The sequence below is a fragment of the Schistocerca piceifrons genome, chromosome 7 (genome assembly GCF_021461385.2).
Source record: "Schistocerca piceifrons isolate TAMUIC-IGC-003096 chromosome 7, iqSchPice1.1, whole genome shotgun sequence".
Taxonomy (NCBI): Eukaryota; Metazoa; Arthropoda; class Insecta; order Orthoptera; family Acrididae; genus Schistocerca; species Schistocerca piceifrons.
In genome coordinates, this window is record NC_060144.1 from 257,246,876 (window position 1) to 257,318,964 (window position 72,089).

The window sequence follows — 72,089 nt, forward strand, 5'->3', positions numbered from 1 at the left end:
GGCAGGTAAAAATCAGACGGAGCCAAGTCCGGACTGTAGGGAGAATGAGGAACAATTTTCCAAACCATTTTCCTGATTTTCTCCTGCTTCATTAGGGCTGTATGCAGTTTGGCATTGTCATGGTGAAGTCCGATGAGCTGACCCTGAAGGTGTGGTCTGTGGGTCTTGATAGCAAGTTGCAGCTTGTTCAATGACAAACAGTATTGGTCCTGGTTAATTGTGGATCCATGAAGTCAATGAAAATGACACCACACTGATCCCAGAAGAAGCAGGCCATCACGTTTCGGCCTGCTGTTCGAGAAAGTTTTGGTTTCTTCTTCTGAGGGGAACCCAGATGACGCCACTCCATGGATTGGGTTATGCTCTCAGGTTCGGACAAAAACAACCATGTTTCATCCTGGGTAATGACGCCGTCAAAACACTGTTTCCACTATTCAGCAAAGGTCTTCATGAGACCCTCGTACATATTCTTCCTCATTTTCATTTCTCTTGTCCATTATCTAGGCACCCAACGTGCATAAATGTTTCTGTACCCTAGTGACTGTACCAGTGATACCACAATACCCAATGACAAACGAGTCATTTCAGCAAGCTGTCGTGTCCTTACACATCTGTCGTTTTGGATGATTTGATCAACGATCTCCTTATTCACATCACTCACTGCCGTCGATGGTCTATCGCATCGTGAATTATCCAGTAGAGAGAAATCACCTTCCTTAAACCTCTGCAACCACGGCTGGACACTGCTGCGATCCACTGTGTCCTCCCCATAAACAGGGAGCAACTTCCTGTGAATCGATGTGGCAGAGTCATCGCCGGTCTTGAAGAGGAACTCCATCACCGACCGTTGTCGCAACCGGACATCTACTTCACAGTCCATTGTAGCTCACCTGTAAATATAAGAAAATACTTTTATATACCAACTTATAGCTAAATGTACCAAGTATGTTCACAATAAATTTCATTCTCCTTCTGCAAAAAAACAAAAAAATTAGAGACGACTGTGCAAAATTTTTTGAACGCCCTTTGTACATCCCATTGAGACCTATAGTGAGTGCTGTTGGATCGCCTACGCAAGAGTTGGCTAGACATCTCGCCTCCTTGCTACAACCGCATATTGGTAAAATTGATTATCACGTTAAAAATTCTATCCACTTTATCGAAAAATAGAAGGAGGTTACTGTCAGCCCATGTGATATCCTTGGCAGTTTTGATGTGGTGTCCCTGTTTACCATGGTTCCTGTTGACGAAGCCCTTTCGTACATAGTTGATATGTTTCACACTGACATAGTAGCTCCGTTTCGACACTGCCTGTCCACGACTTATTTCCAATATGATAATGAGTTTTACGAACAAACCGAAGGAGTTGCCATGGGCAGCTCTCTGAGTCCTGCTGTTGCTAATCTATTCATGGAATTTTTTGAACAACAGGCGCTTCAGTCTGACAGTAAAAGCCCTTTGAAGTGGTAGCGGTATGTGGATGAAACTTATGTGGTACGGAATCAGGATGAAGAGGAATTGTATGGTTTCTTGGTGCACCTAAATAGTATTAATCCCAAGATACAATTTACTATGGAGAATGAGTGCAATATACAGCTTAATTTTTTGGATGTATCAGTAATTAAATGGGCAGATGGGAATCTATGACATGAAGTGTATAGCAAAGATACACACAACGACTGTTACTTCCGTAAGGATTCGAACCGTCATCCCAGGCAGAAGAGAGGTATCACTAAAACTAAGATCTGTGAGACAGCTTATTTGAAAGATGAAATAAATCATTTGCGAACGGCTTTAAAGAAAAATGGATTCGCTAACGAGATAGATCGAGCACTCCATCAAAGAAGAAAAACGTCTGACAGCATTCAGCAACAACAGCTAGAAAAATTTTTCTTCCATTTATTCGCAATATTACGGGCCGTATTGAGAACGTTCTGGTCAAATATCAAGCTGAAACAATCTTTAGACCCTCCAAGAAAATTAGAGAGTGTTGTAGATCAGCGAAAGCCGAACTGCACGCATTATCAACTCCTTGGATGTCTAAAACTTCGTGTAGCAGTGGGATGTTTTATACTGGGACAACGAAAAGAAGTGCCAATATCCGCTTAAGCGAACACAAAAGGAATTGTCGACTAGGACATACCGACAACATGTTTTTAGAGACGGTGATCATGAAATAAAATTTAGTGCTACGAGCGTGCTAGCCAGGACATCGCATTATTATGCATAAATGCATAGAGAAGCTATAGGGACTCATAATTTTAATAGAAAAGAGGAAGGCTTAATGTTAGATAATATATGGCGGTCGACTTTGCACCAACGATGTGACAGTCGATTACCTTCAATCGAGAATAACGACGTTAGTACGAGATAGACTTACACTCGGCCTCACGTGACGCATGGAGGTGCCCTCTATGCGCTCTATATAAACGGGACCACCACGGCCTGGCAGCCAGTCTTTGACTCACCTCGGAAGATGTTGTACACAGTTGGAAATGAAACGTCAGGAAGAAGAAGTTTTACAGATCGACCACGGTCTCTCGGCCCGGAAGTTTTAACTAATGAAGATGCCGGCCGTGAAAGCCTACACGTTAAGATGTGGATATTATTTCACTACTTTTTGATGATAATCAAGTAATTGTCATGTAGAATGAAAGTTACTTACAAGCAGCTGTCTTCAAATATGTAAAATAGCCGGAGAATTCAATCTGAACGCCTCCAACACGAAGACAAAACCAACGGCATTTTTCGGGCACCGTCCCATACGAGTTAAGATTTAAATTGACATGCAGATCATAGGACAAGTTAATACATTTAAATAACCAGGGGACAGTATTACATACATGCCAAACAATGAAATACAAAATAAATTAGACCTATTTAACGTCTCTGTGTACCTTTACGCAGAATATTGGGAAGGCAAGTTCACGGATACTCTACTAAAGTTCTCTAAGGTTATTGCTATATCAGAACTGCTCTGCGGATGAGAAAACTGGATTCATCGGAACGGAGATGGAAAGAGAATAGAAGCATGTGAAAGTAGTTTCCTTAGGTGCGTGGCCGCATATACTTCGATTGATAAAAAGACAAATGGCGACATCCGAGCTGATCAGAATATGCGAAATATAAGTAACATGACGAAACAATATCAGTTCAGATGGAAAGAACATGTAGACTGTATGAAACTTCCTGCGAATCTTGTAGAACTAGCACTCCTGGAAGAAAGGATATTGCGGAGACATGGCTTAGCCACAGCCTGGGGGATGTTTCCAGAATGAGATTTTCACTCTGCAGTGGAGTGTGCGCTGATTGAAACCTCCCGACAGATTAAAACTGCGTGCCGGACCGAGACTCGAACTCGGGACCTTTGCCTGCCGCGGGCAAGTGCTCTATCAACTGAGCTACCCAAGCACGACTCGCGCCCCGTCCTCACAGCTTCAATTCTGCCAGTACCTCGTCTCCTACCTTCCAAACTTCACAGAAGCTCACATTAATAAGTTTATCAAGTAATGCACGCAGTAGAAACAGGTAAGTGCTCATCCAGAGCAATGAAACTGGTGGCGACTTCGCAAGCCAAACACACCTCTTACAAACACCAAGGAAAATAATCTAACATTTCAACATATTCACCAACACAAATACTTCAGAACAGGGACACAAACAAGAAATCAAGAGCACGAGCCTTTCTTCATAAAGGGATAGAAAACCTTTACATGACTATATACAAGTTCTCAATACTGGAGACGCATTTCGCTCCACGTGATGGTCAAGTTCTCTTCACAGAAGCAGTAATTAACATGCAAATTTATCCGTCGTCGCCTCTACTGTCTCACTACCCGCATCAGCAGTCGGACGTTCCTGTTACTGTCGCCATGGCCCTCTTACTGGCTCTAGCGTTGGGTGATCTGATTAACCCTAGGATGCATGATGCCGAAAACACACATGAATGCATATGCAGGGCCTCCAAGGCCCTGCCCTAATTTAAAATTTTCCTCTTTTCATATAATCATTCTTTGGAGTTAAATTTATTTCTGTCAAATTTATTGTCATATTGAAAGATTCCTAAGATACAGTAGCAGAAACTGGATGGCCTGATTAACATTTTATTAATTTTTTTGAAAAACTCTAAGAGTGAATTTTTATTACTTACATCCATTTACATACAACATATACAAATAATTTTATTAATTCACTTATAAGTTGCAGTTTACATTTTATAACATTTATTACAACCAGTTTCTTCAATTTAAAGATACTCATTATTCACAATGTTATGTATATAGGCAATATTCTGACAAAAAGTTATTATTCATTGCTCACATATAATTGCATTTTTCTTAGTTTTCAACTTGTGACAAACAAGAAGCACAAAGGACACCACTATTTTCCTTACAAATGTTGGCTTTACGCTTAATGCATGTCATAGCACTTTTCCTGTGTTTATTATATGGACAATAATTGCATGTTCTTTTTCCTGAAACAGGTAGTTGGTTCGGCAATATGACATCTTTTTGAACACCACATCTTTGCATGGCATCAACGATTTTCTTTGGAAGATTAGGGATCTGAATACGAAGTTCCATTAGTGGTCTTACCCTTTCCTCTGCTAAATCTCTTAGGAACAAACGCCTTTTATCACTTCTTCCACTATGATACGTCAGATGTTGGACGGAAAATAAAATTTCACTGTTCATTGCTGCGACGTTCATCATATTCATCCATAATGCAAATGGCCATCGTCTTGTTTGTCTCTTGCAAGTGTAATAACGAATTTCCTGGCCCATTTGATCTACTCCACCCTTCGTAGAGTTATAGAACTTTATTATATCTGGTTTCTTTTTTGCCTGAGTTTCATCAATGTTTCTGTAGTGATGCATTGTGCTAATGAGAATTACAGACTTTTTCTTTTTGGGAACATAACTCACCGTTGTAAAGTCACCTCTAAATGCAAACAAAGAGGAATGAATCGGTTTTGAGGCAGATGGTTTCATCTCATTAGGAATTTCTGGCTTATTTTGTTTGATTGTTCCCACCACTGTAATTTGCTTCTGAAACATCTCTTCTGCCAGCTGCACACTAGTAAATAAGTTGTCAACAGTAATATTTTTTGATGATCCTTCCATGCTTTTACCAAGGTCTTTCACCACATTCAATCCAAGATTTTTCTGAATAGGATCATGGGCTTCCTTCCCATGTAAAGAATTCCGTCTAAAGTACATGCAGATGTAGCATCACATAACCAAAATATTTTTATGCCATACTTGGCTGGTTTAGAGGGCATATACTAGGTGAAGCTGCATCTTCCACGGAATGGGACTAGCTGTTCGTCAACTGTGAGCGAATCATTGGGAATCATTCTATTTCTACACTTGTCGAGAAATAGTTCCCATATAGCGAACAGCTGCAAGTTTGTCATCTGCAGATCGAGCTTCACGGGTACGCCTGTCATCAAATCTAATCATTCTCCTTATATCTTCGAATCTATTTACTGACATGGTGGCCTGATATGTAGGATTTGCCTTTTCAGCCAAGAATAATTCTCTAATAGGGACATCCCAACTCTTATCAGTACGAGAAAGCAGTAAAACACCAAGAAAACCCTCCATTTCAGTAAGTGAAACGTTTTTCCATGTTTTACCACGTAAAGCAGCCACTCTTCTGCCTTCAATATTTGGGCAGTTGATGATTTCCTCTGGTATTTCCTTGGAGATGAAATAGTCCCAGGGTTTCAAACCACAGGCTGGATCAGGTGCCTTCTTTACGATATTATGGACAGGCGTACGAAAAGTTGCAGGAGGATCTAATTTCCAGTTCGTTCCATTCCGACTAATGTGTGTGTGGTGTTCTATACCTTTTTGTGGTGGTTCTTCATTTTCAGACTCTGATGAAGTAATATTATTGGAAGGACTGTCATCTGCCTCAATATTCACATCTGCAGGTTCATTGGGTGATTCTTCACTACTTGTATCCTCAAAAATATTTCCTTCTTCGCAAGAATCATCTTCTTCAAACCATTGAGCCACAACACTTTCAAAATTAGCTGCATTTGCACGTACTGACTCTCTTGCTTTGCGTGTCGAAGGCATAGAAAAAGACGTGTCTCTCGAACAGCAGCCTGTGCAGCACTAAACGAGTCATACTCATAACAATATGGGCCTTGCAGCAACAAACAAACTACAGTAACAATGAGGTTGACAAGAGCAGCACAGGATAACAGCACTATGCAATAATAAATAATTTGATAACAAAAAGATCAATAATACACCTACATCGCCAATATGTGAAAGTAGTGTGTATTATTTTTTAGTTATACTATTACTACTACAGCTACTGCTGCTGTTGGCACTCCTGTTGCTGGAAATACCGCTACAGGTATTGTTGAATTAATAACTGCTCCCAAACAAATGTTGAAGACAATATAGGCTAAAGAACATTCATAAATGTGTGAGGGATTCTGAAGCCCTGCTTATGCATTCACGGTGTATGGGTAAACGTATTGAATTATACAAAAAACTTAAAAAGGTATCTCATTCAGACTTGATAGGAGGAATGTCACAGTGTTAGTGAAAGAGTACTGGAAAGCAGTTCGAAATCAAACAAAAAATTACAGAATTTTTTTAAAAATGAAGACATACAAGGGCCTTGGAGGCCCTGTATATGCATCCTAGGGTTAACAGAGTTTGTACAAATGATCTCTCCAGGCCTCACCAGCTTTGATCGTGCCTGTCTCCGTCATTGAATCTCCTTCGGTTCCAAGTCTTGTGACTGCTGCTCCTATTATTTTCCGGTTTTCTTTCTCTCCAAACTTCTTTGTGATTCCAGGAACCATAGCGATCATATGGCTGGTGATGGTATTCCACACCTGCCGTTTAACATGGACCATTTTGGGTTGGCTTTTCTGCATCGTCATGTTGTTGTAAAAGACCGTGAAGCAAATCGAGCTCATCCTTACACCATCCTGCATGAATGATGTGACAGAGACGAAGAAGCAGTTCTGTGAGACATATTATGATCAACTCAGGCGGACTGTATAGATAGGTTTTTACCAAATACATTGGCAAGTACCTCGGCGGACTGGAGAGTTCAGATTTCTCGAAGTTTTTAACAAAATGGTTCAATGGCTCTGAGCACTATGGGACTTAACATTTGTGGTCATCAGTCCCCTAGGACTTAGAACTACTGAAACCTAACTAACCGCCGGCCGGAGTGGCCGTGCGATTCTGGACGCTACAGTCTGGAGCCGAGCGACCGCTACGGTCGCAGGTTCGAATCCTGCCTCGAGCATGGATGTGTGTGATGTCCTTAGGTTACATAGTTTTAATTAGTTCTAAGTTCTAGTCGCATAGTGCTCAGAGTCATTTGAACCATTTTTGAACCGAACTAACCTAAGATCACAAAACATCCATGCCTGAGGCAGGATTCGAACCTGCGACCGTAGGAGTCCCGCGGTTCCAGACTGAAGCGTCTAGAACCGCTCGGCCACCGCGGCCGGCGTTCTTTAACATTATTATACTGTATTTTAGTGTGTTTTGCATAGCTTCTGACCAGTACACGTTGAGAAACATATTAGCAAAAGTCATTACATGAGTGCCATCCTCGTGCCGCTAAATATATTCGCGTGGCCAGTTCTCCTTCAAGATAATTATCCATATTGTTCTTATCTAGCCAGGTAGGTGGTAAACTGTATTCAAATAGCCCAGGTAGGTGAGCGCATCAGTCTGGCACCGTTCCTAAATACATGGAGCTTTTCCTCAGGCATAAACAGTGTTTGCGATAAAATTCTTCTCGCGGTATTCTCTGATGCGCTGCCAAGCTTCCTCTATCTCTTGTAAACTTGGCTTCCCTATTCTGTCCCCCATTACAACCACACCCGTACGTAGTACAGTAATCACTCTCCAGAGTGCTTGTGAAAATTTGTCATAAGAATCATGCTGCACGCATTGCCCTCCGATGCAGCCAGTCCCCTCTTGCAAGTCACAGATTATTTGTGTATGATGACGAATGACTGAACATTGTCCGTCTACATCTACATCTACATCCATACTCCGTAAGCCACCTGACGGTGTGTGGCGGAGGGTACCCTGAGTACCTCTATCGGTTCTCCCTTCTATTCCAGTCTCGTATTGTTCGTGGAAAGAAGGATTGTCGGTATGCTTCTGTGTAGGCTCTAATCTCTCTGATTTTATCCTCATGGTCTCTTCGCGAGATATACGTAGGAGGGAGCAATATACTGCTTGACTCTTCAGTGAAGGTATGTTCTCGAAACTTTAACAAAAGCCCGTACCGAGCTACTGAGCGTCTCTCCTGCAGAGTCTTCCACTGGAGTTTATCTATCATCTCCATAACGCTTTCGCGATTACTAAATGATCCTGTAACGAAGCGCGCTGCTCTCCGTTGGATCCTCTCTATCCCTCCTATCAACCCTATCCGGTACGGATCCCACACTGCAGAGCAGTATTCAAGCAGTGGGCGAACAAGCGTACTGGAACCTACTTCCTTTGTTTTCGGATTGCATTTCCTTAGGATTCTTCCAATGAATCTCAGTCTGGCATCTGCTTTACCGACGATCGACTTTATATGATCATTCCATTTTAAATCACTCCTAATGCGTACTCCCAGATAATTTAAGGAATTAACTGCTTCCAGTTGCTGACCTACTATTTTATAGCTAAGTGATAAGGGATCTATCTTTCTATGTATTCGCAGCACATTACACTTTTCTACATTGAGATTGAATTGCCATTCCCTGCACCATGCGTCTATTCGCTGCAGATCCTCCTGCATCTCAGTACAATTTTCCATTGTTACAACCTTTCGATACACCACAGCATCATCTGCAAAAAGCCTCAGTGAACTTCCGATGTCATCCTGGGTATGTCCACGAGAATTCATTCATCCCGTCAACGAGGTGGCCATGGAATGTGTGTGATCCGAAGTGCTGTCATTATTGAGCGCAGTATATACTGCCACACTTGCTAGCCCTTCATCTTTCCTTGCTTTTTTATTGTCGGTTTATCAGAGCTTGACCATACACTTCACACGAACCAGACTTTGTGCTGCTTATCATGTCTCGCAGTTGTGTCATCCACTCATGAGTTAAAGAGTGGCAGCTAACTGAATTAACGGAATGAAGCTAAGTGAAACCCGCGCTTCCATGAGTTCCATAATGCTTGACAAACTTGGCTCGGGCCTAGTGCCCTATTTAGTGATGTTGTGCGTACTAAAGTTAAGAACAGAATGTCAAATTAAACACCTTTCAGCAGCCTAATTTCGAAAGTATTATTTTATTTGGTTACTACGCCATCTTCAGGCTTCCTGACCGACATGTAGGAAGATTCCAAACTCGTTTCCAGTCACAAATGTGGCCAGGATTCAAAGACTGATATTTTTAGATTTGTGCTTGATACAGCGATGATGATTGAAGTGATCACTGTATCAAGTCGAAATCTAAGATATCAGTCTTTGAATGCTGTTCACTTTTTCGACCGGAACCGGAGCTGGAATCTTCCTTTTCTGTCACGGGGCCTGATTACGGTGTAGTAAATCGCCGAAACTGGTAGCCAAACAAAATAACATTTTAGAAAATAGACGGCTGAAAGGTGTTTGATTTGCTGTCGGGATTGAAGTCCCAGTGCCAGTGACCCTTCTGCCGCACTCGGAGTTTCGCACCAGAAAGTTTTTCGTACTTTCCATCTCAGTTCCACTGAGTCTCCTCTAAGAAAAACGCGTAGCTTGCTTTCTCCAGTCATAATCTTGCATCAACGTGTACGCTTGTGAAGCATAAGAGACGACAAGTTTCTGTCCCCTTCAACTTGAAGTTTAATGAATGGCCAGTCAGATTTTATCATCCGTGAGTGGAAAGAGGAAGTTGTTTATCGAACTGTGTAGCGCCAGTCTGCCATGTCTGTAACTACTCGTAGTTTATGAGCACAGGATTGCGACCACCAACGTCCTCTTGCAACATTGCCGTTATGCGAGTAGGTGTGGCTACAGTGCGGTCGGCGCTAGGAAACACTTTGAGGAATGATTCGTGAAGAACAGCTACAGCAAGAGGAATAAGTGTCTCGTCCTCACCCTGTATCAAAAACTAACGTGCATCATACACATTAATGTAAAAAGGTAAGCTAATCAGGCCCAAGAGCACATCTGCAAAAGACAGGACGCCTTGCGAGGGATTATTGCCCCGGCGGCGGTCTGTCGGCCCACAAAGTCCCGCACGCCACACCACACGACTCCGACTTTTAGTGTCCCCACCACTGGGAGATGAACGAGGGGTGAGTTTCGCCGGAGTGCCTCGCATCCGATGCCTTCTGTTCAGATACTCAGAGCTCCTTTTCTTCATATTTGGTGTTTCATCAGCAGTCTTCTTCAGTGCATTTCTTACATTGTTTCATTTCTCCTCAGTAGCTTGTGCTGCTTCTGTCTGCTGCAGATACCAGCTAAGTCGTCTTTGATACAGATCTCTTATACTATTTTCCATAAACGAATCTCCATTATAAACATCACCACTTGTTTGTTCTATGGGTAACTTCCTGTTCGTCTTCTATACTGTAAAAATGCCTGTTTGGGCTATTACTATGAAATGAGCTGGATCCAGGTTGTTTCTTCTAATAATTTAATATTCCCTCTATTTTTTCGTTGACAGTTACGAAATTTGTGGTAGTCCCTGTTAATCACGTAAATTTGTGAATGCCGTTTGTTTCGAAAGAGGGAGTTCTTTTTATATTTTCAATCAGTTAAAACAGGGAAATCTCTTAGCAAATTCTCGTTTCGTTTACAGTTTTGTCCCACATTCTACTACTGCTGAGATGAGGGACTTTTCCATTCTGGTATCTACGTCCCTCAGAAGTATTGTTTTGTATTTATTGTTATATGCATCTACCTTCGAGGGTATTATAAAAATGTGTAGACTCATCAATTTTTCTCCTTTCCGTTGCATATATATTCCTGACCCTACGACTTATCGTAGAAAATAGGTTAAGGAAAGGCAAAGCTACATTTATAGCATTTGTAGAATTAGAGAAAGCTTTTGACAATGTTGACTGGAATACTCTCTTTCGAAATCTAAAGGTGGCAGGGGTAAAATACAGGGAGCGAAAGGCTATTTTCAGTTTGTACAGAAACCAGATGACAGTTATAAGAGTCGAGTTGCATGAAAGGGAAGCAGTGGTTGGGAAGAGAGTGAGATAGGGTTGTAGCCTGTCCCCGATGTTATTCAATCTGTATATTGAGCAAACAGTAAAGGAAACAAAAGAAAAATTCGGAGTAGGTATTAAAGTTTATGGAGAAGAAATAAAAACGTTGAGGTTCGCCGATGACATTGTAATTCTGTCAGAGACAGCAAAGGACTTGGAAGAGCAGTTGAATGAAATGGACAGTGTCTTGAAAGGAGGATATAAGATGAACGTCAACAAAAGCAAAACGAGGATAATGGAATGTAGTCGAATTAAGTTGGGTGATGCTGAGGGAATTAGATTAGGAAATGAGACACTTAAAGTAGTAAAGGAGTTTTGCTATTTGGGGAGCAAAATAACTGATGATGGTCGAAGTAGAGAGGATGTAAAATGTAGACTGGCAATGGCAAGGAAAGCGTTTCTGAAGAAGAGAAATTTGTTAACATCGAGTGTAGATTTAAGTGTCAGGATGTCGTTTCTGAAAGTATTTGTATGGAGTGTAGCCATGTATGGAAGTGAAACATGGACGATAAATAGTTTGGACAAGAAGATAATAGAAGCTTTCGAAATGTGGTGCTACAGAAGAATGTTGTAGATTAGGTGGGTAGATCACGTAACTAATGAGGAGGTATTGAATAGGATTGGGGAGAAGAGAAGTTTGTGGCACGACTAGAAGAAGGGATCGGTTGGTAGGACATGTCCTGAGGCATCAAGGAATCACCAATTTAGCATTGGAGGGCAGCGTGGAGTGTAAAAAACGTAGAGGGAGGCCAAAAGGTGAATACACTAAGCAGATTCAGAAGGATGTAGGTTGCAGTAAGTACTGGGAGATGAACAAGCTTGCACAGGACAGAGTAGCATGGAGAGCTGCATCAAACCAGTCTCAGGACTGAAGACAACAACAACAACAACATATTCCGATCACTACCAGGTTTGTTTCCGTTCTCGACAACAGTACTAGTATTCTGTTCCTAACGCAGTTTCGTTATTTTATTTTCTCTCCACATTTTTTAAGGGCCTAAATTGCAGTACCTTTATTGGCTCTCTCTTGTCGATATGGTCTGTTGTAGATCATCCGATAGTCACCTGCCCTGCAATTTCTCCTTCATTACAATTATAGCCAATTTAAAATTTGCTAAGGTTTACTAATTCTTCCTCTTTGTCTGCTGACCTCTGACGTACTAACTTCCAAGTAGCGACTTTTAGTGTTCTTGTGATCGATTTCGTTTGCCCTTTTTTGACAGATGTATTCGTTCTATGGTGTAGCCAGTCGCATTCCAACGCATGTACGGACGTTTCAGTGACAAATAATGTCTTCTGACCGCTGAGTCTGATGGTGAGGCCGTCACCTTGACGCCTCCCTCCAGATCTGCCTCTTTTCTGTCAGGGCTGACTCCGAGAGCCGGGCTGCCCCAGTATTAGGCACTTGGTGCAGGGAGTGGCAACTGACCCTTAACATAGACAAATGTAATGTATTACGAATACATAGAAAGAAGGATCCTTTATTGTATGATTACATGATAGCGGAACAAACACTGGTAGCAGTTAATTCTGTAAAATATTTCGGAATATGAGTTCGGAACGATTTGAAGTGGATTAATCATATAAAATTAATTGTTGGTAAGGCGGGTGCCAGGTTGAGATTCATTGGGAGAGTCCTTAGAAAATGTAATCCATCAACAAAGGAGGTGGCTTACAAAACACTCGTTCGACCGATACTTGAGTATTGCTCTTCAGTGTGGGATCCGTACCAGGTCGGGTTGACAGAGGAGATAGAGAAGATCCAAAGATGAGCGGCGCGTTTCGTTACAGGGTTATTTGGTAAGCGTGATAGCGTTACGGAGATGTTTAGCAAACTCAAGTAGCGGACTCTGCAAGAGAGGCGCTCTGCATCGCGTTGTAGCTTGCTGTCCAGGTTTCGAGAGGGTGCGTTTCTGGATGAGGTATCGAATGTATTGCCTCCCCCTACTTATACCTCCCGAGGAGATCACGAATGTAAAATTAGAAAGATTGGAGCGCGCTCAGAGGCTTTCCGGCAGTCGTTCTTCCCGCGAACCTTACGCGACTGGAACAGGAAATGGAGGTAATGACAGTGGCACGTAAAGTGCACTCCGCCACACACCGTTGGGTGTTTTTTTTGGAATATAAATGTAGATGTAGATGTATTAAGGCGCTATGGGCACTACTGTCAGCCCTTCCCGTTAACTACACCCCGTTTAGAGAGTACTTTCGCCTTCGTGGATGCAGAACACGGATCTATTGGCAGAGCTACTCAGAGACTGCATAGGCGTTTCCGGAAGTTTTAGCGCTTTGACCTGTTCGACAGAAGTCGGAGCCCTCACGCCCGTACCAAACTGCAGATCTCACCTGAAAAACATTACATTACCTGAGACGCTACTTTATAAATAACTACATCACTTGATTATAAAAATCACATTTTATTGCAGTAATTGCAATGGGTATCGAAACAAAGGTGTGGATGTAGCACCTACAGGAATGTAATTGAAATATTTTTACAAGCTGCGATTAAAGCAGTGATCCGGGAAGTACGGGAATTTTTTTCTTGCATTGCTGTCTGTACTCATAAAAACTGTCGTCAGACTATCGATATTTGTCTATAGTGACAATCTTCAGATCTTATAAGACCATATCCTCTTAAATAGACTAATAATATTAGATGTTACGTTTTGCTACATGTGAAGATGGTCTCTGTGATGTCGTCTGAAGAGCGACGTGGCAAAACAAGTTTGGTACCTCGCAACGCTACCATAAGAAACGACAGCCAACGGGAGCCGCATCGACGAATGCTCGACACCGGCGTACCAACGCCCACAAATGTTTCACTACGACCCCGCATCAGATCCGCTACTTACGGACGAGCACAGTATCTTTCAGCCCATCCCCGATCTCTGAGTGGGACGACAGCTTCGGCCTCTAGTAGGCGGGCTGTGTAATCAATGTATTAGGCTTCCATCACGCAATATCTTACATTACGTAGCTACAAATAGCCCGAACCTTATCGACAATATCAATATAGAAACGGGGATTAGCGACTATCATTACGGAAGCTAATACATCAGTCAAGAAGGCTAGGTTAGTGTTTTTGCTCCAGAGAAAAGATAAGCAGATGTTAGCGTCTCACTTAGACAGTAAACTGACATCAGTTAGTTCCAGTAAGATGGGCTAAAAGAATTATGGGCAAAGTTTAAGCAGACTGCAAATCGTGGTGTGGAGAGTTATGTGCCTAGTAAGTGGATAAACGGTGGAAAAGACCCACCATGGTGTAATAAGAATTATGAAGGTGCTGCAGTCATGGACTGTGCAGCTGGTCCCGACGGAGGTTCGAGTCCTCCCTCGGGCATGGGTGTGTGTGTCTGTCCTTAAGGATAATGTAGGTTAAGTAGTGTGTAAGCTTAGGGACTGATGACCTTAGCAGTTAAGTTCCATAAGATTTCACACACATTTGAACATTTTTTTGGAAGGTGCTGAGGAAGCAGAGGATGTTGCACTCTCGGTTCAAAAGAGAACGCACAAATGACGACAAGAAAAGGTTAGTAGAGAGTCGGACATCTGTGAATAGATATGTGTCAAAAGAGTATAACAATTACCAACTTCACACCTTACCAAACGATCTAGCCTTATGTGAATAGATATGTGTCAAAAGAGTATAACAATTACCAACTTCACACCTTACCAAACGATCTGGCCTTATGTAAAATCAGTGAGCAGGTCTAATGCTTCCATTCACTTCCTTGCTGACCGGTCTGATGTGGCTGTTGAATATAGCAAGACGAAAGCGCAAGTCGTAAATTTCACGTTCAAAAAATCGTTCACACAGGAGACTCATACAAACATACCGTCATTTGACCATCGGACAGAATCCCGATGGACGACGTAGTAATAAGCAGCCATGGCGTAGAGAAACAACTGAATGATTTGAAAGCAAATAAATTACCCGGTCGGGATCGATTTCCAGTTCGGTTTTACAAAGGGTACTCTACGACAATGGCCCCTTACCTAGCTTGCATTTACATTGAATCTCTCGCACAACACAAAGACCCAAGCGACTGGAAAAAAGCGCAGGTGACGCCAGTATATGATAAGGGTAAGAGAACAGACCCGCAAAATTGCAAACCATTATCCCTAACTTCGGTTTGCTGCAGAATCGTTCAACATATTCTCAGTTCGAATATAACAAACTTCCTTGAGACTGAAAAGCTTACGCCGACGAATCCGCGTGGTTTTAGAAAGCATCGCTGTTGCGAAACTCAACTTGCCCTTTTCTCACGTCATATACTGCGAACTATACTCACATCATATGCTGATGGGTAACAGGCAGATTCCATATTTCTAGATTCCCGGCTAGCAATTGACACGGTGGCCCATTGCAGGCTGTTAACGAAGGTACGAGTATATGGAGTAAGTTCAGAGATATGTGAGTGGCTCGAAGACTTAAGTAATAGGACCTATTATGTTGTCCTCGACGGGAATGTTCATCAGAGACAAATGTATTGTCAGGAGTGCCCCAAGGAAGTGTGATATGATCTCTGATATTCTCTACGTACATTGGCGGACAGGATGGGCAGCGGTATGCTGTTGTTTGCTGATGATGCTGTAGTGAACGGTAAGGTGTGACTGTAGGGAGATGGCTCTGGCTCTGAGCACTATACGACTTAACTTCTGAGGTCATCAGTCGCCTAGAACTTAGATCTAATTAAACCTAACTAACCTAAGGACATCACACACATCCATGCCCGAGGCAGGATTCGGACCTGCGACCGTAGCGGTCGCTTGGCTCCAGACTGTAGCGCCTAGAACCGCACGGCCACCACGACCGGCTGTAGGGAGATCAAAGACGACTCAGAAAAAAGTTTCTGGTTAGTGTGATGGATGGTACATGGCTCTAAATGTGGAAAAATGTAAGTTAATGTGGATGAGTAGGAAGAACAAATCTGTAATGTTCGGTTACAGTATACTAGTGTCCTGATTGACACAGTCAAGTGGCTTAAATATCTGGGCGTAACTTTGCAAAGCGATATGAACCGGACCGAGCATGTGAGATGTTGTTGTTGTTTTTTTGGGGAAGGAGACCAGACAGTGAGGTCATCGGTCTCATCGGATTAGAGAAGGACGGGGAAGGAAGGCGGCCGTGCCCTTTGAAAGGAATCATCCCGGCATTTTCCTGGAGCGATTTAGGGAAATCACGGAAAACCTAAATTAGGATGGCCGGACGCGGGATTGAACCGTCGTCCTCCCGAATGCGAGTCCAGTGTCTAACCACTGCGCCACCTCGCTCGGTGCTATGTGAGAAGTGGGGTAGAGAAGGCGTGTGCCTGACTTCGGTTTATTGGGAGAATTTTGGGAATGAGCGGATCACATGTAAAGGAAACCGCATCATGGTGGCCGGTGCGACACGTTCTTGAGTACTGCTCGAGTGTCTGGGACCCGTACCAGGTCGTACTGAAGAAAGACATCGAAGCAATACAGGGACGGGCTGCTAGATTTGTTACGGTAGGTTCTAAAAACACGTAAGTGTTACGAAGATGCTTCGGGATCTCAAATGGGAATCCCTGAAGGGAAGGCGACGTTCTTTTCGAGAAACACCATTGAGAAAATTTAGAGAACCAGCATTTCAAGCTGACTGACGAACGTTTCTACTGCCGCCAAAGCACATTGCGAGTAAGGACCACGAAGATAAAATTCGAGGAAATAGGGTTCAAACGGAAGTATACAGACAGTCCTTTGTCCATCGCTCTGTTTCCGAGTGGATCAGGAAGCGAAATGACTAGTGGTACAGGCTACCCTCCACCACGCATCGTAAGGTGGCTTGCGGAGTATCCATGTAGATGTAGATGTAGACACTTTGAGAAAGTTATAGTCAAATGAACTCGGCGTGAGTGTCTCGTAATTTTTCTGTATCAAGAGATACGTCACTGAGTTGCAATAAAGCGAACTAATATTTTATGTGTATAGTATCCACTCATTCTCCTCTCAGAGCTAAGCATTGTACCGAATAATGTAGTTTCGTCTGGTACAACAGTCATTACACACTGAAATGGATAGTCTGACAGTTTTCTTCGTTCATATTCTTCGTTTAAGGAAGCACATTTCTATAACTGAAATATACTAATTTTTTATTTCAATGAAGTTATTTCATTTTGTATTAGTTTCAAAGCAACTTCAATTACCGTTTTCAAAATTTATGCCGGAACAGTTGACTCCTCCTTTCAATCACATTAAGATTAAAAAGAATGCAATAAAATTTCCTTTCCATTAATGATTATCACAGGATTACTTCCCTTTTTGTCTGTTATTATTCTGAGACAAATGGAAGAGTGGTAGGTGGACTTTTGTGAGCGTGTTGCAGATACCTTTTACATCAATGATTTTACTACCACTATTTCTCAGCACAATTTCATTGCATACCGCAGTGATATGGATTTTATGACATTATGGATGAGGTGCTTAGTTTCTCTGTGTGTGTGTATTATTTTCTTTATGGACGAGGTGCTTAGTTTCTGTGTGTGTGTGTGTGTGTGTGTGTTATTTTGCAAAGCAAATTCCAGTTCTGAAAGAATTTAGAAACATGACGCCCACCTGCCATATGTCCAACACTAAGAAGAGAACTGAAGACATTCCATTCTCAATAGGTTTCTTATGTAGAGATCAAGTGGTTATTCACCTAATAGTTACTATTAAACTCAGCCTTGATCACAAATATATTTATCCTGGTAACCGGTTTCGACAACGCCTGTGACCATCTTCAGACCAAAATGCTGTATGAGCAGGGGCCTCCTACTGGTGGTAAATCACTGTCCGCTCCCACGACGTATTCAAAAGTAATTAGGTTATTCATCTGCTGAACTCTATTCGTTTATTAGAGATAAAAGAACTACCAATAACACTAATATTAGGCAGAATCACCGTTGGGTAGGAGATCGGATCATTAGGGATGGAGCTCATCTTTCGAATTGGGGAAGCGTGGGAAAGGCAGTTACAAATGAACAGTCCCGCAATTTGCATTAAGTGTTTTTGGGACAAGGCAGAGACCTAAAACTGGACGGTTGGATGTTGATTTTAACGGTCATTCGCACGAACAAAGATTCGTTGTCTTTCTCCTCCATTAAGAGTTGGAGCTCTGGTTCGCATTAAGTGAAAAAAAAGAACAGAAAACGATAGACGAGAAAAGACAGAAATATGCCACTTTTAATATAATAACAACGCCATAGCCCAGAGTCAGACCGGGTATGTGCTTCATTGCACAAGCAAAATTGTGTGTGGGGAAATCCATTCAATCAACTGGGAAAGATAGACGCAAAGCTTCCCTTCCGTATTACAAACACACCACAAGCAAAAGATCTTCAAGACGGTCTTGGACTAAGATTATCTGGCGCCCACATCAGAAAACATCTCGTGTATTAAGATTTAAATAAAATAAGACCCCACAGACAGACACAGACAGATACAGTGAAGCATCGTTTGCGCGGCCCCCGTTAATCAGAGCCTCTGATTAACCTTGATCCTTTACTCTTTTTTTTTTGTAGTACACTTACTGTACAGTATTTGAGACTCGTAGACGAGTCATGGCATGATAACAGTTACCAAGTCAACTTTTGGTCGTACAGTACTTCGGTGCCCACATTTGTTGCGTGCGTAAAATAAAACGAAATGAAGTTCGTAATGTTTAAACAATACGTTAGGCGCACTGCGTGGGACGCATAAGGGAGAGATGTTGAAGAATACTGCTGTTGAATTTGGTACTATCTTAAACGGTCTCAGATTAGAAAATTAATATCCCACGATGGTGAGATATAGCTGCTACCTGGCTGCGAAATAAGAATCTACAGTATGATTTCGGATGACAAAATTATTGCCGGTTGTTCGTCTGCAGACTACGGGGATGGATGGAACAGCGGAAATAGTTGGTACTCAGTCTCAACATATAATGACACACACGGTGGCAACAAAGCAACTGGACATAACAGCATTAGATTGTTCGGAACGACAGGCGGAAACAACTTCGTTTGGAAAGCCAAGCAGGAACAATATCTGCAGGATGAAAGACAGTGGAATGCCTGTGTGACAGCGCTGCACATAAACATACCAGTCGAACCAGAAAAATACGTATTATTTAAGTGAATTTTATTCTGTATATATGGTGAAAACGTATATGAAAATAATGTATAATTAGTGTGGTTACTTCAAATAAATGTAAAGTATGTGTTTACGGTAGTTAACCAAAGCCGTTTTTTTATATCCAGATTATCAATAAAGAAGATTACTTTTCAGTACCATCTACTCCTGATAAGCAACGTTTTACTGTATAGGGTGTCTACAAAGTACTGCAACCATTTCCCAAAAATCGTAATTTGGAAACTAGATAGAGTATCGTAACAATGTTCTAAAACGTTTAGCAGCTCTCACAACGTTACGTCAGAATTTCAATTTGTACCCCACTGGTCGCTCGTAGAACATCAAGGCGACATTCAAGTTCTGCACGTGCACAGGTCAGCATGCAGTGTCAGCAGTTCCGATAACTTCATTGATTCGTGCACGAAAGCTAGCAATGCCACTCACCGGTGTCGTGTACACGCTATTCTTAATCTAACTTAACAAAAATAGGTCTAAAGGTGTGACTTCGGGACAGCGTCTTACCTCAAACCTCTTCTCTTCAAAAATAATAACATTCTTCAAAATATATATTCTCTTTCAGTTCTAATACAATACTGGTCATTGCTCCACCACGACGATGACGTGCTGCAGACGCGAAATTTAACCGACAGGATGAAGATGCTGTGATATGCAAACGATTAGTTTTTCAGAGCATTCGCACAAGGTTGGCGACGGTGGCGACACCGACAACGTGCTGACATGAGGAAAGTTTCCAACCGATTTCTCATACACAAACAGCAGTTGACCGGCGTTGCCTCCTCGTGTAAGGAGGAGAAAGGCGTACCATCACGTTTCCGATTTTGATAAAGGTCGGATTTTAGCCTTTCGCGATTGCGGTTTATCGTATCACGACACTGCTGCTCGCGTTGGTCGAGATCCAATGACTGTTAGCAGAATATGGAATCGGTGGGTTCAGGAGGGTAATACGGAACGCCGTGCTGGATCCCAACATCCTCGTATCACTAGCAGTCTAGATGACAGGCATCTTATCCGCATGGCTGTAACGGATCGTGCAGCCACGTCTCGATAACTAAGTCAACAGATGGGGACGTTTGCAAGACAACAACCACCTGCACGAACAGTTCGACGAGTTTGCAGCAGCATGGACTATGAGCTCGGAGACCGTACGGGCCTATCTGGATACAGAAAACGTTCGACTGCTGCTCTGGCCAGCACATTTTCCACATCTCTCACCAATTAAAAACGTCTGGTCAATGGTGGCCGAGCAACTGGCTCGTCACAATACGCCAGTCACTACTCTTGATGAACTGTGGTATCGCGTTGAAGCTGCATGGGCAGCCGTACCTGTACACGCCATCCAACCTCTGTTTGACTCAATGCATAGGCCTATTAGGCCGTTATTACGGCCAGAGATGGTTGTTCTAGGTACCGATTTCTCATGATGTATGCACCCAACCTGGGTGAAAATGTAATCATATGTCAGTTCTAGTATAATATATTTGTCCAATGAATACCCGTTTATCATCTGCATTTCTTCTTAGATTTAGCAATTTTAATGGCCAGTAGTGTATATTTACCTTAGTCATTCTTGGTGTCCTTTACCATCAATCTTTCTTCATCTGACAGAAACAATCACAATCTAGGACAGCACTACTGAATATGTCCATCACCTACGACACTTCAACTAAGAATGTATCAGACTGCGCAAAGGCAAAGACTGTGCGACGGCAAGGCCAAAGATTTTTTAACGGTAACGTAGCTTGCCCCTCTCTGATGTACACGAACCACACGCGACTGGAACACGAAAAGGGCGAAGGGATACTGGTACACAAATTACCCTGCGCTACACACCGTAAGGTGGCTTGCGGACTGTTGATGCAGACGTATCTACATCTACATACATACTCCGCAATCCACTATACGGTGCGTGGCGGAGGGTACCTCGTACCATAACTAGCATCTTCTCTCCCTGTTCCACTCCCAAACAGAGCGAGTGAAAAATGACTGCCTAGATGCCTCTGTACGAGCCCTAATCTCTCTTATCTTATCTTTGTGGTCTTTCCGCGAAACGTAAGTTGGCGGCAATAAAATTGTACTGCAGTCAGCCTCAAATGGTGGTCTCTAGGCGCTCAGCCCGGAACCGCGCGACTACTACGGTCGCAGGTTCGAATCCTGCCTCGGGCATGGATGTGTGTGATGTCCTTAGGTTAGTTAAGTTTAATTAGTTCTAAGTTCTAGGGGACTGATGACCACAGATGTTAAGTCCCATAGTGATCAGAGCCATTTGAACCAAATGGTGGTCCTCTAAATTTCCTCAGTAGCGATTCACGAAAAGAACGCTTCCTTTCCTCTAGAGACTCCCACCCGAGTTCCTGAAGCATTTCCGTAACACTCGCGTGATGATGAAACCTACCAGTAACAAATCTAGCAGCCCGCCTCTGAATTGCTTCTATGTCCTCCCTCAATCCGACCTGATAGGGATCCCAAACGCTCGAGCAGTATTCAAGAATAGGTCGTATTAGTGTATTATAAGCGGTCTCCTTTACAGATGAACCACATCTTCCCAAAATTCTACCAATGAACCGAAGACGACTATCCGCCTTCCCCACCACTGCCATTACATGCTTGTTCCACTTCATATCGCTCTGCAATGTTACGCCCAAATATTTAATCGACGTGACTGTGTCAAGCGCTACACTACTAATGGTGTATTCTTTTTCCTTTTCATCTGCATGAAGTTACATTTATCTATATTTAGCTGCCATTCTTTACACCAATCACAAACTCTGTCCAAGTCATCTTGCATCCTCCTACAGTCACTCAACGACGACACCTTCCCGTACATCACAGCATCATCAGCAAACAGCCGCACATTGCTATCCACCCTATCCAAAAGATCATTAATGTATATAGTAAACAACAGCGGACCTACCACATTTCCATGGGGCACTCCAGATGATACTCTCACCTCCGATGAACACTCACCATCGAGGACAAAGTACTGGGTTCTATTACTTAAGAAGTCTTCGAGCCACTCACATACTTGGGAACCAATCCCATATGCTCGTACCTTAGTTAGGAGTCTGCAGTGGGGCACCGAGTCAAACGTAGAAGCAGATGTACCATTGAGGCAGGTTTGGATTCTGCATATCGCGTAGCACATTGCACCTTTCCCTTCTCCCGGTCTGTTGTAGTTTTTTTGCACTGGAAATCAAATTTGCAACAAAGGACACGGAAAGGAATCTTTGTCAGCTGCTAAACATTTACATCTACATCTATATACGTGCTCCGCGTGGTACCGCACGGTGCGTGGAGGAGGGTACATTGTACCTCTACTAGTCAGTATCTTTCCTGCTCCACCGGCAAATAGAGCAATGGAAAAACAACTTAATGTATGCAATCGTATGAACCCTAATTTCTGATATCTTATCTTCGTGGACCTTACGCGAAATGTACAGGGGATAGGCAAAATAATGGGAAAAGTGGTAGTAATGGGATGGTTGTGTTTGGCGGTCAACAACCCAGGTAAAGCATGTGTCGCACTACTCTGTGTGTGTTCAGTACGAGCTAGGCATCAGTGCAGTAGCACACTTTGTATTCGCATTCAGAGGTCGACGTCGACGTGTAATGAAAGACCTAGCAGAGCTCCAATGCGGGCAGATTGTGGTCGCCAGATCAGTAACCAAGACAGTCGACTTACTGAATGTCTCAAGAGCGACTGCTTCAACAGTCATGACAGCCTACACAAAACATGGAAAGACATCGTAGTGTGAACGTAATAGTGGGCGGTAATCAAAACTAATTGTGTGAAAACAACACAAAACGACAGCGGCTAAAGTGACTGCAGAGCTCAATAGCCATCTTCGAGATCCTATATCTATCGACACTGTCCACCGAGAGCTCCATAAAGCGAATATTCATGGACGAGCTGCTATACCAAAAGCTTTTGTCAAGAGCATAAATGCTGGACGGCTGATCAATAAAAATACGTCGTATGGACCGGCGTGTCAACGTTTTCTTTAGTTCCAACATCGGGATGGGTTTACGTCTGGAGAACGCCACAAAAAGCCTGATTGCTTGATTCCAACGGCTAAGCATGGAGGTGGAAGTGTGATGGTGTGGGCAGCCATATTAAGGTATTCTGCTCCCATCATTAGTCCCGTCCGCAGCTCGTAGTCGTGCGGTAGCGTTCTCGCTTCCCACGCCCGGGTTCGATTCCCGACGGGGTCAGGGATTTTCTCTGCCTCGTGATGACTGAGTGTTGTGTGATGTCCTTAGGTTAGTTAGGTTTAAGTAGTTCTAAGTTCTAGGGGACTGATGACCATAGACGTTAAGTCCCATCGTGCTCAGAGCCATCATTAGTCCCAAAGGCCGTGTTACAGCCAACGTGAAATGACCCCTTAGAAAAATTAATGAATTACTGTGCTGATAAACCTCTTACATTATTTGATTTTCAAACAGCTGAGCAGAACTGGACACACTCAGACATTTCGCTCTTTACCTATTCTGATCAACACTATACTGACATACAATATTTTTAGCGCAACGCAATCTGACTTTTAATAATCCCTACAAAAGAATGGCCCTGACTAACATTAACCTATACCTTTCACAAATCACATACCTCACAAAAATCTTCGTTACTCGAACTACTGCAATACATCGGGCGCCACTACTGCCAGCTAAATAAAAGATTCAAACTACTGAAGGCACTAACTACTGATAGGCAAAGTTAGCAAATGAAAGATTTTGATAGAGAACAAACAATGTATTTACCTTAATAGTGTTCAAAAGTCATAATATATATAGCAGTTCATGACATCCAGTGTTACAAATTTACTGTCTCTGATGGACACACGTCCAGATCATCCGCTCTCAAAACTCCGCCATTTCTCTCCCCACATCCACCACTGCTGGCGGCTCACCTCCAACTGCGCAACGCTATGCTCTGTTAACAGCCAACTGCCCAAATTCCAACAATGCCACCCAGCCACAGACTGCACACAGCACAGCCAGTGATTTTCATAGAGAGCGCTACGTGGCGTTACCAATATAAGAACCTAAACAGCCTACTTACTGTACAAACGACTGAGTGAACGTTTTAGGTGATCAGGTGCAACTCATGATTCAAATGTATTAGAGTATGTTCAGTAACTCGGTAGCTAATGGATATTAAGGAATTCATCTGTAACTCTACGGGTCCGTTCCTTTCTCTTTCTTATATACAGCAGTAACCTGCGGTTTATCCAGTCGCGTTTTACAAGCTACGCTTCTCTAAGTCCAAGAGTCCTCAAGTTACGGTTTTTTGAGATGAGAGCGACTTCCAAATCGTATAAATGCAAGTATCCTACAAACACCCTGAAAGGCTACAGCGATAAAGAAAGAGTAGTGGGGCAGTGGATAGACGGCAAATCAGTTACAGAAAATGTTGAAATTTTGGCTAAGAAGAATATCCTATGTCGCTTACTGATTTCACTAATGACGCATTACGATTAAAAATACTTTGCTGCACAGGAGCATCTTGCCGGATGTAACGATGATTCAGCGACGATCGCTCAAGAATGCAACCGCTTCTTCCCGTGGCACTTTATCCTGAAGCTGGCATCGTACACGGAGGCTGCCCTTTGACGCACGTGTGGGAGTGGAAAACGTCATCTCGGAAGCGGCAGCCTTCTGGAGTGAGAAATGTTAGACGAGCTCACCCCTTCCCCAACCCTTGTACCAGCAGGTGCCAGCCGGCACGGCGTTGCTCCTGCGCAGAACGGTTCTGGGAAAACCGCCGCCTCGACTGCCTTCTGCGCAAGAAGGCGCGTGGCGGGCGGCGTAGGGCGAGGTCGCGCAGCCGCCAGAGACCACCGGCTTCTGGGAACGGCAAACCGCTTTCTCCGACCGGAAAGCGGTGCGGCCAACCACGTGGTCCCAGCACGAGATCCCACTGCAATCTCTAGCGTTACCTCGATGGCACCATCGGCATATCATCAGCAGTGGCCGACAAACAGGTGCAAATATGTCACGTAGGAGGATGCAGACGCGTTTCTTACGCTTAGGCGTGGCTGTGACACCTGTGAGTCTCGCTATTCAACAGTCAAGGTCGTATGAATATTTATTTATTAAAAATAATAGGTTTCGACAGAGTTTGCTGTCATCTCCAGTTTTAAAAAATCGTTTTGTTATTAAATGTGTTTATTTTACACTGGACCTCAATCCATGTGGTCACGTGGATAAAAACCAGCACATTATAAAAGATTTGTCGCAACTAAAATATTTAAAAACAAAGCACCTTGTGCACATGGCCATTTAAACAGATTTGCTGCTGTGTACTGTCTTTTTGTGAAGTAACAAGTATCTGTGAGCGATGTATATGTGGACATGGCCATTTGCACAAGGTGTTTTGTATTTTTAAATATTTTGCTTCTGACAGGCCGTTTATGAAGTGCTAATTTTTACCCACATTACAATTTGGCGTGAGGTACAACGTAAAATGAACACATTTCGTAACAAAAAGGTTTTTAAGACCTGAGGACGACAGAACAGTCTGACAGAAGCGGTTGTTTGAGATAAATACATATTTTGAGATCCTGGCTGTTGAATGCTTTTAGTAAGTAAAACAGATAGCTCGTTCAATCTTTGTCAAAATGAAAAAATACAACCCGTGACTCTACAGGAACGTTTGTCTGTATTTTACAGAGTACGTACTGTCTTAGGTCGTGATTTTACTCGGGTCTCCACGGTATCTTATTTCCAAAACATATCTGCTAATATCGGGAAGTACACAGTGACTAAAATGTCGACAAGTTGAATAGTTGGAATTATTTAGATTTCTTGTACCACATTGGTAACTTGGGATGTTTCTGATATCAACTGGCACATTGCAGAAGACGAGACATAATGTCAAAGTATACGTACACGGCCTGTATTTCATCGATTGAGGGGGATTTGATGTTACTTCAATGATTACAAAATCGAGTCAAACTTAAAAATAACTTGGCATTATACACTGAAATGTCAAAGGAACTGTAGCAATTCTGGACGTGTGGGGTGTTGCATCGTCCTGCTGGAATTGCCAAAGTCCGCCGGAATGCAGAATGGACACGAACGGATGCAGGTCATCAGACAGGGTGCTTAAGTACGTGTCACCTGTCAGGGTAGACGTATCACATCTGCACTCGCTCCACACCATTACAGAGCCTCAAACGGCTTGAACAGCCGCTGACATGCAAGGGCCACGGGTCCATGAGGTTTTCTCCATACCCATACACGTCCTTCCGCTCGATACAATTTGAAACGAGACTCGTTCGACCAGGCTACATGTTTCCAGTCGTCAACAGTCCAATGTCGGTGTATACAGGCCAAGGGGAGGCGTAATGCTTTGCGCCGTGCGGTCAGCAAGGGTACACGAGTGGACCTTCGGCTCCGAAGGCCTATATCGATGATGTTTCATTGAATGGTTCGCACGCTGACAGTTGTTGATGGAGCAGCATTGAAATCTGAAGCAATTTGCGGAAGGGTTGCACTTCTTTCACGTTGAACGTTTCTATTCAGTCGTTGTTGGTCCCATTCTTGCAGGATGTTTTACCGGATTCCTGATACTCACGGTGTACTCGTTAAATGGTCGTACGGGAAAATCCTCATTTCATCGCTACCTCGGAGACGCTGTGTCCCATCGCTTGTGCGCAGACTATAACTCCACGTTCAAACTCCCTTAAATCTTGATAACCGGCCATTGTAACAGCAGTAACCGATCTGACAATTACTCCAGACACTTCTTGTCTTACCTAGGCGTTGCCGACCGCAGCGCCGTATTCTGCCTGTTAACACATCTCTGAATTTGAATAGGCATGGCTATAGCAGTTTATGTGGCACTTCAGTGTATGTGAAGTGTACAGGATCACTGTCTCCAGCTGCAGCGGCACATTACGTGGAATCTGCGGTGACGAGTGAAAATGTGTACCAGACTAGGATTCGAGCCCTGGATCTCTTGCTTACCCGGCAAGTGCGTTCACCACTGCGTAATCCGCAACACAACGTTATCGCAACTGCGCGGACTATCTCGGCACGCCTTATGGCCGACCAACACTCCCACAGAGCGCCGACAATGCGCAGTCCCTGTCCATTGCACTCCTGTCCGCTGCTCTGATTCCCACACGAGTTCGGACATATTTGTGCATCCACACTGAAGAAGGTGAATCGATTGCCAAGCTAGGCGTATCAGTTTTATGAAATCGTGGTGTCTGCTCTTTCTTACCTCCCCTGAGGCAAGCTGGCCAATAATTTTAGTGAGTGGTTCGAGATAGGCTGGATACTGACTGTAGGACGGAGTTCACGTCCCAGCTGGTCCCAGACGTTTTCTACCTGGAACACATCACCATCTCGGGATCTTGCTGGCCAGGAGAATACTTCCACAGTTCAGAGAGACACAGGTCACATGTCGATGAATATTTTCCTGATGAAATCAAATGAAAGTTGCGATTGAAGCACTTCGCCCGGGTGTCCCGTGCTGGGGAATTTGGACGCCTGTTGCGAATCTTATTTTTGACGCCACTTCGGCGACTGACGCTTCGATGACGATGAAACGATGACAAGGAGCTCACACACATCCATTCCTGAGCGCAGAAAATCCCCGACCGTGCAGGGAATCGAGCCCTCAATCCCGTGATCGGGAGTCAGGACTGCAGACTACGAGACCAGAAACTGGTGACTCGTCCTGTTGACACTGTAGCATGAGAGGTAACACACGAGGACGCAGGGTGCTCGTGAGGTTCCACTGTGCTGTCAGAGTTCCCTCAATCACTGTCATCCGTGACTTGAAGTCATAACCGATAACTCCCCATACCATGACACCAGGAGTAACGCCGATGTGTGTCTCTCTAAACAGTTTTACTTCTGTCCAGGTCGCACCATAGCTGTCGACGATGATCGTCCGACCTAGAGCAGAATCACTATTCATCGCTGAGCACCGTGCTTCCCTGTCACGGCACCATTCTAAATGCAGCCGTCCATGTTGTGGTATTAACGGCAAATGGAACGGCAATTCCCTATTCCGGCTTAGTCTCTGAGAAGTGGTTTGGGATGAAACAGAATTGTGGCCACTGTGGCCGAGCGGTTCTAGGCGCTACAGTCAGGAACCGCGCTGCTGCTACGGTCGCAGGTTCGAATCCTGCCTCGGGCATGGATGTGTGTGATGTCCTTAGGTTAGTTAGGTTTAAGTAGTTCGTAGTCTAGTGGACTGATGATCTCAGACGTTAAGTCCCACAGTGATTAGAGCCATTTGAACCATTAGACACAGGATGCTGCAGGGAACCCAATATTAAAATGAGAACTCTCACAACCGGAAATGCCACAATTAATACAATATTCCGGGTTAATATGCCGTGGTCGAATCGATTTCACATTAACATCCAACGTTTCGTCCCCATCTGCGGAGGACATTTTCAAAGAAGAGCGTAGCCTCTTGCAGTGTCCGATTCACACCCTGGCTCACTACTGACTGCAGCAAAATTGCGTTTATGCGAATTCGTGCTCAGTGGCACGACGACTCATGCTTTGAATTCCCGAAGCCCAACTGGCCGCTGTCAGTTGCCGTCGTCCTCTGTTGCTATCAACCCATGGAAGACCAGTACATATTTTCTTCAGCATGGGGGTCCAAATGACATTCAGTTTCAAGCCCTCTTCCTCCGTACTGAAATTCCTATTCGATCTCTCTGTATATCCTTTCATGACACCCGCTTGAGGCTGCTAAGTCCTATCAAAATGAATGAGGTAGTCTCCTGGCTGCAAAGCATGTTCCCCAACAGTTGATCTACCAATCTCTCTAACTGCCCTTTTGCTCTTCTAGACTTTTTTGACCATTCTATTTTTTGGTACCCAAATACACCTCGCCACACCTACAATGAATCCTCTTAATTACCTGCTTTTTCCAGCGATTTGCGAGCATCCTTGGCCATTTGCAGATGATCCTGTATCTTCCAGGTGGGTTTGTAAATCACTGTGATGTTCCGTTTTGTCAAGATTTTTGCAATGCTGTCAGTAACATCCTTAATGAAAGCCAGGAAAAACTTCGATTTGACAAGCGCTTGTGAATCGCTATGATTTTTGCGCGACGGTCTTAACGCTATGTTCACATCAACAGACGAAGAACCATTCTTGGGCAATACATCGGCGAGATGTTTTAATTCTGCATCAAGCAGCTCCACTTTGCACATGTTCCTTGCTCTGTCCACCAACTTTTTTGTGATTTCTCCCTTTTAATGTGTGTGTCTCCATGGTACCACAACTGAACAGGTTTTTCTAAACGCTCTGTTCGATAGAAGACTTTTTCTTTTTATAACCTGCATAACAATTTTAAGAACTCTTTCAGTGGACTCTTTACTGAGTTTTCTACCACTCTGTGAATCTAATAAGTCATTAATATTACTATGATAGTTGATCATACTACGATACAAGTTACCACCACGACACAATATTTCCGCCATCTTCAGGTGAGAGTGCTGGTACACTATCTCGCCGGAACGTATTTCTCAGCGCAAGCGGCAGTCCCTATATAGGTCGCAGAAGGCCCAAAACGCGTGCGCGAGAAGGTGCCGTAACTGCCCTCTAGCGCAAGTAAACATACCGCGCCGCCAATGGTAGAAACAGGCGAAATCGAGATATAGCTATCAAAAATTAAAAGTTATTCCGACGATCGAAACACAGACCGTTGTTTTTTAATGTCTGATAACATCGGGTTCCAAGTTAAAAGGTAATCCTTGTCTCTATTAACAAGATTATCAGATAAACGAATCTCTATCGATTCTTTTAAAACACAGTCCCAACAGCGAGATGCAGGGGCGACCATTTGTGTCTCCTCATACAGCATTCTATGTCCCTCAGTGAGACAGTGCTCCGCCATTGCAGATTTCTCAGTTTGAAGCAACCATGTGTGCCGCTGGTGGTCAACACATCGGTCCTGAATGGTCCGGATTGTCTGACGAATACAAGACTTCCCGTGGTGGCAAGGGATCTTCTACACACCTGCCTTTCTCAAACTCAAGTCATCGTTAACAGAGCCAAGAAGCGCTCTAATCTTGGCTGGCGGACGAAAAATACTTTTGATATGATATTTTTTTAGAATTCTTCCCATCTTCGAGGAAATGCTCCCAGCAAAAGGTAGAAAAGCCACCGATTTGCAGGTATCTTCTGGTGGTTCACGCGAAGGTCCAATCTGGAAATCACGACGGATCTGTTATCTGTATAGCCATTCTGCTTGAACACAACCTTAAGATGGTCCAATTCTTGTGTCAAGCTCTCTCCAGCTGAAATGGCATAAGCTCTTCTCGCCAACGTCGGCAGGACCCACGTACGCTGGAATGATGGATGACAGCTAGAAGCATGCAGGTAACGGTCCATGTGCGTAGGCTTTCGATAAACACTGCGTCCCAGTATCCCATCATCCTTTGTGTACCTCAGAACACCCATAAACGGAAGCTTTCCATCACTTTCCACCTCCATGGTAAACTTGATGCTAGGGTGCAGGGAATTAAAATGATCTAGCAGTCGGTCAAGAGCTTCTCTCCCATCAGGCCACACTATAAACGTATTGTCGACGTACCTCCATAAACAGATAGGTTTTAAAGACGCCGTCTTCAGTGCCATGTTTTCAAAATCCTCCATAAAAAGACTGGCGACTATTGGGGACAATGGGCTCCCCATAGCCACTCCGTCAGTCTGTTCAAAATATTTGTCATTGAATAAAAAGTACGTCGACGTCAGCACATGGCGACAAAGATGAGTCAACAGATGGGGACGTTTGCAAGACAACAACCATCTGCACGAACAGTTCGACGACGTTTGCAGGAGCATGGACTATCAGCTCGGAGACCATGGCTGCGGTTACCCTTGACACTGCATCACTGACAGGAGCGCCTGCGACGGTGTACTCAACGACGAACCTGGGTGCACGAATGGCAAAACGTCATTTTTTCGGATGAATCCAGGTTCTGTTTACAGCATCATGATGGTCGCATACGTGTTCGGCGACATCGCGGTGAACGCACATTGGAAGCGTGTATTTGTCATCGCTATACTGGCGTATCACCCGGCGTGATGGTTATACGTCTCGGTCCCATCTTGTTAGAATTGACGGTACTTTGAACAGTGGACGTTACATTTCAGATGTGTTACGACCCGTGGCTCTACCCTTCATTCGATCAATGCGAAACCCTGCATTTCAGCAGGATAATGCACGACCTCATGTTGCAGGTCCTGTACGGGCCTTTCTGGATACAGAAAATGTTCGACTGCTGCCCTGGCCAGCACATTCTCCAGATCTCTCACCAATTGAAAACGTCTGGTCAATGATGGCCGAGCAACTGGCTCGTCACAATACGCCAGTCACTACTCTTGATGAACTGTGGTATCGTGTTGAAGCTGCATGGGCAGCTGTACCTGTACACGCCATCCAAGTTCTGTTTGACTCAATGCCCAGGCGTATCAAGGCCGTTATTACGGCCAGAGGTGGCTGTTCTGGGTACTGATTTCTCAGGATCTATGCACCCAAATTGCGTGAATATATAATCAAATGTCAGTTCTAGTATAATATATTTGTCCAGTGAATACCCGCTTATATCTGCATTTCTTCTTGGTGTAACAATTTTAATGGCCGGTAGTGTACATAGTCTTTTCGTAAATTCTGTGGTCATTCTGTGGAAGAAGATAAACTATGCAGAAAAAACTGACATACGTTGTATGAGGAGTATAGGAAGAAAGCAGTTCACTCTTATTCGGAGTGTGTGGCATGAGTTTCCAACAGACGTCCACGATTTCGGCAATTACACACATCAAAAAATGTTTTTATTCACCTCGGTTCTGCGAACCTGTATAAAAAATTGGTATAGATATCAACATAAACAACATTTCCGCCCTTTTTATTGCCCACGAAAACCACACATTGCATGTTGTACCACCGTAAAGCGAAACCTTCAGAGGTGATGGTCTGTTGACACCGGTACCTCTAGTACCCAGTAGCACGTCCTCTTGCATTGATGCATGCCTGCATTCGTGGTGGCATACTATCCACAAGTTCATTAAGGCACTTTTGGTGCAAATTGTCCCACTCTTCAACAACGATTCGGCGTAGATCCCTCAGAGTGGTTGGTGACTCACGTCGTCCATAAACAGCCCTTTTCAGTCTGTCCCAGGTTTATTCGATACGGTTCATGTCTGGAGAACATTTTGGCCTCTCTTGTCGACCGATGTTATCCTGAAGTAAGTCATTCACAAGATGTGCACGATGGGGACGCGAATTGTCGTCCATGAAGTTGAATGCCTCGCCAGTATGCTGCCGATATGGTTGCACTATCGGTCGGAGGATGGCATTCACATATCGTGCAGCCGTTACGGCGCCTTCCATGACCACTAGCGGCGTACGTCGGCGCCACATAATGCCACCGCAAAGCAGCAGGGAACCTCCATCTTGCTGCGCTGATCGGTTTGCCTGTAAACACGTCTCCGACGATTGTCTGGTTGAAGGCAAATGCGACACTCTTCGGTGAAGGGAACGTGAAGCCAATCCTGAGGGGTCCATTCGGCATGTTGTTGGACTCATCTATACCGCTCTGCATGGTGTGGTTGCAGAGATGGACCTCGCCATGGACGTCGGGAGTGAAGTTGCTCACAGTTTGAGTCGTAACACGACGTCCTTTGGCTGCACGAAAAGCATTATTCAACATGGTGGCGTTAATGTCAGGGTTCCTCCCATCCATAATCCGTAGGTAGCGGTCATCCTCTGCAGTAGTAGCCCTTGGGCGACCTGAGCGAGGCATGTCATCGACAGCTCCTGTCTCTCTGTATCTCCTCCATGTCCGAACAACATCACTTTGGTTCACTCCGAGACGGCTCGACACATCCCTTGTTGAGAGGCCTTCCTGACACAGAGTAACAATGCGTTCGCGATGGAACCGCGGTGTTGACCGTGGCGGCATGGTTGAACTACAGACAACACGAGCTGTGTGCCTCGTTCCTGGTGGAATGACTGGTACTGTTCGGCTGTCGGACCCCTCCGTCTGATAGACACTGCTCGTACATGGTTGTTTACATTTATGGTTGGGTTTCGTGACGTCCCTGAACTGTCAAAGGGACTGTGTCTGTGATTCAATATCCACAGTCAACGTCTATTTTTAGGACTTCTGGGGACGGGGGTGATGCAAAACTTCTTTGATATGTGTATTATCTGCTAAACAAACATGGTGGTCAACTTTTTTTGTTAAATGTATTCACCAAGTTAGGTGTAAGTGGTAGTGTAATACCTGGAAAACCTAATGGAAGGAAACAGGTGACAACAGAAGAGAGAGAAATTAGTGTTCGGCCGGCTGGTGTGGCCGAGCGGTTCTAGGCACTTCAGTCCGGAACCGCGCGACTGCTACGGTCGCAGGTTCGAATCCTGCCTCGAGCATGGATGTGTGTGATGTCCTTAGGTTAGTTAGGTTTAAGCAGTTCTAAGTTCTAGAGGACTTATGACCTCAGATGTTAAGTCCCATAGTGCTCAGAGCCATATGAACCATTTTTGAATTAATGTTCTTGCTGCTGGTACAGTCGATCCGCACGTTTTCTCCCGCGCAATCGCTCGATGAAATGTCTTGGGCCAGGCAAGTGTCCTACGTATTCTTCACAGACATGGGTTCCATCCCTATCACATCCCTGCCCATAGAGAGCTGCATGGAAACGATTATGGCAATTATGTTAATTTCCGTATAAGGGCATTAAGACAGGATGCTCCTGACGTGTCATGTGTCTTGTATAGTAATGACGCCACATTTACCAATCAAAGTCAGGTAAGCCCTCGAAACCTGCGCAATTGGTCTTTTGACAATCCCCGTTGGCTTCCTCATGTGGAACGTCACCGTCCGCGGACCGTTAACGTGTGGTATGAGATAGTGAACCTTCAGCTCATAGGAACACTGATGCTCATAACAGACCGTCTTCCAAGGATACTAGAAGTTCCTGTGCAGACTGGGAGCCACCATGGTACCAGCACGAAATACTACAGCACGTTGTCATGAATTGCTTCCAAAGCGCTGAATTGGACGCAGAGGACCTGTGTCTTGGCCGACTAGTTCCCCAAGTTTGACGCCTGCAATTTTTTTTTCTGTGGGGAAAGCTGGAAGACGGCGTCTACAAGCTCATACCAACTACTTCTAATGATATGCAACGATGTATTACTGAAGACTGCTAGGCCATCTCTACTGAAATGCTGGCACGTATGCAGCAGTCGTTCCATACGATGCTGGAAGCTTGTACTGCACTACCGGTGGTCACTCTGAACACTACCTGTGATGGTCAGTTGTCTCATTACTGGGCAGATTCCAAATAACTATTGTATGCGCTTTTGTTGGGTTCAAATGGCTCTGAGCACTATGGGACTTAACTTCTGAGGTCATCAGAACCCTAGAACTTACAATTACTTAAACCTAACTAACCTAAGGACATCACACACATCCATGCCCGAGGCAGGATTTGAACCTACGACCGTAGCGGTCGCGCTGTTCCCGACTGTAGCGCCTAGAACCGCTGCGATGCGCCTGTATTGTTCTTCAGTGTGTGCTACCACAGGTATTGAACGAGTGTCGATGTGGAGACTTTTCAAAATAATATATCTCGTAAACGACTCGCACTAGGATCCTGCAACTGGTGCCACCAACACCCTAATTTAGCTTATTGCTGTCACTAGGTGTTGCTCCATTTCAAAAAGTGAACGTCTGCACAAAAACATTTCTATTATTAAAATCTGTTGATTGGCTAACAGTATGAGCCTCTGACTACCAATGCATTCTGTGAAAACGCATATCAATAGCATTTTCCATTTCTGCAGTATTTGCCCTGCAAGTTCTAGTTGATTCACGCTGTATAAGTGAACATTTCGATTTAATCATTAGTGCAAATATTGTGGGGATGTATGTATTAGGTCGCTGTTGCAGGTACTTTCACCTGAATTGTAGTTAGATTATTACAGGAACATCGACGGTTGGAAATTTGTGAACAGGCAGCAGATAGACTGTTTTAAATAATCCTGCACAAAGGTAGGTAGGAGAAACGCCACACCTTCCGTCAGAAGGAACAAATGTCGTTTGTTTGTGGTTGCTCGGCATTCATATAGAGCTTACTTCATGCTAAGGGCTTAGCGATAACATAGTGGAAGATCGTTTCACTGTACGTATGTGCAGCATGTCCGCTATGCACTTCTGTCATGGAAGACGAAGCAGGCTTGGACAACGTGTTGCTAGACAGCTGAGCCAGACGTATCCCATACATGTACTACATTTTTAACAGCCGCACCAATCCCCCCCCCCCCCCCCCCGATCGCTGTACATCGAATGGTAAGACCGACATCAATACTCCCGGTAATTGCGTGTGACGACCTCTCACAGCTGCCTGCTCCTGTGATCACTTTCGGATTATGGTCGTTTCTCATTCCCGCCACAGTCGTCACGTAACAACTGTCAGCTGCACTTCCACATACATAATCACTCAGCGTTACTGGCAGGTTTCATCACTATCAGGTATGGGCTCTTCTTATGCCAAAGGTTTTCTGCTGCTTACTTTGCACTTCTGAATATCTTCTCACCTGGAAATACTGTTGCTTGAGGTCCATACTTCCGTCCGACAGTCCTCGTCGTTGTACTGCGAAAAGATTACAGGATCCCACTCCCGGAATTACGTGGCTTCTACACGGATACAGCGTGGCTTGACGCCAATACAGCTGCAGTTTCCATCTGCGTACTGTCTATTCAATGGTCAGTAGAGTGATATGGATTTTCGAACGGGATGTTGACAGTAGCACATAAAGACACAAAGGAACTAAAGATATTAGGGTACTGATTTACATCAATGGGGCAAGTTGAAAATTTGTGCCAGACTGGCATTCGAACCCGGGCCTCCGCTCACTAGGTAGAAGCGCTGAACACTAGGCCATCCGGACACAGCGGACACCACAGCCGCGTGGACTCCCCTAGCCCACTTCCTGTCAGAGCCAAATTCTCAACTTACGCCACACACTACTGGTGTAGTGCCCCTGCTCATTAGCCTCATTACTCGCGATATCTCGCCGATTTCCGGAAGATTTCTATATATAGTAGCAAATAAAGCTGCTAACGTAAGCTGGAAGCCCTACAAACAGCTTTGCGTATAACTACATATCCAGTTTAAAACATCTGAATGCTTTCTCATAAAATCATTTTAGGAGATTTTTTACAAACCCACAAGAAGTGTAAACGGTTGCAAAAACATACTAGGCGTCTTAGCAACAAACAATCCTCAGCGAATAGCGAGCGTCATGGCGGATACAGGAATTCTCAAAAAAGAAACGCAAAAATATTAGGTTGGTGCATAAGTTCGTAGCATTTTTGTTTTGGCATGTTGGTATTCAGGCCGCTATGGGTTTATTTATCGATTGTCGTTTTTTATTTGTAGTTAGCTGTTGCTATTTCAGTTTACATATTGTCATTGTGTCATCTAAAGGTAGTAAGGGTAGCTATCGACAATATAAAATGGAGTACGGAGTGGAGAAATCGGAACATTTCCGACATATTCTTCTGTTTCAATTCACTTGAGCAGTGACACCATCGGAGGCAGCCAGAAACGTTTGCGCCGTGTATGGGGATAATGCCACTGGACAGATGATAGGAAGAAAAAGGTTTTCTCGTTATGAGGAGAATCGGTTTGACGATAGTGACTCCCCATGTTCAGGAAGACTCCGGGCTTTGATAATGATCGTTTAAACGCATTAATCCCCGATAATCCACGTCGGCGTACTCTAGAGCTACTAAATACGATGAACTGTGATCATTCCACGGCAGTGTGACATTTGAGTGCAGCGTATGTGCAGGTACAACATGCTCGAAGCTAAAACCACAAAAATCAGCAGGTTGTTGGCCACACGCGCGTCTCTGCTTGCTCGTCATCAGCCGGTGCATGATCAACACTGACCATTTCTATCCTGTATCGTTATTGGTAACAATAAACCGTGTCTTTGTGCTAACATAAAGAAAAGAAAGGGATGGTTAATCTCACACAAAGTAGCAGCTCCCCTTATAAAGACGTGCGCATCCTCGATAGAGAATGAAATGCATCTGGTGGAACAGTGACGGTGTGGTGTTCTACGAATTGCTTCCCCGAGGTGTAACTATCACAGCTGAACTTTATTGTCAACAACTGAGACGCCTTGCAGACGCAGTCCAAGAACAAGGACCCGGAAGATTGCGTAAAGTGATACTACTCCATGAGAACCTCTACCCGCAGTCTGCTAGACTGACAAACACTATACAGGAGTTGTGTGGGAAGCCATTCGTTATTCACATTATGTAGCACCCTCTTATTTTCAACTTTTCCGCTCTCTATAGAATAATCTTCAAGGAACTTCCTTTCGGGAGAAAATGCGTACCGAACATGGCTCGATGATTTCTTCGCCTCGAAACCACTTGATCTCTACAGTTGCGTAGTCATAAAGTTACCCCAGCGTTGGCAGAGTGTTGCAAGTAGTGAAAGAGAATAAACGACTGATGACTGGCGTCTCCGTTATGTGTATCTGTTGTGTTTATTAACTTATGCAGACACGCTACGAACTTGTGCAACAACCTGATATACCTGTTTAAGGAGCAGATAAAAATTTGAGTGATGCCATAGTAAGAGATAATCTCCAGTCCTTCCGAACTATGTAAGGATCGACAAATGTGGATTAAAATCAAAGAAACATACTGAAGGCAATTGAGAGTTTTATGCCAAGTGAATTTAAAAAAAAAATGGAGCAGATCAACTATGGTGTACGTAGCAGGTCAGGACACTATTGCAGAAGCAACGAAAAGGCATGTCAGATTTGAAACAACACAAAATCTCCAAGATGGGTGACGGGTTGCAGACGCTAGAAAGTAAGGTGGATTTATTGGAAGATGTTTTTAATAGCTTTCACAACGAAATTCTGTCTTGAAATCTGTTATAAAATCCAAAAATAATCTGGTGGTGTGTAATGTATACCAGCGGCAACACACACTCCATCATCGTGAGAAAGCAATTGCAACATTACCAACAATAGTGTCACTAAAGCGCTGTTACTTAACACTGTCTTTCTAAATTGTTTTACCAGTTCAGATGCAATAATAGTTCGAGAATCCAAATCGAGAACAAATGCCAACGTGAATCATTTAGAGGTAGGTAACCTCGTTGTAGCGAAGCAACTGAAGGCACTTTATAAAGGAAAGTCTTTTGGTCCAGATCGCGTGTTAGGTTTCTTTCGGAGTATATTGACGAAATAGCTCCAGTTTTTAGCAGTCACATACAATCAGCCACTTAGGAAAAGATGGGTATTTAAAGACTGGAAACTTGCAAAGGTCACACCAATACACAAGAAAGGAAACAGAAGTAACAAGCTGAATTAAATATCTATGCCCCTGCCATCGATTTGTAGTAGGATTTTGAAAAATATAGTGCATTCGAACATTATGAAATACCTCAATGAAAAAGTTTAACTGAAACAAAACTAGCATGGATTCCGAAAACGTCATTCTCTTCAATCACGTATGGCTCTTTATTCACACGAATAATGTGTGAATCGGCAGGGAATCTCAAGGTGATTACATATTTCTAGATTTCTCCATAGTTTTTGACATAGTTCCACACAAGCGACTTCTAATCCAACCGCGTAACTTACTTGTGCCTCGGATTTGCGCGTACTCCAGGCGGATTCACCTGTAGTTGTTAATAAAATAATGATTTATTGGCTTCCAGAGTTGACTTCTATGTAACCATATGTGAAAGAAAGTCTTTCATGTTTTGTGAAATTAAAAGTAAATCTGACTGTACAGATGTTAACACTGTAATTCGGTTTTGTAAACTGTTTTTGTATCGAGAGAGAGAATGTTGTTCAAAGAAATTTTAGTTTATATAATTTCCAGTATTACCTGCTGGTGCCGGCCAGAGTGGCCAGGCGGTTCTAGGCGCTACAGTCTGGAACCGCGTGACCGCTACGGTCGCAGGTTAGAATCCTGCCTCGGGCATGGATGTGTGTGATGTCCTTAGGTTAGTTAGGTTTAAGTAGTTCTAAGTTCTAGGGGACTGATGACCTCAGTAGTTAAGTCCCATAGTGCTCAGAGCCATTTGAACCATTTTTTGAACCTGCTGGTGTAACCAATATCTACTCAGGATCAGCGCTTCCAAAACCCAGGTAATAATTATAGGACGAACCACCTACAGCTTTCACCTCCATAATTTCCAACTCACCATCTACATCTATCCTATCCAATTAGCAAATTAACTGAAATATTTCGGGCTAAATCTTTATCGCATACTAACATGGAAATCCCGTCTATTAACCATTCAACAGAGAGCTCACAATAGGCTAAATCTTACGTCTGGTTAAACATGGTGATTAAACCCTCTACACCTCCAAAACCTAGATCTGACCCATCCTCTCTTATGCGAATACTGCGTGGATATATGTCACTGTTAGTTTTATAAGTCCCTCCAAATAGTTTAACATAAAGAACTCCGCCTTGCCTTCTGCACGTGTTTATCCTGTCCCAAGTGGTTCCTCTCCCACGTGGATCCTCTATCCTCTCATAAAGTTCCCACGCCGGCTAACCCACGTCGAACACCTCCACACATCCTACGCTATCCGCAAACTTGATTCCAATACGCCCATTGTTTCCCCTCTGACCACCAATCTTGGTCTGTTGACACGCTTTTGCAAACACATCCTACCATTTCTACACCTACACATACTTCGTATCTTATCCAAACCCAACATCAAAAGACTCCTTCTCCCAGACAATGAAACCCGGGTCGATATTTATCCATTCTACCAACTATAATTATTCTCCACCTATTCCACTCCAAACCAGGGCTCCCCTTCCCTCAGTTTCTCTTCATCCCTTCACCTCCTGGTATCACGGATCTAACTACCCACCAAACTCATCTTCCTTTCTTTCTTCCCACTATTCACCCTACCTCCTGTCATCATTCCCAGGTACTGCTATATTGCCTATATACCCACACGCACTCACACCCCCTGCAGAACACTCAACCTTTGAGAATCATACATCTTCTTTACCCGGCGCAGGTTCCTACAGCTTTTCAGTGAAAGTGAATTGGTCATTTTTAATAAACGTCGCCATTCTTTTAAACGTTTTTTAAATGCCTATTTTGTCTTTTTATCTTTATCTCTTAGACTCTTTATCTCTTTGCTAAATTTTAAACGAACAAAACGACATGGTATTTTTTGTAAATAGCATCATACAATCATCTACTTATAGAAATTAATTTTTTAAATATAATCTTGTTGTAATACACTTATTTACGTTTTGTAAAATCTTTTGGCTGAAGAGCGGGATATTGTATCGCTGGCTGCTTCCTCCCCTCCGCCCTCTCCCATATGTGGCGAGGGGGTCAAATAATAAAAAAAAGAGTCTAGTCCACAATTGTACTAGTGAATATTGGTAAAAGAACTTTAAGATTCAAAAAAAAATTACATGCAAAGAGGATTTACGAGTTTTCTTGAACAGTAAATAAGTGTCAAATGTGACGTCTCGTTTTGTCTCGGCTCAATGGTGATGGTTGCCGTCCCTGTCAAGATGACGTGGAACGGCGTCCGTCGGCCACGACAATGCCAATCTGTAACTATTATATAAACAAACTTCTTGTGTGATTTGGTTATTTTTCAGATACTGTCTCTCAAAACTGATATCAATCTCTCGATGGAGCAACGAGCCGGAGTGTAATTGAAGCAATGGTGTTCGATGCCTATCGATCTTCTTCACTTATAAATATAGCGACTACACCACTCGCTAACGCGATGACTCCCTTGATCTGAAATGATAACCAAAAGTCCTTTGGGTGTTCGCGACAGATTTTTCAGTTAACGCGAGCTTGCTGACTGTAGTTCTTATGCCCGGTTTGAGAATGGGTATTCAAAAGTTGAAAATATAATTCTTGAATCATCAATCCATCACCCAAGCTGATGTCACATCATGTTTTTTGTGAGGATATTGAATTGTTAATCATCATTCCGTCGTCAAGGTGTCGCTACTTCGCGTATTCAACAACTACACGACGTAATTCCAGAGATAACATATCCTTGAGTAATGTTCATAATGCGTCGTATTTCGGTGTAAAATTATTGCTGTTTACAGTTAAATTGTCACTAAATCGCTTTTCACTTTAATGTTATCCGAAGAATCAGTTAATTCCACAAATAAACTTTAAATGTCCGTTAAATGATGTATGCGACAGGAAGGATTAAAGTTGAATTGAAGTTTATTGTTCGTCGTAATTATTTGTCCCTACAATGAGCACACACACAGATTTTTCATTCAGGGAACTGCGTCTGTTAGCTTCAGCAACTCTGACTTTGACGATAATTTCTGACAACAGGGCGCAATTGTAAGTTCTTCGTGATTGCGTTTATCTGTTGCCTACTCCAGTCTAATAAGTGAGTTTATCTCGGCGATCAGTCTCTTTCTGTGTCCTTTGATGTTCGTGACCATTAAGTATCATGAAGACTAAGTCCCATTACAAATCAGCAATCACACGAGGTATCCTTCTGTCACATATATCAACGATCCCGCTATCGGTCAAAACGGTAAAAATGGTTTTACTTCATCCGACTTCAGACTAATGCTTCCAACCGTAAAACTTTTGAACTTCAGATCTGTTTTAAAACAATCTAGTAGCGCTTAACATGCGTACTACTAGTGCAAGAGTACAAGAGAGAAGTGAAGTTAACATCTCCATTGCCGATTTACATTGTACTGTAAGTAGGCTGTTTATGTTTTTATATTGGTAACGCCACGTAGCGCTCGGTATGAAAATCACTGGCTGTGCTGCGTGCAGTCTGTGGCGGGGTTGCATTGTTGTTCGCTATTGTAGTGTTGGGCAGCTAGATGTTAACAGCGCGTAGCGTTGCGCAGTTGGAGGTGAGCCGCCAGCAGTGGTGGATGTGGGGAGAGAAATGGCAGAATTTTGAGAGTGGACGAACTGGACGTGTGTCCATCAGAAAGAGCAAATTGGTAATATTGGATATCATGGACTGATATATATATATATATATATATATATATATATATATAATGACTTTTGAACGCTATTGTGTGTCAGTTTAGTGATGATCAGAATAAGTAAAGTGAGAAATGCCCGAGTACGTTCAGTTCTGTTCAGCTGTTTGAAAATCAAATAACGTAAGGGGTTTACCAGCACAGTAATTCACTAATTTTTCTAAGGGGACGTTCCAGTACTCACAGCGAACTTACAGCTCGATGCGGCTACAACTCTCTTCCAGGATAAATGTTATCTTGGGTCAGTTTATGGTCTGGGCTTTAACCTTCGTAAATAATATTTTTTTGAATCCTTTCCTTAAAGTTTCTGTTTCGTATCATATAGTATTCTTTCATTCAGTCCTTTCTTTATGATAAGCATTAGTATTTATATAACATTCTTGTTAATCAAACTGTCAAGAGTGTAAATTTTGTTGTCAGTAGCTGTCATCACTGTCAGAATGACTGATTTTTCTATTTCTTTTTGCAACAAAAGGGTGTTCGTTATGGGTCCTATAATTGGGGTGTTACACAAACGATAATTTGAAATGATTTTCCTAGTCGAAAACAAATGCACTTACTTTGATAACAGAAGAATCTAACCAAGCAGAGCCTTTAATATAAGAACATTCCACGGAATAACTGCCTGAGGATCGCTTGCAATTTTGGAGAAACAGCGGCACGTTTAATTCATGCTAAGAAGAACCACTTGTAGTGCATCTCGATGGTAAAAAAAATTAGTTTCTCTCATTATGATTTGTATGCTTGACAGTTTGCGATCTCTCTTTGGTGTCGTGAAATGCAATAGTAGTAAAAATTTGTCGGTACAAGGATCAGACTTCGATACTTTATCTACTATAAAATAATGGAAATACCCCCAGATTATCTGCACGTGTTAGATTGTTAAAATTTAAACATAATTAAATGAAGGGAAGCTGCAATGAGATAATTAAAGATATAAAATGAGTCAGAATCGAATATACTTGACCACGAATACCAGCTTCTAACAGTCATTTCCATTTACTGTATGAAGACTGTGCGAGGAAATGAGGATGCAGAACCTATCACTAGTTAATGAAGAAGTTTGAAGTATCTGCTCGACTTCAAGTTTATGGGTAGCACAGCTGATCAACAGTTATACTACAAACACTCATTTTACAGATTGTTATACAATTGTTTTCTGCATTAAGTGTGCTAGGCCATTTACGGTTAGGTATACTTGCAGACTACGTTGTCCTATTTAGTGGCTGTTGGAAACTTGTTAACCAACTAACGCTCAGATGGCCTATGACATAAGCCAATATAAAATAGGGGTACTTACACATTTGCTCGTCATATACAACACTAAAACTTATTCTTCTAAACGGTATATTCTGTTCTTATTTTTTCAATCTTTAACATTATTGTACAATTTCTATTTGTATCTTAGTTGATCTTTTGCACCTTAGTATGGGTACAAAACCCCACATTTTGAACAGTCATTAGTTCACTTAAGGTCAAACGGTATCACTGATACTTGCATTATTAAAGCGGTTCCAACAACAGCTGCAATAATTTTTTCTTGCATTTTAAATGAATTCCGAGCACAGACCAGAAGTCGTAAAGAGAATAGCGCTTAGGTGATCACTTAGCTATTAATTTATTTCTTTAACTAACCACTACTACTACAGTTATACAAATTACATTTTTTGTTAAAATGGGGGTGGGAGGCATAAAAATAAGTGAGAGCTGAGCAGCAGTCGAGATGAGGTGGAGATCTAAGCGGAGAGTGGGAGAGAGGGACCTCCCACCCTAAAAAATGGTTTCAGACAGGAATCATTTACTCGAACAGTCCGCGGGTATACTGCCGGTTCATAGTGTCCAACGGGCACAATATTTCGGCGGTCAGACATGTCGCCATCGTCAGGTGCGCTGACGAACTGAGCTACTGAGGGCGGGAGGCCGATTTAAATCCCCTTCCCCCGCGGGCCGCTCTCTTCGCCTTCCGCGCCCGCGCGCCGGCGGTCGCGAAGACGTGGGCGTCGGAATCTGTCGTAGCGTCGATGTGCTTGCTACGTCCGCCCTGGTCGCCAGTTCGTACTTCTTGCTGAGAGTAAATCCTTTGCCAACTTCTTCATCTTAGAGAAGCAATTTCAGCCTATTTCCTCAATTATTTGGTGGATGAATTCCAATCTCTTTCTTCCTCTACAACTCCTTCTAGTACCGCGGAACTTATTCCTGATGCCCCAAGAGCTGTCCTATTCCCCTGTCCTTCTTATCAGTGATTTCCATACATTCTTTTCCACGCCCATTCTGCGGAAAACTTCCTCGTTCCTCACCTTATTCTTCCACCTAATTTTCAACATCTCAGACGCTTCGACTCTCTTCTGTTCCGGTTTTCCAGCAGTCCATGTTTCACTACCATACAAAGCTGTGCTGAAAACGTATGTTTTCAGAAACTTCTTTTTCACATCGACGCCTGTGTTTGATACTAGTAGATTTCTCTTGGCCAAGAATTCCTTTTTTGTCAGTGCTAGTCTGCTTTCTATAACCTCCCTGCTCCGTCCATCATGGGTTAGTTTGCTGCCTAGGTAGCAGAATTCCCCATTTCGCCTACCCAACCCTGATGTTCAGTTTCTCGGTGTCCTCATTTCTGCTATTTGTCATTACTTTCGTCTTTGTCAAATTTAGTCTCAATCCATATTCTGTACTCGTTAGGCTGTTCATTGTATTCAACACTTCCTCTAACCTCTTCTTCACTTTCAGTGAGGGTGACAATGTCATCAGCAAATCTTATCATTGACGTCCTTTCATTTTGAATTTTAATCCCACTTTAGCAATGGAGGGATCACATAACATTTTTTCAGTTACACGCCACAGGTCTTGTGGATACATATTGTGTACCTTTAATGCAGTGGTTACCATTGCCTTCCGCATCCGCAAGCCGCTGATTATTCCGTCTTTTAGGGTCAGTTTCCCACCACAAGGTCACGAGAGTGCCCGGAACCTCAGTCCGCTCCTTCGCCCTCCTTGGTTGGGTGCGTGGGTGATTTCGGGGAGGGGACCAAACAGCGAGGTCATCAGTCCCATCCGGTTAGGGAAGGATAGGGAAGGAAGTCAGCCGTTCTCTTTCAAAGGAACCATCTCGGCATTTGCGTGAAACTATTTAGACAAATCACGTAAAACCTGAATCAGGATGGCAGGACGCTGGTCCAGTGTGCTAACCATCTGTGGTGAACGTGTGAGTGCTATTCTGTCATTCTGCACAACGGATTAATCTGAGATGTACCCTTTACCCTGTGGCTCCTGCAAGTTGCAATTTCCACCCCTACACTACTACAGAAGTCAGACAGAAGCTCCTTACGTTCTAAAGAGAAATTCCTGCAAAACTTTCAGCAATAAATATCTTCTGGAGACGTCCGCTGTAAGGAAATGACACAAAAATTCACAAAATGTCCTGCGTAACTGGTGAGATACTTGGGTACTGGAGTAGGCTAGTTAATGTAAGAAAAACATGAAACTAAAGAAAATTATTATTTGTTTTTTTTCCAAATATCTGAGAAATCACAATGGCACTTTTAGTTATAAACTGAACAAGTTATTTCCGGGTTCTTTTCGGAATGTGAAGTTACCTCATAAGGATAGGATTCACTAATGAAATTTCTATACGAAGTTTAAGATTGTTATTGACTTGGCAGAATGGCAGAGAGCCGCGCCTACTCAACTTGAATAATTATCTGTTAGAATGTTGCTACGTACGGTGGAGGCTGTCGTGTGTGAAATGCAGTGAAGTGTACTGTTGTGGAGGAAATATTGGGCTCGCAAGAGCTGTAGCGCACGATACCGTAAGCTGTGATGACTGCTGTCTGCGCCGCTCGCTGCTGACAAATAAGATAACTCTCGTTCTATCTGGATTGACCTTCGCCAATCAAACTCCCCTACGCCTTGATGAAGTCAAGGACTCCTATTCGCCCCTAGTTTAACTATTGGCGTGGTACACCGGTCAGATAACCAGTCCACCGCAGTGCCACTCAAAAATTCGCTCACAGGCGTTTAACTATAACTCTGTCTGTTCACACCGCACAATAAGTGTGGCGGCCAACACAGTGAACAACGCTTAATCGCAAGGACTCAATATATAGTCGCACTCGGATTCGCTCTCGACAGAGGTGTTCTCCTAGTGAAGTACTGAGGAGAGACTTCTTCCTCTCTCTTTGAGTACACGTACAAGTACAGACGCTCTTGTTACATGTTCTCGCTCCAAGAGCGACAACGGAACGACCCCTCTCCATGCCAGACTTGAAGGGGTATATCTTTTGGTCTCTTCCATTACTCCTTCAGCTCAAGGCGTTAGGAATATCGTCTGCCAATCAGCATTGCTCTTCTAAAACGGAGAATGACATTTCGTTTAATGTGACCAATCTGGAAATCTGTAGCATTGGCGTTTGGCGTTTGCTGTCTCCCTGTGAAAACCTCTGAAACTGCGTGCCATGTTTGTAAAGAATGCGTAGGCTGTGCGCTCCCACACAGTGTAGCGGAATTTGCTTTTAAGCCGAACATGGGGTCGTTCTCCCTTTCAGTCAGGCAAATGCTGTCTGCTCTATGGGCAGTCGCCAGCCGATGTAGATAGGTTTACTCATCCTCTGAAGGGACCGGCCTTATGGCGTGCAGTTTGCCTCTCCCGAACTAAAAGCTTTTATGACCGTCGTGTCTTGAATGTGTGTGTGTAGGCCAGCCTCGAGTATTTCAACCTCGGTGCACTTGCGATTTACTTGTTATTTGCATATCGTTTATATGAATTCATACAACATTTTTATCTTATCGTTTTTGGGTTCGAATGAAGCGTCTTGATGTGCGGAATATGATTGTGAGGGCGGAATGTGTAAGGTCAGCAGACCACAGCATCTTACAACCACTGGGCCACTTCTCTCGGTTCCGCCCTCCTTGAAAAGGCCGTCATGTCTTAAGTCTCTGGCTGCCACTGCTGATGATTTCTATTCAAAATTTAAGCACTGGTGGGATTAGAACCTGAGAACCAGGGCGTTTTTAGGTTCTATTTAATAGGTTAGGAGTCCACTACACACAGGAAGCGACCACACGTGTAGCGAGGGCTGTGTGGAAAGGACTAGGCAGTTTTTTTCTAGGTCAGAGGGTCTCAGGAAACCACAAAAAGGGCGTCCGTCTGAAAATGGGCAGGTAAAACACAGTAAAGTAACTTTAGAAACGCTCGGTATTGTAGTTGTAAATTGTCGTAGCTGTGTTGGGAGAGAACCAGAGCTCCAAGCCCTAATAGAAAGCATTGAAGCTTAAATAGTTATAGGTACGGAAAGCTGATTAAAGCCAGAAATTAGTTCAGCCGAAATTTTTTAAAATGACCTAACAGTGTTTCGGAAGGATAGATTAAATACAATTGGTGGCGGAGTATTTATTGATGTCAGAAGTAGTTTACCTTGAAGTGGAACTGAAGTCGGTAGTTGCTGCGAAACAGTATGGGTAGATGTTAAACTTGACAATCGGACTTAAGTATTAATTGGATCGTTTTACCGACCCCTCGACTCAGAAGATATAGTTGCTGAACAGTTCAAAGAAAACTCGAGTCTCATTTCACATAGGTACCCCAATCGTACAATTACGGTCGGTGGTGACTTCAATCTACCCTCGAAATACTGGAAAAATTATACGTTTAAAGTCGGCGGCAGTCATATAGCATCATGCGAAATTTTACTGAATATTTTCTCAGAATGGCTCTGAGCACTATGGGACTTAACTTCTGACGTCATCAGTCACCTAGAACTTAGAACTACTTAAACCTAACTAACCTAAGGACATCCCACACATCCATGCCAGAGGCAGGATTCGAACCTGCGACCGTAGCGGTCTCGCGGTTCCATACTGTAGCGCCTAGAACCGCTCGGCCACCCCGGCCGGCAATATTTTCTCAGAAAATTATTTTGAACAATTAGTTCATGAGCACACTCGAAGCGTAAGTGGTTGCGAAAAGCATACTTGATCTCTTAGCAACAAATAATCCTGGACAAATAGGGAGTATCATGAAGGATACAGGGATTAGAGACCAGAAGGCAATTGCTGCTACGCTGAATACCGTAACACCCACAATCATCAAAAAGAAACGCAAAGTGCATCTATTTAAAAAAAGCTGATAAAATGCTCTTAAAGCTTTCAAGAGACAGTCTGAAGTCCTTCCATTCTGATCATGTAAGCGTAGAAAATATGTGGAATGATTTCAAAGAGATAGTATTTACGGCAATTGAGAGATATATATCAAATAAATTACTAAGCGATGGTGCTGATCCCCAATGGTACACAAAACGGGTCAGATCGCTGTTGCAGAAGCAACGAAAACAGCATGCCAAATTTAAAAGAACGCAAAATCTCTAATATTGGCAAAATTTTGCTGAAATTCGAAAGAAAACTGCTCAAGTCACACCAATACCCAAAAAGGGAAATAGGAGTAATCCGCTGAATTACAGGCCCATACCACTAACGTCGATTTGCAGTAGATTTTTGGAACATATACTGTGTTCGAACTTTATGAACTACCTCGAAGGAAACGATTTATTAATACATAGCACGTATTCAGAAAATATCGATCTTGCGGAACACAACTAGCTCTTTATACTCATGAAGTAATGAGTGCTATCGACAGGGCATGTCAAATTGATTCCATATTTTTACTTTTCCAGAAAGCTTTCGACACCGTTCCTCACAAGCATATTCTAACCAAAGTTCGTGCCTATGGAATATCGCCTCAGTTGTGCTACTGGATTCGTGATTTACTGTCAGAAAGGTCACAGTTCGTAGTAATAGACGGTAAGTCATCGAGTAAAACAGAAGTAATATCCGGCGTTCCCTAAGGAAGTGTTACAGGTCCTCTATGATTCCTGATCTATATTAACGACATAGGAGACAATCTGAGTAGCCCTCTTAGATTGTTTGCAAGGGATGCTGTCATTTACTGTCTTGTAAAATCATCAGATGACCAAAACTAATTGCAAAATGATTTAGATAAGATATCCGTATGATGCGAAAAGTGACAATTGATCCTGAATAAAGAAAAGTGTGAAGTTATTCACATGAGTCCTGAAAGAAATCCGCTAAATTTCGATTACGCGGCAAGTCACACAAACCTGAATCCTGTAAAATCAACTAAATACTTAGGGATTACTATTACAAATGACCAAAATTGGAACTATTACATAGATAATGTTGTGGGTAAAGCAAACAAAGGAATGCAATTCATTGGCAGGAAACACAACAGGTCTACTAAAGAGACTCCTTACACCACGCTTGTCAGCCCTATTCTGGAATATTGCTGTGCGGTGTGGGAAACGCATCAGGTGGGACTGACGGATGACATCGATAAAGTAAAAAGAAGGGCAGCTCTTTTTCTATTATCGCGAAATAGGGGAGATAGTGCCACAGACATGATACATGAATTGGAGTGGCAATCGTTAAAACAAAGGCGTTTTTCTTTGCGACGGGATCTTCTCATGAAATTTCAATCACCAGTTTTCGCCTCCGTTTGCGAATACATTCTGTTGGAACCTACCTACATAGAGAGGAATGATCATCATGATAAAATAAGAGAAATCAGGGCTCGCACAGAAAAATTTAAGTGCTCGTTTGTCCCTCGCGCGATTCGAGAGTGGAACGATAGAGAGACAGGTTGAAGGTGGTTCATTTAACCCTCTGCCAGGCACTTCGTTGTGAATGACAAAGTAATGAGGTAGATGTAGATGTTCTGATTACTAGTCAAAAACGCTACTCATTTTTAATTTTTCCGGAGACAAAACATCTATATATATATATATATATATATCTGATTAACTTAGTTAAAACATAATACCAGCAGTTTCTAGTGGTACTTTTTCATAGAGCTTTCATTTATGTCATTAGTTCCGCTAAGCTTGCATGTGTGTCGCCAACAGTTTGTGTATTACCAATGATTTGATGAGGAAGCGTGTATCTCGTGTCACTCCAGGCACAAAGCTTAGGCCATCCTTCACTTTTGTCCTGCTCTTCTGTGTTGGTTTCATCTTCAGGGCATATTCCCCATTCATTAGCTTCACGTACAAAATTTCTCTCAGAATGCTTTTCCATGCATTCCTCAGTATCTGCCGTTTGAAGTTTCGGTGCTTCTTCTTGCTGTCTTTTCCTACAAAAATTGTCTTCACATGATGGGCCGGCCGGAGTGGCCGTGCGGTTCTAGGCGCTGCAGTCTGGAGCCGAGCGACCGCTACGGTCGCAGATTCGAATCCTGCCTCGGGCATGGATGTGTGTGATGTCCTTAGGTTAGTTAGGTTTAATTAGTTCTAAGTTCTAGGCGACTGATGACCTCCGAAGTTAAGTCGCATAGTGCTGAGAGCCATTTGAACCATTTTTTACATGATGGACTAGGAAGCAGTTTCATTACTGGAAAGAAATCCTGTGCTGTATTGTGCCCCAAATAGTATGTTGTTTGACAAAAAGCTAAAAGACAGTTGAGATTGTTTTGTACAAGGAAGCCTGCTACAGTATCCATTGTACTCGGTACTCCAGCAGCACATATTCCCTCACGTTTCATGATCTTTTGATCAATGGTGGACGCAACAACATGAGGTGGTGCACAAGCAAAACATGCTTAACGTCCTGGTTCTGCTGGCCGAATATGACCCGACAGACGTTTTTGATACTGCAGATTCCAACCATGTCCGGTACAGTTTGTTGCACGCGGTGTTTACTGTCATGCTAGCTTCAAAACTATCCAGACAACTAAGTACCACGTCCACAGGCCCTCCAGACAAATACCCGTAGCTTATTCTTTTCATGAAGTCTTGGAAGATACCCACAGAAGTAATGTTGTAGGAAGAAGTTTCCATAACAGGATATGGATTTACTAATGATAATGTTTCGGCAGCTGCATCCCTCCAGACATACCTCCGTAGATTGTTCTCTTCATGAACTGTTGGAAGTTACCCACAGTAGTAATATTGTAATAATAAGTTCCCATGACAAGATATGGATTTACGAATGATAATGTTTCGGCAGGTGCAGGTGCTTTTTACAGACAGTATGGTGAGGTTGAATGAATAACCTGTTCATATTTGCCACCACCACTTTGTCATAATCTATCAGTAGTAACTTCCCAGTTCCACAACGTGTAAGCATTTCAGCTGTGACAATTCCACCACCACCAGTTCCAACCACTGCTAGAGATAAATTACGAAACTTCTCAAAATTATACATGATACCTACGCGTTTAGGAGCCATCAATTGACTATACGGGTTGGTGTCGACAACTTCTGCTAGCATCTGTCCTATTTTTTGTTTTTCTATCTCTTCAACATTTCTTTGTTTCTCCTTCTGGATATCCTCTTCTAACTCTTTTATGCGACTTTTCAGTTTATCCACATTACACGAATCCATTTTTAAATGATTCAAAGACAGAGGTATCCTATTTCAGCTGTTAACTTGTTTACCTACACCTACCACCTGTCACATTTTGCTCATCGCCCGCCGCTGTGGCCGAGCGGTTCTAGGCGCTTGAGTCTGGAACCGCGCGACCGCTATGGTCGCAGGTTCGAATCCTGCCTCGGGCATGGATGTGTCTGATGTTCTTAGGTTAGTTAGGTTTAAATAGTTCTAAGTTCTAGGCGACTGATGACCTCAGATGTTACGTCCCATAGTTCTCGGAGCCATTTAAACCATTTTTTTGCTCATCCCTTAGACCACTGAGATAAATAGTGTTACGTAGTAAGCAACTAAATTAGGAACAGAAGCTATTATAATCGCAGGAACGCGTTTCTGAATTCGTTTGACGACTTTTGTGATTCCTTCTTAATAAGGACTCAGAACGCTGTGAGAATATTCCATAACTGTTCACAGTAGCGTCTTGTATGCAGTTTCATTTACAGGTGCAGTGCAGTTTCGCAGAACCCTTACAACAGGTATAAGTCTTCGGTTCGGTTTCCCCAATACCGAGCATACGCGTTTGTACCATTGTCTCTAAATACCCACATCTTCTGATAACCTGAAGCCCATCCCCAGTAATCCTGTAATCGGATTAATTGGGATCCATCGTGTTACATGCTTTGACTACATTTATACTCGTTTAAGGAAGCTGTACGACAACCAGTGTCGAATGGTAAGGCTCGTCGTACCACGTAATAGGGACGTCATCAGAATTTAAACTGGCCTCTGGAGTTTCAGGCGAACCAAAGATGAGCAGAATACGCGATATAATCTCAAAGGATAGCGGCCAAATCGTTGGGACCGCGTATATGGGAAACCCCTCCTCATACAGATCACATATAATCGGCGTTCAGTAGGCCAACGTGACGAAGGTGTACCCGAGTGCCTCGGTACACAAAGAGCCCTACGCCCTCAGAGTCAACTACCAGAGACGACAGAGTTTTGTTTCACTCACCGCTCTCGGCGACCGCAAATTGTAACAGCGAATAAATGGGCTTCCTGCAGCAAATAATTCTCATTTGCAATGCTGGACAAGAACAACCGTTGAGTATCTTGAGAGTTGGACGTTCATATCGTTTTTTAGGAAGTTGGCTATTGATTCTGCTGTTGCCTACACACACAAACTCGGTCTCCGAGATATTACTATCACGAGTGGTAGCGAGCGAACGGTTGTTGAGAGTAGTAGGACGCAGCCTGGCGTCGTAAGAAGCCGCAGGTCAGCAGCGGACGCAGCCTGACCTGACCGTACTACAATGAAGCGCCAAAGAAACCGGCATAGGCATGCGTATTCAAATACAGATATATGTAAACAGGTAGAATACGGCGCTGCGGTCGGCAAAGCCCATATAAGACAACAAGTATATGACACAGTTGTTAGGTCGGTTGTAAGGCTGCTACAATGGCAGATTAACAAAACTTAAGCGAGTTCGAAAGTGGTATTATAGTCGGCACACGAGCGATGGAACACAGCATCTCCGAGGTAACGATGAAGTGGGGATTTTCCCGTACGACAATTCACGAATGTACCGTTAATATCAGGAATTCGGTAAAACATAAAAATCTCCTACGTCGCTGCCGGCGGAAAAAAGATCCTGCAGAAACGGGACTAACGGCGACAGTAAAGAGTCGTTCAACGTGACAGAAGTGAGTGCAACCCTTCCGAAAATTGCTGTAGATTTCAATGATGGGCCGTCAACAAGTGTCAGCGTTTGAACCATTCAACAAAACATCATCGATATGGGCTTTCGGAGCCGAAGGCCCACTCGTGTATCCTTTATGACTGCACGACACAAAACTTCACGCCTCGTATGGTTCAAATGGTTCTGAGCCCTATGGGACTTAACATCTGAGGTCATCAGTGCCGCCGGCCGTTGTGGCCGAGCGGTTCTAGGCGCTTCAGTACGGTACCGCAAGAACGCTACGGTCGCAGGTTCGAATCTTACCTCTGGCATGGATGTGTGTGATGTCGTTAGGTTAGTTAGGTTTAAGTAATTCTAAGTTCTTGGGAACTGATGACCTCAGATGTTAAGTTCCATAGTGCTCACAGCCATTTGAACCATTTTTTTCATCAGTCCTCTAGAACGTAGAACTCCATAAACCTAACTAACCTAAGGACATCACACACATCCATGCCCGAGGCAGGATTACAACCCGTGAGCGTAGCGGCCGTGTGGTTCAAGACTGCAGCGCCTAGAACCTTTCGGCCACAGCGGCTGGCCGCCTCACCTGGGGCCGTCAACACAGACATTGGACTGTTGATGACTGGAAACTTGTTGTCTAGTCGGACGAGTCTCGTTTCAAATACACACACCGAAATAAGTTTTGCATCACCCCGGTTCCCAGAATTCCTGTAGGCAGACGTTCACTGTGGATACTGTATCACAGACACAGTCTCTTTGACTCTTCAGATATGTCATTAAACCCGCCCAAAGATGTAAACAACTATGCATGAGCAGCACCTATTAGACAGAGGGGGTCCGACAGCCGATCAGTTCCAGTCATTCCACTAGGAACGTGTACATGGCTCGACAGTCAATACCACGTCTCTATCGCGTCCGCATTGTAACTTTATGCCAGGAAGGTCTCTCAACAAGGGATGTGTCGAGCTGTCTCGAAGTGAACAAACGCGATGTTGTTCGGACATGGAGAAGACGTAGAGAGACAGGAACTGTCGATGACGTGCCTCGCTCAGGCCGCCCAAGAGCTATTACTGCAGTGGATGACCGCCACCTACGGCTTATGGCTAGGAGGAACCTTGACAGCAACGCCACCATGTTGAATAATGCTTTTCGTGCAGCCACAAAACGTCGTGCTACGTCTCAAACTGTGCACATGATGCTCAACTTCACTCCCGACATCCATGGTGAGGTCCATCTTTGCAACCACGGCACCAAGCAACGCGGTATACATGGAATCAACAACATGCCGAGTGGATCGCTCAGGATTGGTATCAAGTTCTCTTCACCGAAGAGTGTCGCTTATGCCTTCAAACAGACAGGCGTTGGAGATGTGTTTGGAGGCAACCCGGTCAGGCTGAACGCCTTAGACACACTGTCGAGCGAGTGCAGCAAGATGGAGGTTTCCTGCTGTTTTGGGGTGGCATTATGTGGGGCCGACGTACGCCGCGGGTGGTCATGGGAGGCGCCGTAACGGCTGTACGATACGTGAACGCCATCCTCTGACATATCGGCAGGATATTGGCGAAGCATTCGTCTTCATCCCCCATCGTGCACATCCTGTGAGTGACTTCCTTCAGGATAACGACATCGCTCGACCAGAGTGGCCAGCATGTTCTCCAGACATAAACCCTATCGAACATCCCTGGGATAGATTGAAATGGCTGTTTATGGACGTCGTGTCCAACCTAGCATTCTGAGGGATCTATGCCGAATCGATGTTGTGGAATGGGGAAATGTGGTCAACAGTGCCTTGATGAACTTGTGGATAGTATGCCACGACGAATACAGGCATGCATCAATGCAAGAGGACGTGCTACCGGGTATTAGAGGTACCGGTGTGTACAGCACTCTGTACTGCCATCTCTGAAGGTCTCGCTGTGTGGTGGGACAGCATGCAATGTGTGGTTTTTATGGGCACTGTACAGGTTCTGGAACCGAGGTAATGCACATCTTTTTTTTATGTGTGTAGTATCGTGCGGATGGACATGTACGGGTACGGAGAGAACCTCGTCTAGGTACAACTTGACAGGTGACACGCACGTAAGCAACCTGTCAATCACCTGCATTCATTCTTGTCCATTGTGCATTCCTACGGATTTGGGCAATTCCAGCAGGACAATGCGACACCCCACACGTCCAAAATGGCTACAGAGTGACTCCAGGAACACTGTTCTGAGTTTAAACACTTTCGCTGCCTACCAAACTCCGCAGACATGAACAATACTGATCATATCTTGGTTACGTTGCATCGTGCTGTTCAGAAGAGGTCTCCACCCCCTCGTACTCTTACGGATTTAGGGACAGCCCTCCAGTATTCGTGGTGTTAATTCCCTCCAGCACTACCTCAGACATTAATCGAGTCTATGTTACGTCGTGTTGCGGCACTTCTGCGAGCTCGCGGGGGACCTACACGATATTATTCAGATGAACTAGTTTCTTTGGTTCTTCAGTGTAGTTGCGCCAGAGGAGATATCTGTACTATCGAGAATTTTCGGTAATTTGCCTTTTTGCTGAGCGTAGTTGTTGCTTGCTTGTGCAGTGGAAGGATTCTGTCAGCTTTGTGTGTACATACATTGAACGTAATATTCGTATTTTTGTTGTGATCCGGCATGTGATTATTGATTAAAGAGATTGGGAAATAATTAAAGTTTTAGCTAATCAAAATGTCCAAGCAATGAAAAGTCTAAACAAATTTTGTCAGTGTGTCAACCATCACTTTTCAGAATATAGTAAATTTAAAGATTTTATTAATTCCTTTCGTTTGCTACAACGCTCAGGGTTTGTTGTCTAAACCCATCCTGATCATTTAATTTCTATAAAAAAAGTAAGTAGATGGATCAGCAGTTGTGACCATGCATTGCACCGTGCATGGATCGCAGTATTCCTCTTGAATTATTTTAGCATGTTGTTGGATGCAGAATATTCATGCAGGAGCATTCAAGAGAACTGATTTTTCATGATAACGGTTTAGATAACGAAAGTTGTCAGAGATAGATCTTTATACGGTTCCGTACGTCTATTGCCTAATAATAATTTTTGACTATAAAACTTCCACCAGGCAAACAATAACAATAATTCTGACCTATATTATGCGCTATGTTGTACAGAATCCAGCGTTCCACACGCTTTTTTTCTTCTCAGTCATGCGTCACGCGGAACAAAGATCGTCATGTGAGGCAGAACAATGTGATACGTGACAGTCAACTACTGCACTGACGCGTCTCATCTTTTAGTATCGTAATGTACTTTGATTTATTAGGTTTGAATCTGACTGAAGCGATACTTAGTGATTGCGGAGATCAGCACATCAATTAACATCTTACTCTCTATACTGGCAGCAGCATGGAAATCATTTTGTAACTTCCGTGATGGGTGAATCCCAAACCTAAGGACCGACTGAGTGGCTTCTTTTCCTCAGCGGCGCGAGGTGTCGTTACACTTTGGAGCGAGCACTCTTTGTGGCTTAAGGCCTAGGTACACGTGAGAGTTTTTTGCCCCCAGACAATTTGGTACTCTCCGATAGTACTCGCAGAATTGTTTACACGAGGGGCAAATTTTCGCTTATAGCTACTGTCTGATAGTTCCTTGGGAGTACTTTCTGTAAAGCCCGATCGGACGTGTGAGACTTTAAGGTAACACATGATGCCGTAGTTCCGCCGGCCTCTACCATGTAGATGGGGCCACTTGCGCACAAGATTCACGCGTACGGTCGCTGTTAGACGGAACAGGATGGATCGTATTCTCATGCGTACGAAGGCGCTTCGCGCATGCGCAGACGACCGAGTGGGTAGCCCTACTGACGAACAGCGCAAAGTTCTTCGTGAATTGTGTCTAATGCACAGCGGAACTTTCTAGTTTTTTCATCGCATAAGTGGATCATGACGAAAACATCTGCTATAAAAATCATTAGAATTTAAATGATAAGACGCTCGTATGAGGAAATGACTGTAATTCAGCGGTCTGGATCTGTATGGAACGACTGTTAGAAATATGTTCTTGTTCACTCGTACATTTGTTTATTTATTTATTTATTGTTCCGTGGGACCACATTTAGGAGAAGTCTCCATGGTCATGGAACGAGTCAATACATGAAATTATAACACGATTGTAGAAACAGATAAAATGAAATATAAGAAACATATTCAGGCGACAAGACGTTAGTTTAAATAAAGAAAATCAAGAATGTAACACTGGAATTTGCTTAATTTTTTAGCTCTTCCAGGAGCTCCTCGACAGAATAGAAGGAGTGAGCCATGAGGAAACTCTTCAGTTTAGACTTAAAAGCGTTTGGGCTACTGCTAAGATTTTTGAGTTCTTGTGGTAGCTTATTGAAAATGGATGCAGCAGAATACTGCACTCCTTTCTGCACAAGAGTCAAGGAAGTGCATTCCACATGCAGATTGGATTTCTGCCTAGTATTAACTGAGTGAAAGCTGCTAACTCTTGGGAATAAGCTAATATTGCTAACAACAAACGACATTAAAGAAAATACATACAGTGAGGGCAATGTCAAAATTCCCAGACTATTGAATAGGGGTCGACAAGAGGTTTTCGAACTTACACCATACATAGCTCGAACAGCCCGTTTTTGAGCCAAAAATACCCTTTTTGAATCAGAAGAATTACCCCAAAAAATAATACCGTATGACATAAGCGTATGAATATATGCGAAGTATATTACTTTTCGTGTTGAAATGTCACTTATTTCAGATACTGTTCTAATGTTAAATAAAGCGGCATTTAGTTTCTGAACAAGATCCTGAACATGGGCTTTCCACAACAGCTTACTATCTATCCGTACGCCTAGGAACTTGAACTGTTCCGTCTCGCTTATAACATGCCCATTCTGTCTGATTAAAATGTCAGTTCTTGTTGAATTGTGGGTTAGAGACTGTAAAAACTGAGTCTTACTGTGATTTAGCATCAAATTATTTTCCACAAGCCACGAACTTACATCATGAACTACATTGTTTGATAATATTTCAAAAAACGCTAACTGCTTGAGCTGTCCATTTAAAAGGTAAAACCGGCGATTTCTTCACTGAGAAACATGCCACGGCCGCCCATTGTCGCCCCAAAGACGCAGTTATTTAATGTGTGAATGAGTACGGCACCATTTATCACCAATGCGGTAGTGTACAAACTGTGAAAGACGGAAACAAATCTGTGGACGCAGTTCGGCCACTCAGCTCTCTCCGAGTACTCTCATCTCTCTTGACAAAGCCGGTATAGTTTTTCTTGCCTGAGAGCTACGGCGAGCAGCTCTCGAGAGATGAAGGTTGTCGTCTGCACCAGATTTCTCAATTTGCAGACCGCCACTGTCTGAGATCTTGCCCACTCTCGGACATTGCCAGCGAGCTGACTGTCAGCGCTGTTTACACAACACTTACTACTCGCCAAGGCGCCCCGCGACAAACTCTCACTTGTATACCAAGCTTAAGAGCTATTACCGGAAGGTCCTACGCGGTCGAGCGTGTAAGCTGCCCACTTCAGCGTTGTCCGGGTCATCGAATATCATTTCAGACTACCAAGCTTGGAATGCAGCTCGGTGCCTTCCCAGTAGATTGTAGCACAAACAGACGAAATGATGTTGTGATACGTGACATCATAAATGCACAAACAGGAAAAGAAAAGAACGCTTTAAATTTTTTTCCCTTATTTTTCGTTATGTTCCTTGTAATTAAAATTGTCAACGTAGGTCTGTTTTTAAAGTGACAGTTTTCTTGTAAGTTAGCGAAACCAACGAATGGGATTTCATGAGAACAACTGTAACTATCGTTATGGAGTGTACGTTACGCTTGTGGGATTTGGATGAGTCGTTCTTGGCCACTATTTTGATGACTTCTTTGGTCAAAGCCAACCAGAGGAGAAACTTGGAGACTTTTGTCGAGTTTTCTGTTGCAATGGTTTCTCCCCGAAATTACGAGTGACATCCTTACATATCGCCGTTTTTGGGTAAACCTATCTGCACAAAACACCTCTACAAGCTGAATAAAGTTTGTTCAGGCACACTGTCACTCCTCCTGCTCTACAAAAACTCTTAATACAGTGCTCTGAATACATAAAACACTTTTTTTTTTTTTGAGTCTTCAGTCTTCTGACTGCTTTGATGCGGCCCGCCACGAATTCCTCTCATGTGCCAACCCCTTAACCTCAGAGTAGCATTTGCAACCTACGTCCTCAATTATCTGCTGGACGTATTCGAATCTCCGTCTTCCTCTACAGTTTTTGCCCTCTACAGCTCCCTGTAGTACTATTGAAGTCACTCCCTAATGCCTTAACGGATGTTATTTATTATTTATTTATTTATTTATTATTCCGTGGGATCAAATTAAGGAGAAGTCTCCATGGTCATGGAAGAAACAGATAAAATGAAATATTAAAAAAACATATTCAGGTGACAATTCGTAAGATTAAATAAAGAAAATCAACAATGTAACACTGCAATTTGCTTAATTTTTTAGCTCTTCCAGGAGCTCCTCGACAGAATAGAAGGAGTGAGCCATGAGGAAACTCTTCAGTTTGGGAAAGAGTTTGGGTCACTGCTAAGATTTTTGAGTTCTTGTGGTAGCTTATTGAAAATGGATGCAGCAGAATACTGCACTCCTTTCTGCACAAGAGTCAAGGAAGTGCATTCCACATGCAGATTGGACTTCTGCCTAGTATTAACTGAGTGAAAGTTGCTAACTCTAGGGAATAGGCTAATATTGCTAACAACAAACGACATTAAAGAAAATATATACTGTGAGGGCAATGTCAGAATTCCCAAACTATTGAATAGGGATCGACAAGAGGTTCTGGAACTTTCACCACATATAGCTCGAACAGCCCGTTTTTGAGCCAAAAATACCCTTTTTGGATCAGAAGAATTACCCAAAAAAATAATACGATTCGACATAAGCGTATGAAAATATGCGAAGTAGACTACTTTTTGTGTTGAAGTGTCACTTACTTCAGATACTGTTCTAATGGTAAATAAAGCAGCATTTAATTTCTGAACAAGATCCTGGACATGGGCTTTCCACAACAGCTTACTATCTATCCGAACGCCTAGGAACTTGAACTGTTCCGTCTCGCTTATAATATGCCCATTCTGTCTGATCAAAATATCGGTTCTTGTTGAATTGCGAGTTATAAACTGTAAAAACTGAGTCTTACTGTGATTTAGCACGCCGGCCAGAGTGGACGGGCGGTTCTAGGCGCTACAGTCTGGAGCCGAGCGACCGCTACGGTCGCAGGTTCGAATCCTGCCTCGGGCATGGATGTGTGTGATGTCCTTAGGTTAGTTAGGTTTAATTAGTTCTAGGTTCTAGGCGACTGATGACCTCAGCAGTTAAGTCGCATAGTGCTCAGAGCCATTTGAATCATTTTGTGATTTAGCATCAAATTATTTTCCACAAGCCACGAACTTATTTCATGAACTACATTATTTGATACTGTTTCAATATTACACACAAGATCCTTCATTACCAAATTGGTGTCATCAGCAAACAGAAATATTTTTGAATCACCTATAATACTAGAAGGCATATCATTTATATAAATAAGAAACAGCAGTGGCCCCAGCACCGACCCTTGTGGAATGCCCCACTTAACAGTGCCCCACTGGGACTGAACATCACTACCACTCTCAATATTGCGGAGAATTACCTTCTGCTTTCTGTTCTTAAAGTAAGAGGCGAACCAATTGTAAGCTACTCCCCTTACTCCATAATGGTCCAGCTTTTGCAGTAACATTTTGTGGTCAACACAGTCAAAAGCCTTCGTTAAATCAAAGAAAACACCTAGCGTCCGCAACCTTTTATTTAATCCGTCCACAACCTCACAGAGAAAAGAGACTATAGCATTTTCAGTTGTTAAGCCATTTCTAAAACCAAACTGAACATTTGACAGCAAATTATGTGAATTTAAATGCTCCAGTAACCTTGTGTATACAACCTTCTCGATAACTTTAGCAAACACCGATGGCGTAGAAGTAGGTCTAAAATTGTCAACATTATCAATGTCTCCCTTTTTATAAAGTGGCTTCACTACCGAGTACTTTAATCTGTCAGGAAACCGACCACCCCTAAAGGAAAAGTTACAGATATGGCTAAGTCCTATCATCCTGCCCTTCTCGTCGTCAGCGTTTCCCACAGCTTCCTTACCTCTCCGTTCCTGCGCAGAACCTTCTCATTCCTTACCTTACCAGTCCACCTAATTTTCAAGATTCGTCTGCAGCACCACATCTCAAATGCTTCAATTCTCTTCTGTGCCGGTTTTCCAGCAGTCCATATTCCACTACTACTCAAACCTTCTCTAAACCGCCTATTTTCAGATATTTCTGTTTCAAATAGAGGCCTCTGTATGATACTGGTAGATTTCTCTTGTGCAAGAATTCCGCTTTTGTCAGTGCATGTCTGCTTTTGATGTCCTTCTTGCTCTGTCTATCATGGGTTATTTTGCTGCTTAGGTAGCAGAATTCCTTAACTTCATCTACTTAGTGATCATCAATCCTGATGTTGAGTTTCTCGCTGTTCTCATTCCTGCTACTTCTCATTACTTTCGTCTTTCTTCGATTTACTCTAAACCCATACTCTATAATCATTAGACTGTACATTCCATGCAGCATATGCCGCGCGGGGTTGCCGCGCGATCTTAGGCGTCTTGTCACGGTCTGCGCGGCTTGCCCCGTCGGAGGTTCGAGTCCTCCCTCGGGCATGGGTGTTTGTGTTGTCCTTAGCGTAAGATAGTTTAAGTTAGGTTAACTAGTGCGTAAGCTTAGGGACCGATGACCTCAGCAGTTTGCTCCCGTAAGACCTTACCACAAATTTCCGGTTTTTTTTCATTCAGCATATCATGCAGTTCTTCTTCACTTTCACTCAGGATAGCAATGTCATCAGCGAATCGTATCATTGATTTCCTTTCACCTTGAATTTTAATTCCACTTCTGAATCTTTATTTTTTATTTCCATCATTCTTGCAGCGAGGGGAATTACGCCATGACATATGAATTCAGTAGAAGTATCAATGCGTCATTGATTTAGAAGCTTCCAATCTAGGAACTTCACCTGTCCCCTGTGTCTGCCTGTTGAATCAGTAAACGGCGCCGCCATGTAAGCCCTTCCGGTGATAAGTGACGTCTGCCATAATGGCTCGCAATGCTTTTCTTCTTACTGTACTTTCCTGTGCTCCTAAAAGCAGTGGGTACACTTAGTTACGGAATAAAAGTGTATTATTATTTCATCCTACGTTTTCTTAACTTATATTAGTGCGCATTAACATGCATAGAAGTGGTGTAAGACGTGTATATTTCTATTGTTTATTGTCAAATCACAATTTATGAAAGATGTTTATATTTTATTAATAGGATTAAGTAGCAATAATTAATATTTTGTCATGTTGGAAATAATTGTGGTAGCAGGGAATGTCTGCACCAAAGTATTGTTGACAAGAGAGACCGCAAATTGATATAATTTTAAAAAGGACGAGAGAGACCGCATATGGATACATTTTAAGAAAAGAGCGGGAAAGACCGCGCATTGATGCATTTTGTAATGGTAGCAGGTATTGTCTGCACCGGAAAGCATTGTTGGCAGGAGAGACCGCAGTTTAGCGTTCGTGCCGGCCGCGGTGGTCTAGTGGTTCTAGGCGCTCAGTCCGGAACCGCGCGACTGCTACGATCGCAGGTTCGAATCCTGCCTCGGGCATGGATGTGTGTGATGTCCTTAGGTTAGTTAGGTTTAAGGTTCTAAGCTCTAGGGGACTAGTAGTTCTAAGTTCTAGGGGACTGATGACCACAGATGTTAAGTCCCATAGTGCTCAGAGCCATTTTTTAGCGTTCGTAGGATGTCAGTAGTAAGCGAGAAGTGAAGCGAGTCGGTAGCAGGTCTGAAGCGAGAGGTTGAGAGGAGCGGTGTGCCTGCCAGACAAGAGCTATGATTTACAAGAGAATTATAAACGGGTGTACAGAGACATCAGCTAACTATTATAATAAGAAGAACTAATGTTATTGAATTAATTTTTTGAGAAACTCAAGATTACTGAATGTATGTCCGCGCATTGCTAGTTGTAAGATTATTGTAAAAAGTAAGTCACATTTGAGCGCTTGTAAAATCATTTCATTCAGAATATAATTAACTTTTGCCAGCAATATTGCATTTCTAACTATAATCCATCCCAAAAACCATCAACGTAAAACTTTGCAAAATTTTATTGTTGTCAAGAAAAAGTTTAACTATGAATTACGTAACTTCAGTCAAATTAATTAAAGAGTAACGTCAGCTTTGCTACTAAAGAATAACGTCAGCTTTGGTAATAAATACAGCCACTTATTATGAAAGCCCACCAGCAGTTAATAGAGTACAGTAAACGAGAGTAATTATATTCATGTCGCAGTTCGATGTAGCAGTCAGATGGCGATCCAGTAACAGTAAAAAAGGTAAGGAACAGTTTTGGGTTATTGCAGATAACGACTGAGGGCCACGACGACGACACATTCTATGTTTCGTCGAAATAATCAGAAAATCACTTTTAATAAGCAGCAATTAAATTTGTATGCGAAGATAGAGAAAGAGAATAAATTTCAAAGGGAAGATTTCATTTGTTATTATTAAGCAAGAGATAGAAATCCTAAGGAAAGGTTTCATAGTTTATCGTAAAAGGGAAGGTTATCAATAACAAAAGAGGTATAGGGGAGACGGGAAGGTTTCAGTGGAATGTGGCGGGATCGAATGTGGTGTCCAACCGATTGCCGTACTACCATATACTCGTCTTTTTTAGCAAACTATCACTTCTCGACAGACTTTTCTATACCTTAAGGGTAACGGAAGTTTGAAATTAACATTGGCTCACCCAACATACTGGCCGTATCAGATACACTTTTACACTTTCTTTCCTTAACAGAGCAACAGAACATATGAACATACACTACCGTTTGGAAAAAGTGAAACATCAAGACGTAGAAATGTGATCACAATGAAATTTATTCCATCGATTAGGGACGCGACACTACACAAATGATTAGCGTTACGGACCTGTACGTGGATTGTGACTGTGGTCATTCAGTGCGGAGCAGCACCACCACGTGCTGTAATCAGAGCCGCTAGACGTCGTGGCATGGAATCAAAGAGAGCCTGCGTATGTTGCTGGGGAATACTCTGCCACGCGTTTTGTAGGCGCGTGCACAAAGCATCAGCTTGTGACTGCAGGAGGACGTGAACGAACAAGTTGTCGACAGACCATAGGCCAGGGAAGCAGTCTGTAACACCCCAATTACAGAAACCCTAATAAACCACCCTTTGTTGTAAAAGAAGTAGGAAAATTAGCCATCCTGACAGTGACGGTAGCTACAGACGACAAAATTTACATTTGTGGTAATCTAATCAACAGGAATGTCATGTGAATAATAATATTTATCATGAAATAGAGACTAAATGAAAGAATATGGTAGAATACGCAACAAGAACGTGAAAGAAAGGATTGCAAAATAATTAATAACGAAGGTTAAAGCCCAGATGGTAAATTGGGCAAAGATAACATTTACCATAGAAGAGAGTTGTAGCCGCAACGAAAAGGAAGATCGATGTGACTACAATGTAACTCGGAATGGAAATGAAAGCTTCAGTTGCTATCTAGTCGCTCTCTAGTACTATTGCGATAATAGCATGAATGTAAGCGCTACTAGACTGTTTTAAGCTAATCGGGAATTTGAAAGTTTTGCGATGTAGACTGAAGTATTATTCAGAAGTCCTACTAAAGCAAAGTCATCATTACCGTTAGCAAGATAACGGGATGCGGAGATTCGCGACGAAGTAAAATCGTGTGAGATTTGTGATGGGGCTTAGCTTTCGTGATACTGAATAAGCACGTACTTTCAAGGACATTGAAAAAGAAATTTCGCCGACAGAAAAACAATTATTAGTTTCGAGTAGGAAACAGACATACGCAAACACGAAGAACGTACAATTGCGCTGAGTTGTCAAAAGTTGTCGTCAACGACAGGATTACTGATGCAAATGAAAGCAATTCCTTGAGTGAGAAATCGGTGTGCCTGCTCAGCGTAGGGGGAATTAATTACAAGGAACACTAAATTGAAATCAAAATTTAATTCTTCGTGTCGCCTACATAATTGAACAGACGTTATCATGTGTATTAGTGAAAATTAATTGACTATTAGAATATTATGAAGTGAAAAGTGAATTTATGGTTATTTAACAGTGAACAGTCATCGATTTGTCCCTAGATTACGACGAATTCTGAACATTGCGTAAGTATGTGTTATCTCTGGAATTACATCGTGTACTTATTGAACACGCGACGTAGCGACGTCTTGACGACGGAATAACAAACAACTTAACATCATCGCAATTCCATAATTTGGCCACAACTTGGGTGATGAATTGAAGATTCAAGACTTTATATTATTAATACTCAACATACATTACCTAAATGGTTCAAATGGCTCGGAGCACTATGGGACTTAACATGTATGGTCATCAGTCCCCTAGAACTTAGAACTACTTAAACCTAACTAACCTAAGGACAGCACACAACACCCAGTCATCATGAGGCAGAGAAAATCCCTAACCCCGCCGGGAATCGAACCCGGGAACCCGGGCGCGGGAAGCGAGGACGCTACCGCACGACCACGAGCTGCGGACATACATTACCTAACCGGGAATAATAAAAAGAAGAAGCAAGAGCGGCTTACACATTCTGACGCGCTGCTTTATAGAATATTGACATTAATATGACCAAACCAAGCGAGGAGTTTGTGTTTTCTTGCTAATTGTCGTGAGCGACGGACGCCGTTTTACACCGACTGGGACAACCGTCACCGCTGAGTCGTGTCAACTCTAAGAAGACGCAGACGCCACAAGTCGTACCCGTCGTTCTTCGAAGAAGAGTTACAGATTCTCACCATATGCGGTCGGGTGTTGTCTTGCTGAAATACGGAATTGGAACGGCCTGCAAGAGAGGCAGTACCTCAGATTGCTCTTCAGACGTAGGAGGCGAAATTGCGAGTTGTAGGCAAAGTCACCGCAAACCATCACACACGGCTTCGTCCACTATGCTCTCAACAATACAGTATGCCCGATGGCGTTCACCACGGCGAATATGCGGCCATCAGTACAGAACAAGTTGAAGCGGGACACGTCCGAAAACACTACTTTTTGCCACTCGGCTCGCCAGTGCCGACATTCACGTGCCCATTGCTTGGATGCGTTCTGGTCAATGGAAGCCGACGCAGTGGCACGTGTGCCAAATCAGTCCCCTCCGCGGGAGACGCCGAACAGTCGACGCAGACATGTCCACACCCATTCAGTGTTCCAACTTCGCGCCAACACTGTGAACGAGGCTGTGCTGTCTGTTAGGACCAGCCGGGCAAGATGGCGGTCATCTCACGCTGCGATCACATTGCGTCGTCCTGTACCCTTTCGGCGCTATGTACGGCAATCTTCTCTCTACTGGTTCCACATATGCTTCGCTGGTGAAGCAGCTTGTCCTGTACGAGGCGCGAAGACACGACACTACAGACCCGTCTCTCAGTGACCAATAATTCTGCCCCAATCGAACTCATTCACAAGCTGATCGCTCCGACTAAGCCTTGCGAAACACCTACCTGTCCGGTCACACGAAATAGGGCGCTATTGAGCCTACGTGGACCTCCCTGCAGTTTAAACCACTTATCATGGTTCCACTTTTCTACCTTATCGTGACGTGTTTCAGGCCATTGCTTCTGAATTTATAAATATGTTTCTAAAAATAATTCATTTATGAGTTATTAATGGACGAGCATTTCATGAAATTCACAGGTTATAAATTTATCATAAGATATTCAGATGCCCTGCACTTGCTTCCTCGTAACCAAATGTTTCCAAGAAGTTTGCGGCCGGAAATCCTCATGGTTCTATTCAGAGTAGACATCAGTCCCAGTTTAAGATTAATGTGTACACTGGGATTCATCTTTTATTAGTGCTATCTACAAGGGATTTATTTGGAACACTCTCTCACAGTTGCTACATCACGTACATCTGGAAACAAGACGAAGAATGAATGTATCTATTATGACAGATGAATAGTCATGGTTCGCATGATCACATTATCTCTCCTCTTTTGATTGTAATCTGTGTGGTGGTATTAATCAGAGACGCTCCATAGCGGTCGTGGAGGTCTACGATAGTATTCAGGTGTGTTATAGCGTAATACTAGATACGACAAGTGCATGGATTTATAGAATCATTCAGAGGCCGTCTTAGACAATGATATTAAATTTCTGCCTAGATAACTTTATGCAACGTCCTTTCGCTGATAATATAAACACGAAGGCTTTTTGTACATCTGTTTGTATGGATTTTTTTTCCTTCCTTTTGTGTAAAGCATCAGTGGCAAAATCCATGAGACAGACTTTGATGCACCATGTATATGTCAGTGGCGTATCATATCGTGACAGCCGTTTCCAGCATTTCAGGAAGGAAAGGAAAGCCCAGACAAAGTAATTAAGAAGGAGCAAAAATAAGAAATAGAAGCACTCCGTCTTCAGGCCACGAGTGGCCTGTTGGGACCATCCGACCGCTGTGTCACCCTCAGAGGAGGACGCGGATAGGAGGGGCGTGGGGTCAGCACACCGCTCTCCCGGTCGTTATGATGGTATTCTTGACCGAAGCCGCTACTATTCGGTCGAGTAGCTCCTCAATGGGCATCACGAGGCTGAGTGAATCCCGGAAAATGGCAACAGCGCATGGCGGCCTGGATTGTCACCCATCCAAGTGCCGACCGCGCCCGACAGCGCTTAACTTCCATGGTTTCACGGGAACCGGTGTATCCACTACGGCAAGACCGTTGCCAAGAAGGAGCAAAAATAAGCATAAAGAATTAATACTGATGGAATAATTGTTAGAAAGAACAAGTTTGTCATCTGCCTTCAAAAGAATTCATGATGAAGCGAACCCCGATCCCCTCGAGAGCAGGCCTGTTGTTTTAAGCGCTGCGCTACTTCTGTCTCCCTATCTCTGTAGAAGAACTCAGTTACTGGTAACTAAGTAGCAAAGCATACAGGATAACAGCCACTTTGTTCCCTTAAAATGCGATGGCATAATGTGAGGATAAAAGTGCTGTTAGAAAGCAATGTAAGCTGGTGTAATAATTATGACTACGAACTGCTTCTAAGAGGTCGTGCCTGCAAACAAAAATGAGGAAACTTTAGAATCCTTTTTCCTCAAGTCCACTGACGGTCCAAAGCAATTACAGAAGTGACTCACTATTCTTCTGATGCACGTTCCGTAGAGGAAACTTCTTAGTCGGGGAGACACAGCATGCGTGCGGACTCATGCCGCAGGTATTCCGCTCCAACAATACTGTCGCCAGTGCCACATCTCCTTGTAATACGTATCATGCGGTAAGAAAAGAACAATGACTTTTACTTATTACGTGCAGAGCACAAGGAGCCTTGGTTGAATGTGACAAGCTGAAACACTGCGCGAGACCACGACTGAATCGACGATCCCTGCCTTCTTTTCCACGATACGGGTTATCAGCACTACGAAGAGAGACTCTGCACACTCGAACGAATCGGCGGCAGCCCGCCACAGGTTAAAACCTTTAGTCATCCCGTGACGTTCGGATAGGGCAGCGTAATTGCCAGATCACTGTGTACAATAGGAATCCCCTATCGAATCGCTGCCTGGCCAACATTTTTTACTATTCACGTAAAACCAAAGAAAAGAAACCCTGGCAACGAAAATTTGGTTCTGAAAGATGACAAAAGGAGAAAGGATACTGTCGGGTTTACTATGGATGACGTTCATGCCAAAAAATTTATTTCATCCTAGCTGTCTGCACTCAGCTTCGCCCAAGTATGCATATGCCATGTGTATTTCACACACATGCACACACACACACACACACACACACACACACACACACACACACATACACAAATACAAATTTCACATCTATTTTTACACAATTTTCATGAGATGTAACGAATTTCGCCTTGGAGCTCTACCTGAATATCAACTTGCTAGCCGCAGTGGTAGTACCGGTTGCCGTCAGGCTTCGCTGGCTCACATGCGTGACTGTCCTGTTTGCCGAGCGCTGTTGGCAAGCGGAGTGTACTTAGGTCTATTGAGGAGCTACTTGATTGAGAAGTAGCAGCTACGGTCACGAAAACTGACAATGGCCGGAAGAGCGGTGTGCAGACGTCATGCCCCTCCAATCCTCATCCAGTGAAGGCTCTCAGCTGAGGGTGACACGGTAGTCGGTCGGTACCGCTGGGCCTTATGAGGCCTGTTCGTACAGAGTTTAGTTTCTTTTTTTAGTTAGTTCTGAATCCAGAGCAGCAGAAATAAGAGACAAGTTGCGCTTCATTCTTTTGAAGTATTCCAAATCAGTGAAATACAAAAAATAATTACCAGCAGGTCGTTGGAGAACATTTCTATGTGATACATCCCTTCATCCTAGGAGTAGAAGTAGTATGTACTAACGTTTGCTCGGAGTGATAACTGAGAATATTTCTCTCGGGTCTGCAGCTGGATCATAAAGTCATCTTGGCTCAATATTTCCGTGGTCAACCTGGCCGTCTGAGAAACATGCGGTTGCAGATCATTATCTTACTAAGGGACATGATATGTTGTATGAAGAGACACAAATTGTTGCTGGTGCGTCTTCCTTGATATTCTACTATCTGACAATCTTATAAACAGAGGCAAGGTTTACACTTTGACGCCGGCCTGAGTGGCCGATCGGTTCTAGGCGCTACAGCCTGGAATAGCGCGACCGCTACGGTCGCAGGTTCGAATCCTGCCTCGGGCATGGATGTGTTTGATGTCCTTAGGTTAGTTAGGTTTAAGTAGTTCTAAGTTCTAGGGGACTTATGACCTCAGCAGTTGAGTCCCATAGGACTCAGAGCCATTTGAACCATTTGAACACTTTGACAGAAGGTACCGGTGAAATTTCAACCCGGTCGGAAAAATATCGCAGGGGACATAATTTGTTTCATAACATGTCTTGGCATGGTGAATTCAGTGGGTCAATCTAATTTGCTAAACTGATTTCTTTTCCTACTACCTGATTTTTGAATTTTGAAAAAAAAATCAGTATTTTTCAAACCCTTACGTGAAGTGTTGGTTATCACGTGAAGTATTCACAAAAATGTTTTCAGCCAAAATTTTTTAGAACTGACGGAGTAGAAGCTGTTTTTCGTTTTGGCCATTCTGATCTTTTTCAAATAAATTGAAGTATAGTGTCCTCTTTCAAGACTTCAAGAAGAATATAATAATTCCAATCCCAAAGAAAGCAGGTGTTGCCATATGTGAAAATTACCGAACTATCAGTTTAATAAGTCACAGCTGCAAAATACTAACGCGAATTCTTTACAGACGAATGGAAAAACTGGTAGAAGCCGACCTCGGGGAAGATAAGTTTGGATTCAGTAGAAATGTTGGAACACGTGAGGCAATACTGACCCTACGACTTATCTTAGAAGAATGATTAAGGAAAGGCAAACCTACACTTCTAGCATTTGTAGCCTTAGAGAAGGCTTTTGACAATGTCGACTGGAATACTCTCTTTCAAATTCTGAAGGTGCCAGGGGTAAAATACAGGGAGCGAAAGGCTATTTACAATTTGTACAGAAACCAGATGGCAGTTATAAGAGTCGAGGGACATGAAAGGGAAGCAGTGGTTGGGAATTGAGTGAGACAGGGTTGTAGTCTCTCCCCGATGTTATTCAATCTTTATATTGAGCAAGCAGTAAAGGAAACAAAAGAAAAGTTCGGTGTAGGTATTAAAATCCATGGAGAAGAAATAAAAATTTTGAGGTTCGCCGATGACATTGTTATTCTGTCAGAAACAGCAAAGGACTTGGAACAGCAGTTGAGCGGAATGGACAGTGTCTTGAAAGGAGGATATAAGATGAACATCAACAAAAGCAAAACGAGGATAATGGAATGTAGTCGAATTAAGTCGGGTGATGCTGAGGGAATTAGATTAGGAAATGAGACACTTAAAGTAGTAAAGGAGTTTTGCTATTTGGGGAGCAAAATAACTTATGATGGTCGAAGTGGAAAGGATATAAAATGTAGACTGGCAATGGCAAGGAAAGCGTTTCTGAAGAAGAGAAATTTGTTAACATCGAGTATTGATTTAAGTGTTAGGAAGTCGTTTCTGAAAGTATTTGAATGGCGTGTAGGCATGTATGGAAGTGAAACATGGACGATAAATAGTTTAGACAAGAAGAGAATAGAAGCTCTCGAAATGTGGTGCTACAGAAGAATGCTGAAGATCACATAACTAATGAGCAGGTATTGAATAGAATTGGGGAGAAGAGGAGTTTGTGGCACAACGTGACCAGAAGAAGGAATCGGTTGGTAGGGCATGTTCTGAGGCATCAAGGGATCACCAATTTAGTACTGGAGGGCAGCGTGGAGGGTAAAAATCGTAGAGGGAGACCAAGAGATGAGTACACTAAGCAGATTCAGGCTGCAGTAGGTACTGGGATAGAGTAGGATAGAGTAGCATGGGGAGCTGCATCAAACCAATCTCAGGACTGAAGACCACAAACACAAAAGTGTCGTTTTTAACATTATATATCTATCAAAAGTGTAAATAATTTATAAAAA

The 72,089-nt window shown here is 43.2% G+C and overlaps 1 pseudogene; it reads right to left on the reverse strand.

Annotated features, from left to right (window-relative positions):
• Positions 1 to 5,363: 5,363 nt before the first annotated feature.
• Positions 5,364 to 51,763, reverse strand: LOC124805610 (annotated as a pseudogene).
• Between the last annotated feature and the right edge of the window lie 20,326 nt (positions 51,764 to 72,089).